Source organism: Notothenia rossii, assembly GCF_949606895.1.
Source record: "Notothenia rossii genome assembly, chromosome: 5".
Lineage (NCBI taxonomy): Eukaryota > Metazoa > Chordata > Actinopteri > Perciformes > Nototheniidae > Notothenia > Notothenia rossii.
Window position 1 is genome coordinate 52794316 of NC_136903.1, and position 72089 is coordinate 52866404.

General features: G+C 41.5%; 1 protein-coding gene and 1 long non-coding RNA gene across 6 annotated transcripts; one reads left to right on the plus strand and one right to left on the minus strand.

Annotated features, from left to right (window-relative positions):
• Positions 1-21821: 21821 nt before the first annotated feature.
• Positions 21822-26439, plus strand: LOC307039467 (uncharacterized protein). 5 transcript variants are annotated; one of them, XR_013808246.1, is made up of 7 exons: positions 21822-21941; positions 22858-22997; positions 23645-23810; positions 23966-24307; positions 24929-25064; positions 25275-25382; positions 26300-26439. XR_013808246.1 is itself a non-coding variant. In XM_079681564.1 (5 exons), the coding sequence occupies exons 1-4, from the start codon at positions 21832-21834 to the stop codon at positions 24261-24263; spliced, it is 714 nt and encodes a 237-aa protein (XP_079537690.1). In that variant the 5' UTR covers positions 21822-21831; the 3' UTR covers positions 24264-24307; positions 24929-25103. The 5 variants fall into 5 exon arrangements, 2 of the variants coding, with proteins under 2 accessions (XP_079537690.1, XP_079537691.1); XR_013808247.1 differs by having other exon boundaries at positions 25275-25328; positions 26300-26438; XR_013808248.1 differs by having other exon boundaries at positions 25275-25511; positions 26300-26437.
• Positions 26440-27344: 905 nt separating this feature from the next.
• On the minus strand, positions 27345-28472 carry LOC307039468. The gene is made up of 2 exons (XR_013808249.1): positions 27667-28472; positions 27345-27624 (listed from the first exon to the last, which is right to left on the minus strand). It is a non-coding gene; the product is annotated as an uncharacterized lncRNA (long non-coding RNA).
• Positions 28473-72089: the final 43617 nt, after the last annotated feature.

Sequence of the window (72089 nt, forward strand, 5' to 3'; positions counted from 1 at the left end):
TGTGTGTGTGTGTGTGTGTGTGTGTGTGTGTGTGTGTGTGTGTGTGTGTGTGTGTGTGTGTGTGTGTGTGTGTGTGTGTGTTAGGGCTGCACGATATGGGCCAAAATTCATATCTCGATATTTTTTAGCTGAATGGCGATATACGATATATATCTCGATATTTTTTCCGTAAAGTAAAAACAAAACAGACAGTCCTAGTTTGAAGCCAAACCTCACACAGGCACTTTATTTAACGTTTAGAAGCTGCACATCAACATGCATGAAATAATTCAGGAACAAAAACTACCAGCATAAATAAATAAAGATACCATTCTTCCTTCTTTCTTGCATCCTCCCTCATTCCCTCAATTACTGCTTTCTCCCCCGCCTTACTTGCTTCTTTACTGCCTTCCTTCCTTCTCTCCCCCATCCTTCCTTCAATCTTCAAATCCTTCTTTCCCTCCCTCCTTCTGTCCTTCATTCCTCCCTCACTCCCTCTGTTCCTTCTTTCTCCCCCCCTCCTTCCTTGCTTCTTTCCTTCTATAATTTCTTCCCTCCTTGCTTCTTTTCTCCTTACTACCTTCATTTCATATTCTTTCTGTCCCTGATTTCTTTCTTCCATCCTTCCTCCCTCAATTCTTTCTTTCTCCCCCTCCTTCCTTGCTTCTTTCCTTCCTTAAACCCTTCCTTCTTCCCCTCACTCCTTCTGACCTTCCTTTCCTCCCTCCTTCCTCCATCACTCCCTCAATTCCTTCTTTCACCCACACCTTACTTGCGTCTTTAGTGCCTTACCACTTAAATAAAATAAATTAAAATAAATAACTTTGTGCAAAATGTGCACATACAGATCAAAAATAAGACTGGTTTGTTCTTTTAAGTAACTGAGGTAGACAGTTCTTTGTAAATTAAAGTAACTGAGGTAGACAGTTCTTTGTAAACTAAACATGTTAGCAGATTTGAACATAAATCAATCACTTAGTGCATCTTTTATCTGGGTGCAAATCTCGCATAACGAACATAAGAGATGAAAAATAACAGGCCAGACCAACTACTACTGTATATCTTACAGATTCTGTGCCAGAAAACTAGCCTGTCAACAGTGTCAGGCTTCAGAGAAGCCCTGTGGCAGGTTACAATGTTTCCACTGCAGCTAAAAACCCTTTCTGAAGGGGAGCTGGTAGCTGGCACACAGAGGAATTTCTTGGCTATGCAGCTCAGTTTTGGAAAGGCAGGGCAGGGCTTCTCTTGCAAAGTAATTTCGACCAGGTAACTCGTACCTGGGGTCAACAGCTTTTAGCAGCTTTACAAAGCCGGTCTGCTCCACAGTCGACGTGGGGACCATGTCTTTGGCTAAGTGATATGCCACTGCCTTCGTTATTTCACGCCACTTTTCGCTTTTTTTTTCATAAGGCACACCACGTGTGAGTGAGTTGTGTAGCGTGATTTGCTTTGAGGCAGGAGGCTGACAAGTCTTCACGGTCTGGGTTGCAGCACGCAGTTTAATACACTCCTCATACTGCACTTTGTGCTTCTGTTGTAAGTGGTGGAAGAGATTTGTTGTGCTCGACCCTTTCGTTGCAACTTTTTTCCGGCATTGTCTACAAAGTGCATTTTTCTGCTCCACGTCTGCCGCTTGAAAACCAAACCATCTCCAAATGAGAGAGCCGTTTGTTTTCTTCTTAACAACCAGTTCATCCTCGTTTTCTGTATCAGCTTCTCTCCTTTCTGTCTCCTCCTCTATCTCCGGATTGTTCGCTGCTGCTGCCATGCTTCTTCATGCAAATGTCGGGAGGTGGGGGTGAGGGCGAGGGGGTAGTGAGGGGGAGGCGGCAGGGCGCCGTTGCTGCTGCTTGGAGATACAGAGAGGCGGGCCGCGGGGCAGAGAGAGTTTGCAGCGGAGTTTGCAGCAACTTGCAGCTTGTTTTAATATATATCGATATATACGATATGATGTAATCCTATATCGCGCATGAAAATATATCGATATAAATTCAAAACTCGATATATCGCCCAGCCCTAGTGTGTGTGTGTGTGTGTGTGTGTGTGTGTGTGCATGTGTGCGTGTGTGTGTGTGTGTGTGTGTGTGTGTGTGTGTGTGTGTGTGTGTGTGTGTGTGTGTGTGGCTCCAATCTGCCCGGCAACACCATGACAACCATCTGCAGCATAAGAATGGATTGGGGATTATATCTGACAATTTTGCCACCTGTTCAAAAACTATGGCTCCTATAAAAAAATTACCAGACCGTGAGCATCAGGGAACCCCAATGAACTGAAATACGTTTTTATTTTGGGTTTTATGTGTAAAATGTGGAGATGGGAGCAGTTTATCTAAAGTGTACTTCTCTCTGTTCCGAAGAAAGATCCGGAACAATTTAACATGGGAATCAATTGGGAGCTAGCTGGACTTTTTTATAGGAGGTTTATTTGGGACTATAGTACTACTTCAACAACGCTTCTGGTGGCCCACTATGTCCGCGGACACGAAGGAGTATGTCTCAGCCTGTTCGGTCTGTGCCCGCAGCAAAGCTTCACATCAGGCCCCCACTGGTCTTCTTCGCCCTCTTCCCATTCCCCACCGGCCCTGGTCCCACATTGCGGTGGATTTTGTGACTGGTCTCCCTCCATCAGACGTTAACAACACTATTCTGACCATCGTATACCATTTTTCTAAGGTTGTGCACTTGTTCCCCTGCCTAAACTACCTTCTGTCCTCAAGACTGCCACTCTTCTCACCCAGCATGTTTTTAGGCTGCATGGTATCCCTCAAGATATTGTATCAGACAGGGGTCCGCACTTTTCCTCCCAAGTATGGAGGTCCTTTTGCCAGGCATTGGGGGCGTCGGCCAGCTTGTCCTCTGGGTACCATCCCTAAACCAATGGCCAGACGGAGCGGGCAAATCAGGAGCTGGGAGCGGCTCTTCGTTGTGTTGCCTCTCGAAACCCGGCCTCATGGTCTTTTCATCTGCCGTGGGTTGAGTACGCCCACAACTCCTTGGTGTGCTCTGCCACAGGTATGTCACCCTTTATAGCTTATAATGGCTTCCAACCCCCCCTTTTTCCGGTTCAAGAGAAACAGGTGGCGGTTCCCTCGGTGCAGGGGCATCTGCGGCGAGCCCGCAGAGTCTGGCGTGAAGCCCGGGCAGCTCTCACCCGCACCTCCGCGAACCAGAGGCTGGCGGATTGTCACCGCCGACCAGCTCCTGATTACCAACCGGGCCAGAAGGGTTTGGCTTTCCTCCCGTGACCTCCCTCTACAAACTGAGTCTCGGAATCTCACTCCCAGGTAAATTGGACCTTATGAAATTGAACGTGTCATCAATCCTAGTGTGGTTCGGCACAAGTTGCCTCTTGCCTTGAAGGTGCACCCAACCTTTCATGTGTCACTCCTCAAGAGAGTTTCCTGCAGTCCCCTTTGCCCTCCGACCGAACCCCCTCCACCCCCCCAGCTCATAGACAACCACCCGGCTTTCACTGTACGGCGGTTACTGGACGTTCGAAGGCGGGCCCGTGGCTACCAATACCTAGTGGATTGGGAGGGGTATGGGCCAGAGGAGCGACAATGGGTTTCTCGTTCTCTCATTTTGGACCTTGATCTCTTGAGAGACTTTTATGCCCGGTATCCGGATAAGGAGGCGTCCTTTGAGGGGGGGGGGGGGGGGGGGGGGGGTATTGTTATGTTTATGCATGGGGTTTTTGGTTGTTGTGTTGTTCTCTGTTGTTTTTACCACTCTGTGCTCTTTCTCTCCTTCTCTGCAGAACTGGTGTGTGGCAAGGGGCGTGGCTGGTATTCTGGCTGCAGATGAGGCACACCTGTTCCCACTTCCCTAATCAACCCTCTCTTTAAGAGCCTGGCCCTCACCTTACTACTCTGCCAGAGTATTATATGCTGTTCGTCGACCCAGAGTGCCTCTCTGCAGCCCAAACGGAATTTCTGTTTCTCTTTGCAGTTTTTGTGCAACTTTTTGAGTTTTTGGCCAGGAACGTTTTCCTTCTGTTTGTTTTTGGACCTTTCTGCTACCAGTCAGCTTCCTGTCGACAGTACCTGCCTTGGTCTAGTATTATTAATCAAACACCTTGTAACTTTACTTGTGTCTGTCTCTGCTTTGGGGTCCTAGAATCCAAACGCCACAGAAAGGCTACTAAGTATTTCCATCAAACTTTATTTTTAGAGATGTACAAAATGAACATGTGTGAATATACATATATACACTGTACATCATACATTCCTCCCCTTATAGGCGTTTTCGGCATCTTGCCTATCGCAGCTTTGTAAGCTGGTGCTGGGGCTTTGTAGGACGAGGCATCAGAGTGGTCATCCCGTCATGTGTTGTCCACTGGGTACGCCAGAAGTTTCCTGATCTGGCTGGACGAAATCAAATGCAAATCACAAAATATTAGAGAAATGTAGTTGTTTAAAGTTTGTTAGCTTGCCAGCTAGATTAATATGCTAACCTACGTTTGCTAGTTGTTCAGTGTAATATGCCAACCTATGAACAACAGCTAGTGGTTCATATTAGGCTAGCAAGAACATGTTTACAATTGCAATCTTATACGGGTAGTCTGCTACGTTAAGTCATTCATTGTAGCCGGCATAAAAACAATGTTTCCCCTAAAATGTCTAGCTCATGGTAGCCTTCTTGTTTAGCTCGGTAGCATACACGCTAGGAACGCCAAATATAATGTAATTAAGCCCGGAGTATACGGTCTATGAGTATTTTGTATGTGAATGCAGACATTCTCCTGCTATGAGATACATTTACAACCCAGTCTCATGGCATTTCGTGTTCACCAACACGATTTTTTATCTATTGATTCGTGTTCACCAACACGATTTCCCCCTTTTTTTTGTGTTGCACAGCACGACTTGAAAAGCAATGTATTTCTACTGGTAATGTGTTTCGTGCCTGCAGCACGTCTTTTTCTCCGGTCGGGTCATGGAAGACCGGAAGCTGTGTGGTTCATAAAAACATGTTCTTACTCAATATCAAGCTACAATTATTGTTTTTATTTTAAATCGTATAATTTCGGACTTTTGTTGCCGTCTGTGAGGAAAATAAATGGGGCTCAGAGCCTCAGAATACTGAAATCTGTATTTTTTAAAATCTTTTTTTCCTTCTAATTTGTTATTCTTTTCAAAATAACACACTGTTATTTATTCACCAATAACACACAATTATCCTTGCTTTTATTTATTGGTTTGATTCCATAATCTCAGGCTTTTTTGGCGTCCGTCAGGAACTAGAGGTTACTTACGTAACCCCAGTTCTCAGAGTAACATGAAGTGAGATGTCTCACTATGGGATGCGCCTCATCGCGGAGCAAACAGAAGCATTAATCTCATTACGCCAATCCTGATTGGCTGGTGATCTTGACGTCAGCGTCAGGGAATCCACCCCCTATAAGTAGCTTGCGCTACGCCGCATGCGTCATTCAAAATAAGCACCTCTTCTCGCTTCGACCATAGCAAGGAGGGCCGTCTGGTGAGACATCTCACTTCATGTTACTCTGAGAACTGGGGTTACGTAAGTAACCTATAGTTCTCATTCATAACACTCCGTTCGATGTCTCACTATGGGATATTGTAGCTCCCGAATTGCCAGACGAGCTTATCTCAAAACTCACCAAGACCAACCAGAACTTAACAGTTAGAGCTGTAACTCAGCAGGGGGCCCAGCACTGCATGGGCCACACTGGGAGCAAAGACGTCTAATCTGTAAAAGCGGACAAAAGTGAGCGGCGAGGACCAGCTCGCTGCTGCACAAATGTCTTGGATGGAAACACCCCTGAACAAAGCCCAGGATGTAGCCAGACCACGAGTCGAATGAGCACGCAAACCCGAAGGTGCCTGCAGACCCTGACTCGAGTAAGCCAAAGCAATTGCCTCCACAATCCAGTGAGAGAGCCGTTGCTTAGTAACAGGCTTGCCCTTCTGAGGGTTAGCCCAGGACACAAAGAGTTGGTCATTATGACGAAACTCTTTTGATCTGTCCATATAAGTGCGTAAAGCACGGACTGGACATAGCAAATTCGGCTGCTGTTCCCCGGAGGGACACAGCGGCGGAGGAAATGCCTCAATGTCAATGGGGGTACATGAACCAACCACCTTAGGTATAAAGGCAGGGTTGGGCTTCAGCAACACTCTCGTTAACCCTCGGGCGAACTGAGTGCATGAAGGATGTACAGATAGCGCATGAATGTCACTGACTCGCTTGGCGGATGCCAGGGTCAGTAACAGCACTGTCTTGAGTGACAGGTGCTTCATGTCAGCTTCTTCCAGGGGTTCAAATGGGGCTCGAGTGAGCCCATCTAAAACCACTGTCAAGTCCCATAAGGGCACCAGTGACCTGGAAACAGGAAGGAGCCTGCGAGCTCCCTTCATAAAACGGCAGACCAGAGGATGCTGGCCGGCCGTCTTACCCTCAAAACCCACATGGCATACAGCAATAGCAGCCAGGTAGACTTCGATCGTGGAGAAAGCTCTGTGTTTATCAATTAGGTCCTGTAGAAATGATAAAATCACTCCCACAGGGCATTGAAAAGAGGTGTGCCCTTTTTGAAGGCACCAGTCCTCAAACACCCTCCACTTACAGTCATAAAGAGACCTAGTGTAGAAAGCAGGAGGACCGGAGGCCAAATGTGCGCGAGCGCGTCCACGCCTAATGGTGCGTTTTGATCGCGCATTGAAAAGAAAAGCTGACAGTGAGCATTTTCTTTTGATGCGAACAGATCTACCGCGGCTCGGCCGTAACGCACCCACAGCTGGCTCACAACCATTGGATGTAGATTCAAGTCTGCATATAGTGGTACACCCCGGGACAGCAGGACTGCCCCAAGGTTCATCACACCCGGTACGTGCGTCGCTCTCAGAGAGAGGAGACGGCCGCAGCTCCACAAGATCAGTTTGCGTGCCAGCATGTGTAACTGGAGAGAGCGCAAACCCCCTTGTCGGTTTATATACGATATTGTGGTCGTATTGTCCGTCCTCACAAGGACATGGTGTCCTCTGAGAAAAGGCAGAAAGCGTTTTAGGGTGAGGAACACCGCTAAAAGCTCCAGGTAATTTATGTGCGACCGCTGGAGGTCTCTGCTCCAGAGACCCCTCACCGGACGACCTTCATAAATACCTCCCCAGCCTGTCAGACATGCGTCTGTGGTGACCACCTTCCGTGAAAGGACAGCACCCATAGGCACGCCCCGTACCAGAAAAGTCGGGTGCAGCCAGTGGCGCAGTGCCATTACGCATTTCACAGTAACCATCACTCTCCGTGCTCCATGACGCGCGGGGTTTAGTTTTAGAGCGGCTACCCAGCGCTGAAACTCCCTCATGTGTAACCGTCCCAGCCGTACAACCAGGATGGCTGACGCCATGAGCCCCAGTAACCGCAGGCATGATCTGAAAAGAACATGTTTGCGCAGCTGGAAATGAGCGAGGCAAGCTCTGAAAGCTTTCACTCTTTCCGCTGACAGGCGGGTGTGAACCCAGGAAGAGTACAGTCTGTGCCGGGCACAACATGCTCTTTTCTGTGTTTATTATGAAACCCAGGTTGAGCAGGTGCTTTACGAGGACATTTGTCTGCGTAATAGCCTCCTGTTCCGACTGTGCGAGAAGCAGCCAGTCGTCTAGGTAGGTTGCCAGGCGAATACCCTGTTGTCTTAACGGGGCTATCGCGGCTTCCGTACATCGTACAAACACTCTTGGACTGAGAGACAGACCGAAAGGAAGTACTCTGTATTCGTAACAGATCCCCTGAAATGCGAACCTCAGATATTTCCTGGGTGGATAATATACTGGGATATGGAAATACGCATCTTTCAGGTCGACTGATGTAAACCAGTCGTTTTGTCGCACGAGACGCAGCAGAGATGTGTGAGTGAGCATTCTGAATTTGTATCTTCTTAGATATTTGTTCAGAGCCCTCAAATCTAGTATTGGCCGAATTCCGTTCCCTCCCCGTTTGGGAACGAGGAAATACTTGGAATAAAAGCCGCTCTGACTCTGCTCGGCGGGTATTATAGATATAGCCTCCTTTTCTAGAAGTGAGAGAATCTCTCTTTCTAGAATGTGGGCTGACTCCCCTCGGGCCTGTGAATACAGAACGCCCGAGAAACGAGGGGGGGTGACAGCGAATTGGAGTCTGTAGCCCCGTGTAACTGTCTTGAACACCCAAGCAGACGTTGTGAGCATCTTCAGCTGTTCGCTCCTTAGAGCCAGCGGAGATGTCACGTCTTTTGCCCTCTGAGTCTCTAATTGTTGTGTTATGGGGCCCTCTAGTGTCTGAACACGGTGATACCCCGATTTGACAGTCCCCACCAACACTGCGCATGCGCGTGACGGAGGTGCCTTCACAACCCCAGCCGGCACTGCGCCTGCACGTGACGGTGGTAGCCTCACAGCCCCAGTCGTTACTGCGCATGCGCGTGGCGGCGGTGCCTTCACAGACCCGTTCATCGTCCGCCTTTTGAGAGAGGCCGTAGCTGCTCTCAAAAGGGGAACAAATGGCGGGCTGTTTATTGGTTTTATTGTTTTCTCTTTCATTTTTCTGAGCTGCGCCCTCAGCCTGAGGCCTGGATGCGTCAGCGGAAAATGCTTTATCCGAGAAAACAGAGCAATATTGTGACATGTGTTTTGGTGCACTTGAGGATGGCTTTGAGGCATCTCTCGAGGCAGCGGGAACACATCTGGAGCTGGGGAACCTTCCAGCTCCGTCACCGAGGGAAGAAGAGGAGGCTGTCAGGTCGCCAGCTTCTTCTTCCTCGCCTGCTGGCCGAAATTCCGGGTTGGCTGCGCCTGGGCTGCAGCCGGAACCGGAGACTTTCTGGGCCAATTCGCCTTCGTCTCCTGCCTGGGCTGGGGACTCGGGGCGGGCCGTGACCTCTGCTGTTTCGGTACTTTAAACCGAGCAGCTGAGGTAGCTTGGGTGAGGGACTGCCGCTGTGAAGGCAGCGGCTGGACCCATCGAGGAAGACAGAGGTGGAGGGCCTCGTCTTCCTTCTTCTTGGACTCGCATCTCTTCTGCATAGAAGCGAGCGCAGATCCAAAAATCCCCTCGGGAACGATGGGCATGTCCAGCACATCCTCTCTTTCCCGGTCTGGGAGGTTGGTGAGGTTGAGCCATCTAGCTCTTTCCTGCACCACCATAATTCCCATTGCCTTTCCCGTGGCCTGGACGGCGCAGCGTTGAACGCGGAGACAGATGTCCGTGATCGCGGCTATCTCGTCCAGTACTGCCGGTCCAGGATTACTCGATAGATCCTCGCAGAGCTCCGCTTGGTAAGCGGTTAGCAGCGAGGAAATGTTCAAAGCCCTGGCAGACAATGCTGCGACTCTGTAGGACCGTTCAGTCATGGTTGACTGGAACCAGCCCGTCTTTGCCGGCAGCGTGGGGTTCCTGCTCGGTGTAGTCGCCATCCTCGGGAGGAGGTTAGCTGCCACCAGCGGTTCCATCGGCGGTACGCGGAGCAGGCCGAGCCTCTCCATACCGTCGCAGTCTAGGGGAGGAGGCACCCTGGATTGGGGCCTTGTTGCTGAAGGGCCGGTCTCTCCACGAGACCGACACCTCATCCAACATCTCCGGGAAGACCGGCAGGAGTTGCCTCTTTTTCCTCGTTGCTTGGGGCAAATTTTTCCCCTCGTAACGGGACCTTTAGGTCTCCTTGGCCATTTCGGGCCATGGGATGTCTAGTCTGGCTGCGGCACGCTGACACACGGCCTGCAGGTCTATACTCAGACAGGGCGAAGCTGGTGTGCTATCGCCCGGGAGAGCAGCCATCGCTCCCGGCTTTGCAGCCTGAGCTGATGACACGAAGACATCATTGTCTTGCTCATCAGAGTCGGACAGGAGGAATCCAGAGGTTTCATCCTCTTCGTCCTCCATGTAGTCCAACTCCGGGACATCATCCGCGGGCGAGACCATGGTGAGGTCCAGTTGGGAGCCCCAGCTTGACACAGCGCGGGGCTCCGCTCGCACGTCCCTCGCTGCCACCGAGTCCCAGCCTGACACGGCGCAGGACTCCGGTTCTGCAGCTGCCACTACTGATGAGCCCCAGACCGACACAGTGCGGGGCTCCATCTCTGTGGTGGACGCCCCCATGTCCTGATTTCCGTCCGGTAAATCAGAGGACATGAGGGAGTCCTGACCCGACAAGCTAGCTTGGCGTGCTAGCCGTCGGCGGAGGCTCTTGATGGTGAAGCGGGCACAATGTCCGCACGAGCCGGGGTTGTCGATAGCCTCCTGGGCGTGTTCCAGCCCGAGACAGGACGAGCAGACCTGGTGTGAGTCTGTGCCTGATATCTTCAACCCGCAGCCACAGAGCCGAGCCTCCGAGTCCCTGACTCCTCTGGTGTGAGGGAGAGAAGCGTCCATCTCGGTCGCCGTGGTGACGGCGTGGAGAGGACCCGCTCGTAACAGGTACGTTGCTGAGAAAAAATACTTCCCCAACTGTCGTTAATCCGGAGAAAAAACGACGGTGTAGAATTTTATTCTCAAAGAATATTAACTGGTGTGTTAATACCCTTTTTATCTTCCCCTCCTCTGGTGTGAGAGAGAAAAAGAAAAAACGTCCTCGCTACCGTGGTGTCGGTAGTGAGGGAAGACAAACTAGCAACACGTGTGTTGCTAGCTTGAAAAAAAATCAAAACCTTACCTTTATTCCCGAGGAGAAAACGGCGAGGTCGATTTGCAATACTAACTGGTGTGTTGGTATTAACAGTCTTCTTGCAGAAGTATATATAGAAGTAGCCGGCGAGCGCCCGTCGACCGAAGTTAGCTTGGATAGCTTGGTTCAGTCTGTGGACTGTTAAGCTAGCCCGGCTACCAATATAGAGATGTGCTCTGAAGCGAGAAGAGGTGTTTGAATGACGCATGCGGCGTAGCGCAAGCTACTTATAGGGGGTGGATTCCCTGACGCTGACGTCAAGATCACCAGCCAATCAGGATTGGCGTAATGAGATTAATGCTTCTGTTTGCTCCGCGATGAGGCGCATCCCATAGTGAGACATCAAACGGAGTGTTATGAATGAGAACTGAATTTCAAAATAAAAATAACCGGAAACAGGTAGGCATTTCAAGGGATTACCCAAGATCCTCAACTATGGTTTAAGCTCGCCGATTGGATGTTTTAGCCGCAATGCATGCTGGGATTTGGTGTTTATATGATATGAAATCTGGAAAACATTTAAAAAGAATAAAATAATACTTAATTCAGAGTGTTCTTGCTTTTCTCTTTGAAAGTCATCACATAACGGCATTGTAATACACGGTTCGGCTGCATTACATATTACAGATCTGCCGTAGTTCTTTATTTATAGAGCCCTGATGAGAAGACCTTTGGAAAAACTGGAAGAAATGTTGCCGAAACGGAATACTTAACGTAGATAATAAATATATCAACAATTAAACAACATCTTCAATTTCTCTTCACACAATACGTCTCCTCATACAATACGTCTCCTAGCAGTATCAACACTAATTCGGCTAACTTTTGCATTTGATCTAATTCGTAGATAGGTTATGTTTACACCATAACGGTGCATAGCTGATATCAAAGGACTTGTAGTTTTTAAAGATATTACTTTGAATATAAGAATGTAAATACTGAGTCTGAAATAGTATAGCAATATGCTGTAAAATTATGTGAAAGCATGAATAAAACTACACATCTTCAGATGTTGTACATACATAAGTGTCATACACTAATAATACAAAGTTATTATGGCTGTGTGTACCTTGTGTGCACCGCCTAGTGGTTAAAGCACGTTATTGAATTATTGTTTTTATGTGTTATATTTGATTAAAAAAATATTAAGAGTACATACTTTCATTGGGGGAAAGTAGAAGGTCTCATTGCATATACCGTAGTTGTGTATTCAGGACTGTCTCAGAAAATTAGAATATTGTGATAAAGTTCTTTATTTTCTGTAATGCAATTAAAAAAACAAAAATGTCATACATTCTGGATTCATTACAAATCAACTGAAATATTGCAAGCCTTTTATTATTTTAATATTGCTGATTATGGCATACAGCTTAAGAAAACTCAAAAATCCTATCTCTAAATATTAGAATATCATGAAAAAGTATACTAGTAGGGTGTTCAACGAATCACTTGAATCGTCTAATTAACTCGAAACACCTGCAAGGGTTTCCTGAGCCTTGAAAAACACTCAGCTTGGTTCAGTAAACTAAATCACAAGTATGGGGAAGACTGCTGATCTGACTGCTGTCCAGAGGACCGTCATTGACACCCTCCATCAGGAGGGTAAGACACAAAAAGAAATTTCTCAAAGAGCAAGCTGTTCACAGAGTGCAGTTTCAAAGCACATCCACAAAAAGTCTGTTGGAAGGGGGAAATGTGGCAGGAAACGCTGCACAACCAAGAGAGATGACCGCAGCCTTAACAGCATTGTGAAGAAGAGTCGCTTCCAGAATTTGGGGGAGCTTCAAAGACAGTGGACTGAAGCTGGAGTCCAGGTATCAAAAGTCACTGTTCACAGACGTGTCCGGGAAATGGGCTACAATAGCCGTATTCCCATGGTCAAGCCACTTCTGAACTCAAGACAACGGAAGAGGCGTCTGACTTGGGCTAAGGAAAAGAAGCACTGGACAGTTGCACAGTGGTCCAAAGTCCTCTTTTCAGACGAAAGCAAGTTTTGTATTTCATTTGGAAGTCAAGGCGCCAGAGTCTGGAGAAAGGCTGGAGAGGAGCAAAATCCAAGTTGCTTGAAATCCAGTGTGAAGTTCCCACAGTCAGCGATGGTTTGGGGAGCCATGTCAGCTGCTGGTGTTGGTCCACTGTGTTTCATCAAGCCCAGAGTAAATGCAGCTGTGTACCAAGAGATTTTAGAGCACTACATGCTTCCGTCTGCTGAAAAGCTCTATGGAGATGAGGAATTCATTTTCCAGCATGATCTGGCACCTGCCCACAGTGCCAAAACCACCAGTAACTGGTGTACTGACCATGGCATTACTGTCCTCGATTGGCCTGCAAATTCCCCTGACCTGAACCCCATAGAGAATATGTGGGGTATTGTGAAGAAGAAGCTGAAAGACACCAGACCCAACAATGCTAATGAGCTAAAGGCCGCTATTGAAGCATCCTGGGCATCCATAACACCTCAGCAATGCCACAGGCTGATTGCCTCCATGCCACGCCGCATTGATGCAGTAATCCGTGCAAAAGGATTCCCAACCAAGTACTGAGTGCATTAATGGACATTTTCAAATGTTTGATTGTGTTTTGCTGTTATAAATCTTTTTTTTTTACTTGGTCTGAGGAACTATTCTAATTTTTTGAGATAGGATTTTTGAGTTTTCTTAAGCTGTATGCCATAATCAGCAATATTAAAATAATAAAAGGCTTGCAATATTTCAGTTGATTTGTAATGAATCCAGAATGTATGACATTTTTGTTTTTTTAATTGCATTACAGAAAATAAAGAACTTTATCACAATATTCTAATTTTCTGAGACAGTCCTGTATGATATGTCAATAAACCTTTGAAAATCTTGAAAGGGATGTGCAAAATAGCCATAATATACAGTCTTTAATTAACTATTAGTAGAGAATAACGAGTAATGAATATACTTTATTACTCGTTTCCATTCATGTCAATTGCAGATAAATGTTTAGTCTCAAGCACCAACTATCAAATATCTCTCCTGATTGTTGGCACTTGACAATCACCTTACCTGAATTTTACTGAGGTAAGGCAAGGCAAGGCAAGTTTATTTATATAGCACCTTTCAACACAAGGCAATTTAAAATGCTTTACAAAAAATGAAAATGGCATTTAAAATCAGTCATTAAAAAGAAAAGATAATAAAATAAACATTAAAAGAAAAAATTACATGGATAAAAGTTACAGTGCAGTTTAAGATGTGAATAGTTCAATTAAAAGCAGCGGCAAAAATAAAAGTCTTTAGTATGGATTTAAAAGTAGTCAGAGTTGCAGCGGACCTGCAGGTTTCTGGGAGTTTGTTCCAGATATTTGGAGCATAATAACTGAACGCTGCTTTACCATGTTTAGTTCTGACTCTGGGGACAGAAAGCTGACCAGTCCCTGAAGACCTGAGAGATCTGGATGGTTCATAATTTAGCAGTAGGTCAGAAATATATTTTGGGCCTAAACCATTCAAAGCTTTATAAACCAGCAGCAGTATTTTGAAATCTATTCTTTGACACACAGGAAGCCAGTGTAAAGACTTCAGAACAGGAGTGATGTGATCCACTTTCTTAGTGTTAGTGAGGACTCGAGCAGCAGCGTTCTGAATTAGTTGCAGCTTTCTAATAGATTTTTTAGTGAAACCTGCAAAGACACCATTACAGTAGTCCAGTCTACTGAAGATAAAAGCATGGACAAGTTTTTCCAAATCCTGTTGTGACATTAGTCTTTTAATCCTAGATATATTCTTTAGGTGATAGTAGGCTGATTTAGTAACTGTTTTAATGTGACTGTTGAAACTCAGGTCAGAGTCCATGACTACACCTAGATTTCTGGCTTTATCTGTTCTTTTGAACATTGCAGACTGAAGCTCAGCGCTAACTTTTAAACGTTCTGCCTTGGCTCCAAAAACCATTACCTCAGTTTTATCTTTGTTTAATTGGAGAAAGTTCTGACACATTCAGTCATTGATTTGTTCAATGCACTTACTCATTGTTTGAATTGGAGCATAGTCTCCTGGTGAAATTGTTACTTAAATTTGTGTGTCATCCGCATCGCTATGGTAACTTATTTTGTTGTTTTTCATTATCTGAGCCAGTGGTAGCATGTAGATGTTAAAGAGAAGAGGCCCCAAGATGAAGTCTTGAGGAACCCCACATGTCATATTTGTCAACAGATGTGTATTTACCTATAGAAATAAAGTTGTTTCTGTTCTTTAAGTAGGATTCAAACCAATTTAGAACTGTTTCCGAAAGTCCCACCCAGTTTTCTAGTCGGTCGAGTAATATGTTGTGGTCAACAGTGTCAAACGCGGCACTGAGATCTAATAATACTAACACTGAAGTTCTGCCACTGTCTGTGTTTAAGTGGATGTCATTGAAGACCTTTACAAGAGCAGTCTCAGTGCTGTGGTTTGGACGAAAGCCTGACTGGAATACATCGAAACAGTTATTTAAATGCAAGAAATTACTCAACTGTTGAAAAACAACTTTTTCAATGATTTTACCTAGAAATGGCAGGTTTGATATGGGCCTGTAATTGTTCATTACTGAAGCATCTAGATTATTCTTTTTTAAGAGCGGTTTAATGACTGCAGTTTTCAGGGCCTGTGGAAAAACACCTGAGTGAAGAGAATTGTTTACTATATGAAATAGATCTGAGGCCATGCAACGACAAACATCTTTGAAAAATCCTGTTGGAATAATGTCAAGGCAGCAGGAGGAGGATTTCAGAAGTTGAATAATGTCCTCTAGGTTTTTATCGGAAACAGGTGTAACTAAAGTCTGATTTAAGGGTTGTTTATATTTCACATCATTAATTAGAATCTGCAAAGTAACTCAAATAAATGTAGTGGAGTAAAAATACCAGGTTAACCTCTGAATTGTAGTGGAGTAGAATTACAAAGTAACAATGAGCTGTCATGTGGGTATATATTAATGCTGCGCATTATGGACACAAGCAATTTTCACCCATTTATTAATTATATGTTTTACATTTGATAACACCAATGTGTTTAATAGTGGCAACTTCTAATTGTGGGAAAAACGAAAACGTTCAGTAGAGATGTCCCATAAAACATTTTGCGAAACACAATAGCCAGCATGTGTAGTTCTGGAGGGGCGTTCGATTCCAGTTTTGGATATTCTGGCGTGGTTTCGTTCCATTTCAAACAGCTGTTTGACGCTCGGCGTAACCTTGGTGCACTGCCACTCCAACATCCAATCCCAGAGTTTGAAGATTAATCACGTGGACTGTAGTCCTAAACGATAGCTGGGGATTATGGGTAGTGTAGTGTCTTCGGCCATCCTAAACTCCTAGAGGCCTAAGTTTGTTTCCGGTTATTTTTATTTTGAAATTCAGTTCCTGACGGACGCCAAAAAAGCCAGAGATTATGGAATTAAACCAATAAATAAAAGCAAGGATAATTGTGTGTTATTGTTGAGTAAATAACAGTGTGTTATTTTGAAAAGAATAATAAATTAGAAGGAAAAAAAGATTTAAAAAATACAGATTTCAATATCCTGAGGCTCTCAGCCCCATTTATTTTCCTCACAGATGGCAACAAAAGTCAGAAATTATACGATTTAAAATAAAAGCAATAATTGTGGCTTGATATTGAGTAAGAACATGTTTTTATGAACCACACAGCTTCCGGTCTTCCACGACCCGACCGGAGAAAAAGACGTCCTGCAGGCACGAAACACATTACCAGTAGAAATGCATTGCTTTTAAAATCGTGCTGTGCAACACGAAAAAAAGGGAAAAATTGTGTTGGTGAACACGAATCAATAGATAAAAAATCGTGTTGGTGAACACGAAATGCCATGAGACTGGGTTGACAGTCGTGGTGGTAGATACCTTGTTTGTTTTAAAAATTATAAATACACAAACAACAATGCATACTTACAGGTTGTGTACCCGAATCTCCCGCTGGTCCAAACAAAGTAGGAACAGCATTGTCCTTCAGTGTCCTCAGCTGTGCATATCCGGCATGAATTGCTGCAATGTTTGCGAAGCTTTGGTCCGTGAAATGCCGCTTACACAGTACAATACCGGCTCGAACATCTGAAGGTACAGTGTTAACAAGAAATGTCAACCACTGACTTCGTCGTGGTTCTGCCCTCGGTAAGGCATACATTGAAGATTTCCCTTACAAGACAGGAAACGGACCCTCGGCATGACTAGATACAGTTTTGAACTGAACCTGAGCTTCCAACAGTTATACTGTGAGTGAATAACTGTGCAACAAAGGGGGAGACAATAAGTATGTTATTAGGCCATGCAAATACAGGGTCAACTAAGTGATAAAAATAAGTGTTGTATACTTAACTATAGTACTTGATCTCCCTCAAAAGCACCAACATTGGCATTGGCCTACGTGAAGTAAACTTGAATAGGCCATTATACAGTTATAATGTACTCTGACACGTGAGTCAATTGAAAATAAGTTGTGCTCCTCATTCTTTTTCCTTTGCAAAGGTGGAGATAATAGCAGTGCCGGTCCTTCACAGGGAGAACCAAGCACCAGCACAGAGGAACTGGCAGGTACACGGCAAACAGTCCACAGTGGGATATGTTATAGATATTAGTGAGATTTAAACTACAGTATGAACAGTTGAAAACAACATAAATGATGAAAAAAATATTCAGTTGGTTTGGACGAAAGCCTGACTGGAAAACATCGAAACAGTTATTTAAATGCAAGAAATTACTCAACTGTTGAAAAACAACTTTTTCAATGATTTTACCTAGAAATAGCAGGTTTGATATGGGCCTTGTAAACTGTGTTCGTTATTCTCCCGCCCAGGGGAGAAGCTTTAAAAGGAGACTAAATGGAGTCTCTGTGAAGGTTCAATTGGGTACTTTAATTGAAAAAGGCGCGGGTATGTCACAAGCATGATATTGTTCAGTCAGACAAACAGCTGTGATCCGCTCCTCGTTAGGGAAGAGAAGAGTATGGAAAGCCAAAAGTGCCATAATACGGGGGTGAAAAAACGCGCGAACATACGGGGAGGTCCGTTTTTTCAACGGGGAGGTCCGTTTTTTCGCGCGAAAAAACGGGCCAATATACGTGCGAATGTTCGCGCGGTTTTTTATATGATAATGAGCCCCTCCTTCTGATTTCCTTAGCCAATAAGTTAAAAGTGTCTGTAACCAATCAGTGAAGGGTAAAGCCAGACCAAAACAATCTGTAGATGAAAAGTTCCTGACATGGTGAGGCTGTGCTGTAAATTGTGCATTATTCCAGATTCAGGGGACTAAGTATTAATTTGCCTTTGAATATAATAAATATATCAATCAATATATCAATATAACCTGCCTTCATTGTTTTTTTTAAATAAAATGGCATTACCCTTTTCCTTAAACCTCTGGAGTGTGAAGTGAAGGTATTTTCTCAATTTTTAGATGTCTCCTTAAATCCACTTTTAAATGTACTTCTTATAACATGGCATGGTGTTACATGTCAAAATGTTCAGTAGTCTCTGGTGTTGCTAGAAATGCAAATTCACTCACCTTAGAGCACTGTCTTATGAGAAACCTAGCTTAGAAATCCGATTTTTGGAAAACTTCAAAACTGTTGTGAAACACATATGTACTCATGTCATCCATTTTTTTTGGTGTTTCAGATTTTGTTCACCAAAGTCTTTGGTTCACAAAAGTAGTGAAATATATCAATTACACTATAAGCCTATATAAATGTGTTGTTCATGTCTAAAATGAAAATGTGTAAATTATAATTTAGAGTAAAATATTTCCATCCCTCTACTTTCACCACAGAAAAGTTACATCAGGACTGAATAATGACTTCATATTCCATACCAAGGTTTATGTGATGTGTACAAATACAAATTCAGCATTTCAACTTTATTTTTCAACCAACTATTTATGTTAACATATGAAACTGTAAAATCTCAATATTTCCAATATCAGAACTTTTTCAACCAACTATTCATTATAAATGTAAAGACAGGGGGTCTTTGTCCATGGTCTTTGTCTGTCTTCCAAGACAGTGGGTCTGGCTGCTGTGTAGGTGGGGCTGATGGTGCATGGCCTGCTGGTGGCTGTGTCGGAGGGAGGTAGGTGGGATTGTCCCGGGTTGATGCTGGGATTGTCCCGGGTTGATGCTGGTGGCTGGATGGGAGGTACGTGTGCTAGGCGAGACTTCTTTGCTGGCTGGGTTGATCGTGATGGCTGTGGTGGAGACCTTTGTATCGAGGTGTATCTTAATCTTGTGGCAGGCACAGATGGAGGTGGAGGCCGCTGTAGGGATGCTGGTCCTCTGGTCCTCGGGTCCTTGGTGGTGATGGCTGTGGTGGACGCCTTTGTACCGAGGTGTATCTTAATCTTGTGGCAGGCACAGATGGAGGTGGAGGCCGCTGTAGGGATGCTGGTCCTCTGGTCATTGGTGGTGATGGCTGTGGTGGAGGTCTTTGAGCCACGGTAGATTTTGACCTGGGGGCCGGCACAGATGAAGGTTCTGGCTGCTGGATAAACGCCACCTCTGGGCCACTAGGCCCAGGCAGCTGTGAAATCTGAAGGAAAAAAAACATACCTTTACATTTAGCAAATCAAAATAACTGTATGACGTATTTTTCTCTAATCAAAAATGGAAATAAATCCACATGCCATATTATGACTTTTATGAAGGATTAAAGCCTTCTTCATTTCCAGTATATAATACAGTGATAACACACACAACCCGGTTGACTGTACTCACTTTAACCTGGCTCTGTTGTCCACTGATAGGCATAGTGCTGTGTACCTGGACTCACATTCAGGTTCAGGTCCGGACTCAAGTCCAGAGGTTCAGGTTCAGGTCCGGACTTATAAGTCCGGACTTGGGTCAAGTTGTGTGAGTAACTAAAGTGAACTTATTGTGAGCTAATTATCAATTGAAAATAAACTCATGATCAACTCAAATTCAAACTCGTCAGGTTTATTGTGCCCCCTTCCAACTTGTGTCTACACCATGTATTTTCTATAACTCTACATGTGTTACTAACTACACAACACAACTACATACATAGTGATGTACATACAAGACTCAATCTGCAAGAGTACAAGTCTATGTGTTCTTGTTCAAGAACAACAGCATATTGACATTGTTTGGGTGAAGTGTTGCTCTTTCGGCAGACACTATATCACCATACATGCAAAGGAGTTAGCTTAGCTACACTACCAAATATGGCAACCAGCATCCCACGCTGTCAGTGTCCACTATGTCTAAGCCAGCTTCCCTTGACGTCACACAGATCTCGCGAGCAGTTGCGATATTTTGCGAGACTTCGTGAGTTCAGTAATGGCCGCCATATCAGAAGCCAAAACAATGTTTTTCGTCTTTTCTCAGCGCAAATTTCTCGATCTATGGAAGGTTTTAGATGGTTTAGAACAAAAAGGAGAATATACGTAAGTACCGGTTCCCGACGTTCCGGTTTTAACCGGACTTGAACCGAAACTTTTTACAAGTCCAGTACCGGTTCGGCGTACCGGTACGCAGCACATCATAGGCACAATATTAGCATAGCATTAGCGCGCTATTAGAATTTCAATAATATGAACAATTATGAACTCAGACCAGCATTTCACATATTTATACAAGCAGAATACACTTGAAATGTAAGCCAAACTACTGCACGGGAGTCATACACCTAGTAACATAGAAGAACAAAGAAGCTAGCGGACGCCATTAGCCACTGTAGTGGAGCCGAACTAGCTGACAGAATGACATTAAACTACACATAAAGAACAGTTTCAAAAACACTTCTTAGATCGAAATATGACATAATCTTTGTACACACTACTAACCTGTTGAACAGGAGAAATGAATGAAGCAGAGGGAACGTTGTTGCCGTTCCAGCCAGAATGCCAAGTCTGCGGCAGACACATAATAACAACACTTACTTTACGGCATGCGCTCAGCAACACATTCCCTTTTACGGCATGCCCACTGAGGCCTTTCCGTGTCCTATACTGCCCTCTGCTGTTTGTAATGATATACAATATTTAACATAAACATGCCTTCGAGAGTATAACTTAATTTATACAAGACAATATACATTGAAAATGTGCCCACATATTTATGCGGTTATCTGAATCATATTTTCTACCCCTTATATTCGAAAATATATGATTAAATATCTAAAATATGCGCACTTCGACGCTGCGTGGGTGGACTCCAGTTATATCTTTCAAACTAAATCTATCCACTATCTGCTTGTAGACTAACGGTCAAAGGGTCTAATATCCGGGAGGGCCGGGCTCGAGTCTCGGAAAGGAAACGTTTTTTTGTGTTATCTCTTTTCATTCACTTACAATCTTTGTATAAATGCAAAGTATTCCAAGGTCTGCTTCACCTTAATTGTCCCAACTGCTTGGCAACAGCTGTCTGTTCTCCAGTTGTTTAAGGTGGTAGCCTGTCGCCTGCGTTCATGTTTCAAATAAATGGGAATTGATCAGCCTCAGATGTATTAATTTATAAAAAAAAAAAAATTTTAATTCGAATGTTTCTCTTCAGTGCAATTGCAATTGCACATTGCATCATTTTTGTGTTCTTTGTTCTGTTTTAGAAAGGAAGGATTGTTTACTTTTTTCGTTGTCTACAAAACCGGAAAAACAACATAATTGTGCTTTTCCAGACACTGAAGAAAGAAAAATACCATGAATTTTCGGTATCAGGGCTGTTAGGGAAAAGATCAGGCAATATATCTTGAGAGAAAACTTATCTTTTGATCCCGTTTGAATTGTGCCACGAATTACACTTATGATGTTTGTCATCTTAAACAATCACTTCCATGTCAAAAAACTCAGTTTGTCGTAAAACTGTTGAAATATAAGACTATGAAAAATACGCAACTAGAAATAAGTGAAATGTGCCAACGTGACGGCCGTCTTGGTGTGTGGTGCGCGACGGGAGATGTAGGTCATTGACTGGTTTCAGGCAAAAAAAAAGTGTTACTTCACAGTTTTACGACACATTTAAATTTTTTTGACTTGCAAAATTATCTTTTAAATTGACAAAAATCATATGTGTAATTTGTGGTTCAATTCAAACGGGATCGAAAGATAATCTTTCTCTCTCCATTTACTTCAATACATACCTTTTCCGAAATAAGGTCCCATGGAGCTCAACCGGAAAGGGAGGGACTTCGCCTCTCTATAAGCATGCAGCAGCAGTAGCAGCAGCCGGAAAAATGTCCACGAGAAACTTCATCTTGCGTTGCAAAAGGACAATAAATGACTGTACAAGACTTCTCCAAACAGATGATGCCGGTCATGCCGTGTTACAATCCACAGTAACGAGGTAAGGGCCAAGCCTATTGCTACTGTTAGAAATTAAAATCAATGTTTTAATGGGGAAATGTAGTTTAAACATGCCGTCAGTTTTAATGCTCTTTTATACTGAAAAACCAGAAATTCTTGTGCACAAGCAGTTAAGCTTTTATTCTGAAAATCCTTCATCTCCGGTTAGCATTTAGCATGTGGCTAATATACGATTTCCTGAAGAGGTGAATTTAGTAGCGAAATGAGAGAGTGGTGCAAACCGAAGCCTACTGACTTAACACTACAACTATAGATGTCGAGATACTACCATGCTGAATATTAAATGAAGGTACAGTTTATTTGAATACATTATTTACAGACGAGAGTAGCATGTGACAACATCCGGAATGACCGGAAACCAAACGAGCCGAGAAGTATTGTTTAGAGTATTGATTACAGCGTTTAGAATGTGTTAAATGAAGAGTGATGAAAGAGAATATGAGGAGAAACTGCGTGTTAAGCATATATTGAATGTGAAAAGAACCTATCCTCTGTTTAAATGCAATAACGGACATTAGAGACGAGGCGAGCCGGCTGGCGGGGAGGAGCCAGCAGACGATATATAAACAGCACCGGAGGAGAGATCCGGGCTCTTCTCTTCCCTATCGAGGAGAGCCAGATCACAGCTGTTTGTCTGACTGAACAATATTCTGTCTGTAACACTACCGCGCCTCTTTTAATTAAAGTACCCAATTGAACTTTCACAGAGACTCCATTTAGTCTCCTATTTTAAAGCTTCTCTCCTGGTCGGGAGAATAACGTACACAGTTAACACTACTACCAACACAAAGGAATGTAGTTTGTTTTTGCATGTAACCTAAACTGAGGTTGTGTGAGATCTTTCACACTTACAAATTCTGTCTTCTCCCCTATTTCACCAAACCGTTTACTGGCAGGTTAGAAACCATGGAAAGGAGCCTCGAGTGGTCACGGGGCAGGCTAATTAACGTCCCTACAGCTGATCTTTTACTTCAGGACCTTCGGGAATATATACTTGAAGTCCGGAGATCTTGGCCTACCACACCCGCACAACAAGGTAGGTCGATGTGATAATTGTTCACTTTAGCATAGGCTTTCGTTGATAAACCAGTGCTAGTATTGTTGAGTACTAAGTGTCCAACAGGCCAATACATTTTAAAGTAATTATTTGTTTTAAATATGGGTAATACCAATATAAACACCTTTTTTAATCTGTAGTTGCCAGCTATTAATTACAACATTCTGGTGAGACGCTCTGAGTCTCGAGTTGTCCACTTAAAACTGTACTCCAAATTCCACCTTTATATCCTGCCACAGTAGAGGAGACGCTATTCCCCCTCCCCCGTCGAGGGCAGTCTGGCCATCTGTAGTACACCACGTATCATCAAACGTGTGAATGAGGACATTGAAAGGGTGCCAGAGGGGGAGTCTCTGTCTTCAGGGTTGGAAGACACAGACTGCAACTATGTATCTCTATGCCCATACACATTTATGCTTTTGTTCTTACTGTATACTACAACTATAGTGTATTGCATGTCCACTGGTTTAATGCCAAACTGCATTTCATTTTTTTTTAAAGTATCTTTAGGCTGGGCAATGACAATAAAATAGACGCATTGTGTGCGTTTCTGGCACAACGGCATAAATGCGTTGCTTTTACAACAATGACAATAAATGTAATCTAATGTTTTGCTGTTGTTGCAGGTCATTCTGGCTACCACGCCCCACTCATTTTGTTGGGTGGTCGAGGTCCCCCACAATTCAGCATTTCCAGAGAGCAAATCTCTTTTTTGAGGAGCTGTGGTTTTACAGCAACAAAGATGGCACAGATATTAAAAGTATCTCTGCGCACAGTGAGACGGCGATTGAGGTATGTAGCAATGTCTTCAACATTGGAAGTGCCATCTTGTCTCAATTTATTGTAAACATCCCAAGGAGGGGTTGTAGCCATGTTACACTATGCATGTTGTAAAGTAAATCTGAATACCGTAGGTCTCATATATTTAAAACATGTTTATTTTTCAGGCAGTTCCACATGCTGCGCTCTGGGACATACTCCACCATCTCAGATGCTACACTAGACGACCTCATCAAGGAGATAGTGGCTGGGAATAACCAGATTGGCCCTGAATCTGTCAGGGCACAGCTGCAGGCCCAGCAGATGTGGATACAGAGACGCAGAGTGCGGGACAGCATGAGGCGGATAGACCCAGAAGCAGCTTCACTGGACATGTCCTCTCAAGCTGCAGAAGACAACTCCAAAACAGTGGAGGATCTGCAGAAGCAACTGCAGGAGTTAAGAGTCCAGCGAGAGTTTTGCTAACAGAGGTTTGCTGGCTCCGACGACAACATCCGATTCTATACAAGGTAATGTTTTGGCTAAATTCTATCCAAGTTTTTGAGATGGGTTAGCTTATAAAGAATCCTGTTTACCTGCCGTGTGACCGCTGACTATATGCATGCAGTGTTGGAATAAGTACTCAACTTAACTGAAGTATAAGTACAAATACTATGGTTTTAAAATACTCCTGAACTGAACATGTAGAATCATAAATCCTGTGTTTTCATATATAAAAAGTAACTAGAAACTATGAAGGTTAACTAAATGTGGTGGAGTAAAACATATTAATACTAACAACATACTGAGAATATTTTACTACAAGTGGAAATCTTCAAAACCTTACCAAAGTAAAAGTATGTCAATATCCACTGCGTTTCCCCCAGTTGCACACGTAAGAATGAAGAGTAAACGTAGTCATTGTGTGTAAAATGTTCCCTGTATGTTTTAGATTATTATTACTGCTGCTAATGTAGTTGCTACATTTTACTGCTGTAGATTACTATACCTGCACCTAGTGCCTTCTTACTCAGTCTATTTGAATTGTAATGTATTATAGCAAACAAGAGGAAAGCATTAGCCCATGTGTTACAGTTAACACGATTGTATTTACTGTCAATTAATGACTGACATGTGTCTTTTGTGTACAGATTCCCGAGCTATAACCACCTGATGGCCTTCTGGTTTTTAATTGAGCCTTCAATTCATTAAATGGTTTGTGTTACTAGAGCGATATCAACTGCCAAGAGTAATGAAGAAGTGGTTACACACGCACGTCCATCAACGGTAGGTTACGTTTCTTTTAACACACAATCTAAACACAAACTGAAGGGAAAATGTCTCTCCGACATTTCATTGCTTTTGTGTAGGCTAAAAGGCTAAAGTACTCAATCCTTTTTGAATACATCAGAGAACTAAAACAACTTAATGTTTTTCCCATAGTGTGCTACACTCATGACATTAATATAGTAACCTTTTTTTGTTTTTATCTTCCAGAGACAGCTGCTTCAGCCAATTGACGAGTTCTTCCTTTTTCTATGCTTCCTGTCGGTGGGTTTGAAAGAGAGGGACCTTGCAAACCGCTTCAACGTACACCAGTCCTCTGTGAGCCGCATCATTGCAACATGGACAAGTTTTCTTACAACTTTATTGGGGTCACAGTGCATCTGGCTTACACCTGCAGAAGTTCAAGCCCACCTCCCAGAGGCATTCAAAGATTTCCCAGACACACAGGTGATCCTGGATTGCACAGAGCTGAGGTGTCAAACACCATCCTCACTCCTCCTCCAAAGTGAAATGTATTCTACATAGAAATCTCACTGCACCATGAAAGCCCTGGTTGGCATAGCCCCACATGGTGCAGTGACATTTGTTTCCAGTCTGTATGGTGGTTCTGTCAGCGACAAGGAGATTTTCAAACAATCTGGAATAGCTGCGTTGTTGACTGAAAACATAGCAGTGATGGTAGATAAGAGCTTCCTGATCAGCGATTGCTGCAAATGCAAGGTGTACTGCCCACCTTTTCTGTCAAAGCAGAAGCAAATGCCAGCCTATGAGGTGAGGGAGACACAGGCCATTGCCAGACTGAGGGTTCATGTAGAGCGTGTCATTAGGAGGATAAAAGAGAACAAACTTTTTGATGGTGAATCCCACATAGGTATTGTTTGTATTCTTATCGATAGTCATGAACTTTCTCTTGTGACAAAATAGACTCTCCGTTAGTAAACGTTTACTCTGTGTAAAAGTGATTTCTGTGTGTAAAAGTGAGGTAACATGTGTAGATGAATAACATCAACTTGTATTCGTCCCACACATACACACCTATAGATGTAGTTATATTTGTGTCTGTGACTTTATATTGAATGGGAAATAACTGGAAAATACCTGTGTAAGAGAGAGACTCCTGTCCCGCCTCTCCATTTTATTTTTAGTTGTGCATTGTTATTTGTGCTTTAGAAACATTCCACTTGAACTTTATTTGAATGAACTTAGTAGTAATTATTGTCCTATATTTCTTTCAGATTTCACAGCTGCCTGGGCCTAGGAGAAAGAACCTCCATCTGTGCCTGCACCAAGGTCAAGATCTACCGTTGCTCAAGGGCCTTCACCAGAGCCATCACCACCGAGGACCAAAGGACCAGCATCACTACAGCGGCCTCCATCTGTCCCTGCCACAAGATCAAGATACACCTCGGTACAAAGGCCTCCACCACAGCCATCGCGATCAACCCAGCCAGCAAAGAAGTCTCGCCTAGCAGACGTACCTCCAATCCAGCCACCAGCATCAACCCGGGACAATCCCACCTACCTCCCTCCGACACAGCCACCAGCAGGCCATGCACCATCAGCCCCACCTACACAGCAGCCAGACCCACTGTCTTGGAAGACAGACAAAGACCATGGACAAAGACCCCCTGTCTTTACATTTATAATGAATAGTTGGTTGAAAAAGTTCTGATATTGGAAATATTGAGATTTTACAGTTTCATATGTTAACATAAATAGTTGGTTGAAAAATAAAGTTGAAATGCTGAATTTGTATTTGTACACATCACATAAACCTTGGTATGGAATATGAAGTCATTATTCAGTCCTGATGTAACTTTTCTGTGGTGAAAGTAGAGGGATGGAAATATTTTACTCTAAATTATAATTTACACATTTTCATTTTAGACATGAACAACACATTTATATAGGCTTATAGTGTAATTGATATATTTCACTACTTTTGTGAACCAAAGACTTTGGTGAACAAAATCTGAAACACCAAAAAAAATGGATGACATGAGTACATATGTGTTTCACAACAGTTTTGAAGTTTTCCAAAAATCGGATTTCTAAGCTAGGTTTCTCATAAGACAGTGCTCTAAGGTGAGTGAATTTGCATTTCTAGCAACACCAGAGACTACTGAACATTTTGACATGTAACACCATGCCATGTTATAAGAAGTACATTTAAAAGTGGATTTAAGGAGACATCTAAAAATTGAGAAAATACCTTTCACACTCCAGAGGTTTAAGGAAAAGGGTAATGCCATTTTATTTAAAAAAAACAATGAAGGCAGGTTATATTGATATATTGATTGATATATTTATTATATTCAAAGGCAAATTAATACTTAGTCCCCTGAATCTGGAATAATGCACAATTTACAGCACAGCCTCACCATGTCAGGAACTTTTCATCTACAGATTGTTTTGGTCTGGCTTTACCCTTCACTGATTGGTTACAGACACTTTTAACTTATTGGCTAAGGAAATCAGAAGGAGGGGCTCATTATCATATAAAAAACCGCGCGAACATTCGCCCGTATATTGGCCCGTTTTTTCACGCGAAAAAACGGACCTCCCCGTATGTTCGCGCGTTTTTTCGCGCGAAAAAACGGACCTCCCCGTATGTTCGCGCGTTTTTTCACCCCCGTATTATGGCACTTTTGGCTTTCCATAGAAGAGTCCCGATCCCTCGTCCGGTGCTAATATCCTCTGCTGGCTCCTCCCCGCCAGCCGGCTCGCCTCGTCTCCAATGTCCGTTGTTGCATTTAAACAGAGGATTGGTTCTTTTCACATTCAATATATGCTTAACAATACTTCTCGGCTGGTTTGGTTTCCGGTCATTCCGGATGTTGTCACATGCTACTCTCGTCTGTAAACAATAATGTATTCAAATAAACTGTAGCTTCATTTAATATTCAGCATGGTAGTATCTCGACATCTATAATTGTAGTGTTAAATCAGTAGGCTTCGGTTTGCACCACTCCATATCATTTCGCTCCTAAATTCATCTCTTTAGGAAATTGTAAATTTACCACATGCTAACTGCCAACCGGAGATGAAAGAGTTTCAGAATAAAGCTTAACAGCTGGTTGTGCACAAGAATTTCTGGTTTTTCAGTGTAAAACTGCATTAAAACTGACGGCAGGTTTAAACTGCATTTCCCCATTAAAACATTGATTTTAATTTCTAACAATCCCTCCTTACACACCTAAAAGTTCTTCATCAGAACTTTGCATATTACATATCTCATATTAACAAACATACAATCAAATGGAATGGTTCAGTAGGCTTAACTTTACAAAAATACTAAATAAATTATTTGGCTGTGCTTAAACATAAAAGTTTTCCCTTCTGCATAACTTCTGGTGTTTACATTCAATCATTCTTCAAAATAGCAGCAATGGCTTGGTACTAGAACATTTCTTCCTCCCTCCTTTCACAGAAACTGTTCTCATACCATGCTCAGTGTTAAGGCACTTGTTTTTACAAAGTGAAAAGAAACAAACCATTTTAGAATAGCAATGCTTTTTACAACATGAGATCTACCATATTAGAATAGTATAAAGTAATAAGGAATAAAATAAAAATATCTTGGATTGGCAAAGTAAATTGAAAAATAAAAATAAACTATCTTGGAATAGTGCAAAGTAAATTGAAATGGATTCACTCCATTTTAGCATTTTATTTTGCTCACTTCTTCACATGATTTCATAATTTAAAAAATCACATCAGCTGTACATTCATTGATCAATCTCATCTCCGAACATCCATATCATTTAAACTAACTCATCATTGTCATCAACATCTGTATACGGGGTGGGTCGTCTTGTTCTGCTAGCATTTGTAACTGTCTCCTCATGAGAAATGTACCCTCCCTCCTTTCATACCATTTAAGGTATGAAAGTAATATGTTCTCTAGAAGGGGCCGTCGTGATCAATCGGTACGTTCTACTCTGGGGTACGGCATTCTAGACAGTCATTTCTGGGAGAAGATTTTGGTCAGTTACAACAGTTGTAGAATTTCATCACTTAAATGTTCCTACTAAGTACCTTTGGGTGGTCTGTTCTAATGCTGTGATAAAGTCCCTGAAATGGTGTGAGAACCGGTGGAATATTAATAACTCATTATACTAATTTATTTTCCATTCTTGTCTACTTAAATAGCTATGCTAACCCCTTTAACAGAACCTTGGGTGCCCGAGCATGTGATAATTACTCCCTCCTTTAACAAGGACTTTAAAACAGAAGTCATTTCATTAATGGTTTGCAGTTCAATTCAGGAATTTACACTTAAGGCAGATATGTTTCTCCTTTAAATAACATCTCTAAATGTCAGGTCATCACTGATTGAATGGATGACCTTTAGGAGCTGGTGGCGCTTGTCTTTTAAAACTCATACTCTGGTGCCGTGTGCTCCCTCTGAAGCTGCAAGTAAGATTTAAAACATCTGCAGGGTGGGTCGAGCGACCCCTTCTCCCTGAACGATATTTGTTGTAAAATATACACCATCACAATGAGTGATCCAAGGCCCGCATGTATTACTCCCAATTATATTAGTTTTTTTTTTATTAAAATGTGCAATCTCTCTTTGCCCAGTGTCTTTTTAAAACTCTACATCTTGGACGAAAAACAAATGTTATTTCCACCTTAATCTTCCCTCCTGAGGTAATAACCATGCTACAATGGAGAAATCAATACTCTAGATTGGAATACTATCTTTGGCTTGGTACTAGCTCTACCTTTAACATTTTCCATACAAATAAAGATTTGTCTGCTTTTATAGAGTGGTTACTAAAACCATCCCTTTAAACTGTAGGTCTATACTGTAACAAATTAAATCTTCTCCAAATTCACACATGAATAAAAAACTCTTAAAGAATAATTTGTTCAAATGATGAAAAGATTGAATAATATGTTCTACCCTCAGTGTGTTTTTAGGGTTATTTAATAGTTTCCTCTTTCTTTATAAATTCACCAATTGATTAATTCATGGCTAATAAATATTTTTCTTTACGTATTTCTCGTTGGTGAATAAGTGTGTTTATCTGTAAACTCACTCACTCACGTTTTCCTTCTCTCCCCCTCTGGTTGTCAAGCCACGACCCCCTCACGTTCTGCCGGACCATGCCAACTCCTCCGTCCTGTCCTCTCCTCAGTCCATCCGCTCTTGGCTCCTTCCGCTGTAACTGTTTTGAGTGGCCCAACTGCTTTGCTTTTCATCTCCTCTTTTACAGTCTCTACTTTGTTGCATGGCGGGCGTATTCTGTTCTCATGTCCCACACTCTGCTCTTGTGTCCAAATCTTGTGGCTCAGCTTGGAACTTCATGTCCTGTGGGGGAACGATGAGAGTGTGCCTTTTATGTCACCTGTAGTTCTGGATGCCTCAGGTGGAGATGTTTCTGGATAAAGTCTTGTCATTATTGGTTCAGCTCTGGTTCTCTGTCTGTTCGATGGAGAAGGAGGAGTCTTCCGTGGTGAGGTCTTTTGTCTGCTTGGAAGTTGGGATCGTAGCGTTCTGACAGGCGGAGAGATCGAGAAGAGAGATCTCGGGACGCATTATCTATAGGTAATTCTAACACACATAAATAAATAAATCCAATCTTTCCCACTCTATTTTCCTAACCACACTATCTTTCTTTGATGTTAAATGTCATCTAAGCCCAGTTAATGTCTTCTAATAATTGTACCATATCCCGAAACATTGTTTTCACCCACTGTAACATGTTTACTCCAATTAACTCTTTCAGGAAACCACTTTCTTCCATAAATTTAAATACCTATATGTTTCAAGCACCACATATTTCATACACTATAAAAGAACGTCTCCATATTTTCTCCATCACTTTAAATCTCACTGTTATTTAGAACATAAGTAACTTTTGTGACTGGACATTTCCGCAATGTCACCACTATCTGCTGGGAAATTTTGTTCATAGAGTTTGTACGTACAAAGCTGTACTTGTGGGTTAGTAGCCTGTTTCAACTGCAATCATTTTCAATAATTCTACTCAGGTCACCGGTCGGTTGTTCATAAACTTAACAGGGGGTGTTTCTGCTACAGACTAAAACATGGATCCAGTGTATTTAGAGATTCCCCTAATCTGTTAATCCCCATCACTTACATATCCCGATCACTGAAACCCATCTCATCATTTGATACAAGAACTGCATATAAGGGGGTGAATCATCTTGATTATAACCGCCTCACCTTTGGGAACGAGTATTTCTAACTCCTCCTTTTGTTGCTCAGCTGATCTTTTGGCTCTGGGGATAAGTGAAAGTCTCTAAAACACAGCTGGAGTCTTGTTAGTGATGTGGGAATTCTTTATGAGTGAACTAATGGTTCCATGTTTTACTTGATATTGTACTCCCCATCCAACCAACAAGGTGCCAAGTGTAATGAGCACAATCAACAATGCTATTCTGACTCTTATCCCTAGAGGACACCACAATTGCTTTGGCTTTGTTCTCGTCATCATCTCTATTTTATCCCTGGTTTTGTCCGTTACAGAATTTAAATAATGAGTACAAAAATAACATACAAAAAATTGGACTCTTTTTCAGATGTAAAACAAAAAATAGGTTTTTACTTTAATGTACAATCTATAAAAATCTATAGACAATTTGTCTTTTGAGCTGTTTCTATCTTTATCTTATTTCTATTTATTGTTTTGTTCCAGCTCTGCCAAATCAGTCCTAACTCCCAATAATGTTCTGGAAGTTGCCAGTGAAGGGTGACAATGTGTGAGGTGGTGTCAATTTGCTCCTTTTTCTTTACCTTTAAACCGGAGCGTGTGTGAAGTTTGTTACAACTTTTCACGCTTCCGTCCACCGGGGATGAGCCCACTGTCTTTTGTGAACTTTCACCCTCACCCAATCACCTGGCCGAACAAGAGTCTCTTCTGGTGTCTCGTCTGGTATCTCTGTAGTTTTCCTAGCCTGTGTAGACAAAACTTGCATAATATTACTCAGAGTTCTGACATATTCATCCACTTCTATTTGTCTAATATCTAAAACTGGACCACTCCCTCTTTGGAGAAGGCCCAAGCTTCAGCAAACCTCTTGTTGTTATGAGACCTATTGTTGACTACATGTTATTATTTATTAACTACAACGTCACCGAAATCAACATATCTGTATAATCATGACACTCCCTCCTTTGAGCATAAAATGCTGAATTAATATTGCAATGATTACCCTATTATGAACAGGACATGTAAAACCCATAACGTTGCGTTAAATAAATATAACTTCTCCATGTACCCATAAGACGTACAAAAATGTCGTATGATGTATGGTTTTCTGATGGTATAAATGCATATTCACTAAAAAATCTGCCATTAGCACAAAAAATATTTTACTTGTTTCAATAATGGCTTTTGTGATGGTATTATGCATCATCGTTGCTGCGAAAAACAATACCCCTGGTTCCGCTAATGCGTCTCAATAATTCTAGGATTAGAGGATTGGTTAATACTGCTGAACCAACATATGATAAAATAATATTTCTCCAAACTGGAGGGAAAATATGAACTATTTTCACAGAGAGTGAGCTGCATGAAGGGCTGGTGCCCCTCACTCAAAATGAGATATTGCCTTACGCACTACACTATAAATCAGTAAAGTTACTCAAGAATAAATAAATAAAAACTGATTCTTGAAACTGTTGTAAAAACCCTACAACTTCTTCGTCCAAGCTCTCAATCAGTGTTATGTTATTTAATCTGCAGCTCATGCCTTAAAACAGATACTTCAGACCCATTATAAAATTGTGTTCATGAGAAAAATGTGATCTGACTCAATAAATCACATAATTGTTTGATTAAAAACTGCACTTCTGGCTAAGAAAAAAATGAAGTTCCCCTTTAAACACAGCCCCGGTCTTCTGAAGGGGTCTATCTATGTACTGGCTGGAAAATGTTGGGCCAGTCTCTGTCGCTCCGTCACAGTTCTCCCGCTAATAGTCACTCTCTAGTTCAGCTGGGTTCTTGTTGAATTCTTCACTGGTTTGAGACAAGCGACCCTATTGGAACACCTCCCTTTGTAGCCAGACTTCACCACAGCAGAATCGAGTTTCTGTTTTCAGGTCTGGACAGCTTCACGTCAGGTGTATCGCCGCCCCTTGCATATTTTGGGTGGAAGCCCATCGTCTTGACCTCACTAGCTGTGTCGACACAATAGTTTTCTGTGTGGGGGAACAACATCACTTGTAATCTGTATCCTTCTCATAATTACAAAAATAGTCTGCTCAATGTTCTACTCTGCTACTTCTAATCTGTGGATGCTCTATGTGTAAATGCAATATTCTACTCACTATCTTTTAAATAACATTCAACCTCTCCCTCCTGTGGTGACATACGTGGCTCTATGTAGCTGTTTTTTTTAAATACTCTAGTGCTGAAGATGCATCACCTGAGGGTCTGGTCCTCTAAGTTTCCTCATTGTTGTGGTTGATACCAGACTGTCAGTGGCATTTGGTTCATGTTTGGAAATCCTGTACGTCTTTGACATCTCTGGGACCCCCTGCCTCCGTCGTCATCATGGAAACTGCATGGTGGGCCGTTGTTTGGTGCATGTGGTGGGTATTTCATTTGTTGTTGTGGACAATCTCTAGCCCAATGGCCCAGCTGATTGCATATGTAGCATCCCTCAAACCGGATAACTTTTCCTCTGCCTCTGCCTCCTAGGAAACCTCCTGGTTGTTGGTTCTCCATCTGATTCTCTGGCACTATCTGAGATTCCACTGTTTGAGATGTCTGCCCTGCATTCTCTGGTTCTTCCTGAGCTTGAATTGTTGGAGGAATCTGCCCTGCCTTCTCTGATGTAGCTGCCATTAGCCTTACCGCTTTCTTTTTTTATTAGCTTCGGTATCTTTCTCAGCTATTTGTATCTTCAAGAGTCTTAGTTGTAATGTTTTAATTTCTTCGTCTCTTTCTCTCTGGGTTGCTTGGTATTTCATATCGTGGTAAATGAGATGTTGTCTCCATTCTTCAATGGGTATAACGTCTAATGCCACCACATCTCCCAGGCTTGCCTGCACTGATTGGGGAAGGGCGTTAATGACCGCGTTCTTCCACAGCATTACGACAGACGGTGAAACGTCATGTCGTTCTCCAGTGCAGTCCTCCCACACACCTTCACATCTCTTCAGGAAGGCATACATGTCTTCCCCCGGTTCTTTTCTCAGGCTGTTGAGGGCATGTAAACTCTGTGTTGTTGGGTAGATTTGACGAATGGCAGCCCAATACCTCGACCTGACTTTGTTGAAGCAAATGCAATCTGGAGAGTTGGTGCATTTGGCCTTGGAATCTATTGCTCTCACTTCAAGTCGTCCTTCAATGCGTCCAAGCAGGGCCTTCATGTTTCCCAAGCACAGGTGGTCTTGGGCTGTGTATCTCTCCAGATCATTCACCCACTTCTGACCTCTTTTCGTGAGTGGAAGTAGCTTTGCCACTAATGCTTCCATGTCTCTGTGAGTCCATGATTGGTATTTCAATCCTCCTTCTCCAGCCGCTATCTGTCATGTAGGGAGGAGGCGCATCTGTCAGGCTTGGAAGGAGCTTTGAAGGTTGGATTACTGGAGCTTCTTCTGTCTTTTCTTTCTTATCTTCCTTTGCTGTGAGCTCTGCTCCTTGAGCCACATACATGCTGTTCGTTGATTCTTGACTGACATATTTTAGATGGAGTACCAGACTTGTAACTCTAGATTGTCTTTTTTCAGCTCTGTTCATAGCGCTTTTAGCAGGTCCACACCAAGGGGGTTGTCCGGCTTTGATCCATGCTTTTTCCTGTTGTAGGTATTCAGCATTCTCATGTTCAACTACAGCTTTTCTATGGGCTTTCGTTGGTCCCGGCTGATCATCTGCTGGAAACAGTCCTCTCGTTTGCCACTGTTCCAACAGTTTCTCCATGTGGTTCCATGTCTTTTGTCTAAGATTTGGAGCTGTTATAGCATCTGATCTGATTTTTATCCTTCCCTTGATATCTGCTGTTGAGCCTGGCTCTGCGTCTAGTCTCAACTTAGTTTGTTTTGGTGACATGTTCTCTAATTATTTATTAACTTATCAAAGATGAAGCACTAATCTTCTGACAAGCACCTTCGTTTAAATTTGTTTGTTTTTTTAGTTGCTCAAGGTTTTATTAATTTCTTTTTTTTTTTTTTTAAGTTATAGATTTTTTTTATTTTTTTTAAGTTTTAGGTAAAATATTAATAAAGTTAATTAATATTAGGGCCGGGACTTTAACGCATTAATTAAGATTAATTAATTATAAAAAAATTAACGCATTTTAATCGCACTTATTTTTGCACCGCGGAACGTTTCTCACTGGATGAGTTTCAGGGGTACCGATTATACTGGAGCACCAGCTAACGTTCATGACTTCAGACAACAACAAACCACAGTGAACAATAGTCAAACATGAACGAAGAAGCTAATGAGACCACTTTGGTTGGCCCCGTGGATGGGACATTTTGTTTTAAAAAACGGACGGATGGAAGCGTCAATAAGAGCACGGTTGTTTGCAAATTATGCAAAAATCACATAATTGTTTGATTAAAAACTGCACTTCTGGCTAAGAAAAAAATGAAGTTCCCCTTTAAACACAGCCCCGGTCTTCTGAAGGGGTCTATCTATGTACTGGCTGGAAAATGTTGGGCCAGTCTCTGTCGCTCCGTCACAGTTCTCCCGCTAATAGTCACTCTCTAGTTCAGCTGGGTTCTTGTTGAATTCTTCACTGGTTTGAGACAAGCGACCCTATTGGAACACCTCCCTTTGTAGCCAGACTTCACCACAGCAGAATCGAGTTTCTGTTTTCAGGTCTGGACAGCTTCACGTCAGGTGTATCGCCGCCCCTTGCATATTTTGGGTGGAAGCCCATCGTCTTGACCTCACTAGCTGTGTCGACACAATAGTTTTCTGTGTGGGGGAACAACATCACTTGTAATCTGTATCCTTCTCATAATTACAAAAATAGTCTGCTCAATGTTCTACTCTGCTACTTCTAATCTGTGGATGCTCTATGTGTAAATGCAATATTCTACTCACTATCTTGGTTTCAGGTCTGGACAGGAATTCGCATATCACCGCAGCACATCAAGCCTCAAGTATCACCTCAATGCAAAACATATAGCAGCTAGCGTGGAAGCTAGCGTGGATGTTAGCCCGACTCGGAGTACAAGGACCCACACCCAATTCGCGTTGATCAAACAGTGGCCTATGCAACAGAGAGATTTTATTTTTCATCAGGATATTGGAAGAATAGGAGGGATTGAGGTCAATCACTGGCACTTTTTTATTTTATTTGAAATGGTACACTTTATGTTGAACTATTTATTACGTTGTTGGTGCAACTGGCACTTTATGTTGAACTGTTTATTGTTTTGGCCAAGGTTATTGAGAGAGTTGGACTGAAATGTATTAGATTTTTTAAATCAACTGTTGGTAAATCAACAAAGTCTGTTATGGCCTCTGAAGCAACAGAGAGATGTGTTCTAATAGTCAGGGTTTCCAATGTTCTGAATGTACTTGAAAGTATTGTGTTTTACTTAAAAAACAAAGTGTTATAGTTTACAGAAGGTCTACCTACCTATAGGCTACCTGAATCTCTGAAATGTACTATATTCCTAAATATGCTATTGCTACACTTTATGGCAAAAATTGCACTTTTCTGTTGGTCTTGGTTAAGTACCACCTTGAAAAGAATAAACAATGTTTTGTTGCTTAAGCTTATGTATTCAGTCATTATTCAATGGTATATTAAAATCCATGTGAAAAAAATTGCTTCTCACTGTTCTCAGGACAAATATTTATGTGATTAAAAATGCGATTAATTTCGATTAATTAATTACAAAGCATCTAATTAATTAGATTAATTTTTTAATCGAGTCCCGGTCCTAATTAATAATATTAAAATTATGCAAAATTAAAATATGAAATGTTAAAATAAATTTGTACCGTGTATGGTTTTGACTTTGAAATATGAATATGGTTCTAATCCAAATCTCCTGTGTACAGTGCATACCGAAATGTATGAAATTATGCTAATGTGACTACTTGTGTTAGCTTCAATAAATTGGTGTTTGAAAAAGTATTATGTAAAGTTTCTTCTCTTATAATTAGAAACCACTTGCAATTCTATCTTGGCGATCAAGCATGTGTTTATTTATAACACTTAAAATTATACTTCACAATGTTATGGTGTTTCTTCTATTTGTGTAATAATTCTGTACTACCACCAGAGTGCGCTATTTTAATTTCCAGCTTAATCGACTAGGGAATAGCTGTTGCAAAACTGACTTGTTTTTAACAAGGAGAAACTTATTTTCCTTAAAAATATCTTTAAAATAGGAAGAACATTACACTATGGTTAAACAACACAGCACATAACCGCCAAAAAACATTTGCCCAAAACCAGCCAATACAATTTTACCAGCAGAAGTACTTCCAAGATGGAATGCCTAGCGTCAGTGTGTTAAAGCAAACAGAGTACTCCAATTAGCATTTCATGAAATGGCGACTGCCGTGTGGTTCACTGTGAACATGAGGTCAAGACAAGATGACAACTGGTTTTCCAACCTTTGACCTGAAGAACAAAGGGATTTGAAAAAACACCTCGTGGCTCTCACAGTGGAGTTGAAATAATGGTGGGGTGATATTTTGTCTAGTAAATTCAATACACAACACTGTAGTTTAAAATAACATTTCTATTTAGTTTACTATGAGAAAACGGGCTTTATCTTATTGATATCATCACTTAAAGTTAGGAACCCTTACGCACAAGCTATAAACCTGTCCACGTAATAATTGACTTTATAGTCTACTATTGGTTAACTGTTGCTATTTGGGCACTCCAAACCGGGACCAATATGGAGACCTATCAGCAACTAATAATAGACCGTCGTCTTATTACTGCACTGCTGTTGTAATTCCGATTACCGTAACCCACCTGCAATATCTTGTTTAAAAACAGAACAGTTTTAACCACTGATAAAGGCTTAGACCTTAACCAAGCCTTTTCTCGAAAAGGACTTTCTTTAAAGCACTGACTTCGGTTACTTAACCCTGAGTTAATTCGCTATGCCCTGCTGGTTTTCACTTACTCGGCCCTTAACCGATTCGCTATGTCTCCAGATCTTAACAAAAATCGTCAAATGGGCTATATACCCTTACGTCATAGGCTAACTAACTACTAACGTAACAAGAGACACCTACTTGAAAACAGCAAGGCACCTATCCGAAGTACAATGTCCACACACATTTATATTTAAAATTCAACACTCACACATGGTTAATAGCATGCAGGGTTAATGGAACAAAGGGAATTTGAACTCACCGTGCCTATGACAAAACAACGCCTCGTGGTTTTAGAGTGATTATTTTATCAATTTGGGTTGTTTTAACATTAAAATGCACAGCTATTTTCAGGATCCGCCGGCTGCCGTCAAACACACAAATCTAACATTGCCTAGTTTAACTAGTGAAGAATCTTTGTCATAACAGGCATCTTCGTACCGATTCATTTGAGCTCTTGTGTGTCGAATGGCTGCAAGCGTCTCCAGGAAACAGCCGGCTGGTTTTCTCTCCTCGGTCCGCGGAATCACTTGTCTGGGTCACCAGATTGTAAACTGTGTTCGTTATTCTCCCGTCCAGGAGAGAAGCTTTAAAAGGAGACTAAATGGAGTCTCTGTGAAAGTTCAATTGGGTACTTTAATTAAAAAAGGCGCGGGTATGTCACAAGCATGATATTGTTCAGTCAGACAAACAGCTGTGAACCGCTCCTCGTTAGGGAAGAGAAGAGTCCCGATCCCTCGTCCGGTGCTGTTATATATATCCTCTGCTGGCTCCTCCCCGCCAGCCGGCTCGCCTCGTCTCCAATGTCCGTTGTTGCATTTAAACAGATGATTGGTTCTTTTCACATTCAATATATGCTTAACACGCCTTTTCTCCTCATATTCTCTTTCATCACTTTTCATGTAAAACATTCTAAACGCTGTAATCAATACTCTAAAAAATACTTCTCGGCTGGTTTGGTTTCCGGTCATTCCGGATGTTGTCACATGCTACTCTCGTCTGTAAACAATAATGTATTCAAATAAACTGTACCTTCATTTAATATTCAGCATGGTAGTATCTCGACATCTATAGTTGTAGTGTTAAATCAGTAGGCTTCGGTTTGCACCACTCCATATCATTTCGCTACTAAATTCACCTCATTAGGATATTGTAAATTTACCACATGCTAACTGCCAACCGGAGATGAAAGAGTTTCAGAATAAAGCTTAACAGCTGATTGTGCACAAGAATTTCTGGTTTTTCAGTGTAAAACTGCATTAAAACTGACGGCATGTTTAAACTACATTTCCCCATTAAAACATTGATTTTAATTTCTAACAGCCTGTAATTGTTAATTACTGAAGCATCTAGATTATTCTTTTTTAAGAGCGGTTTAATGACTGCAGTTTTCAGGGCCTGTGGAAAAACACCTGAGTAAAGAGAATTGTTTACTATATGAAGTAGATCTGAGGCCATGCAACGACAAACATCTTTGAAAAATCCTGTTGGAATAATATCAAGGCAGCAGGAGGAGGATTTCAGAAGTTGAATAATGTCCTCTAGGTTTTTATCGGAAACAGGTGTAACTAAAGTCTGATTTAAGGGTTGTTTATATTTCACATCATTAATCAGAATCTGCAAAGTAACTCAAATAAGTGTAGTGGAGTAAAAATACCAGGTTAACCTCTGAATTGTAGTGGAGTAGAATTACAAAGTAACAATGAGCTGTCATGTGGGTATATATTAATGCTGCGCATTATGGACACAAGCGATTTTCACCCATTTATTAATTATATGTTTTACATTTGATAACACCAATGTGTTTAATAGTGGCAACTTCTAATTGTGGGAAAAACGAAAACGTTCAGTTGAGATGTCCCATAGAACATTTTGCGAAACACAATAGCCAACATGTGTAGTTCTAAAGGGGCGTTCGATTCCAGTTTTGGATAGTCTGGCGTGGTTTCGTTCCATTTAAAACAGCTGTTTGACGCTCGGCTTAACCTTGGCGCACTGCCACTCCAACATCCAATCCTAGAGCTTGAAGATTAATCACGTGGACTGTAGTCCTAAACGATAGCTGGGGATTGTGGGTAGTGTAGTGTCTTCGGCCATCCTAAACTCCTAGAGGCCTAAGTCTGTTTCCGGTTATTTTTATTTTGAAATTCAGTTCCTGACGGACCCCAAAAAAGCCAGAGATTATGGAATTAAACCAATAAATAAAAGCAAAGATAATTGTGTGTTATTGGTGAGTAAATAACAGTGTGTTATTTTGAAAAGAATAACAAATTAGAAGGAACAAATATTTAAAAAATACAGATTTCAGTATTCTGAAGCTCTGAGCCCCATTTATTTTCCTCACAGACGGCAACAAAAGTCAGAAATTATACGATTTTTAAAAAAAAGCAATAATTGTGGCTTGCTATTGAGTAAGAACATGTTTTTATGAACCACACAGCTTCCGGTCTTCCACGACCCGACCGGAGAAAAAGACGTGCTGCAGGCACGAAACACATTACCAGTAGAAATACATTGCTTTTAAAATCGTGCTGTGCAACACGAAAAAAAGGGAAAAATTGTGTTGGTGAACACGAATCAATAGATTAAAAATCGTGTTGGTGAACACGAAATGCCATGAGACTGGGTTGACAGTCGTGATACAAACAACAATGCATACTTACAGGTTGTTTACCCGAATCTCCCGCTGGTCCAAACAAAGTAGGAACAGCATTGTCCTTCAGTGTCCTCAGCTGTGCATATCCGGCATGAATTGCTGCAATGTTTGCGAAGCTTTCGTCCGTGAAATGCCGCTTACACAGTACAATACCGGCTCGAACATCTGAAGGTACAGTGTTAACAAGAAATGTCAACCACTGACTTCGTCGTGGTTCTGCCCTCGGTAAGGCATACATTGAACATTTCCCCTTACAAGACAGGAAACGGACCCTCGGCATGACTAGATACAGTTTTGAACTAAACCTGACCTTCCAACAGTGTACAGATGTAGCGATTCATTTCAGACAGTTTGAAACGCGAGGGCCGTGATTGGTACGTGATCTGCCCTCGCTCAAGGGAAAACCTCCAGCTTGACTTGAGACTGCCCCCGTGATAGATAAATGTAATTATAATGAAGCCAGCTGCAATGGATCATTGATCCACCAGGGGGTGCAGTGGGGTTCCACACTGGAGCTCATGTGAAATAAAGTCAGATACAGTACGCTGGATGTACAGCGGAACTTTGTTAAGATCCATATGTCACGCATATATTACTCTGTGCTAAATAAAAGACATGTAATCATTTACAAAACATCACCATGTTGTTATTTAACAAAATAATGTTGTTTAGTCGAAAAAAACGAACAGGAGGAAATGCAGCCCGGCTCTCGATTTTTAATCCTAATTGAATCATCATCTTCACCACGATCATTTATGTTTATGTTCACCGAATTGACATGAAATCACTGACACATATGAATATACTGTATTCAACTTCATTAAAACGTTATTAACGTGCCTAAACTCAGTAATTCACTAAAAATATTTATATTTTAATGGAGCCTCGTCGGCAGATCAGGATCCCAAAGCGTGGCGGAGGGATCCTGATCTGCATGACGGGTGCTATTTTCTCCATAAGGAACAAGTCGCTGCAAATTATCCCGCTTATTACACGGCCACATTCTCAACAAAGTAACGACATGACTCCCAGTATTAATTGAAATGCTTTTATGGATTTAGAAAATGTTTTTATTGATTTAAAAAATAGTTGTATGTATTGATTTAAATTGACATGCATCCGCTAAGAAAAATAGTCCGTTGTTACCAGTAGCGGCTGGTGGAAAATATTTTTGGTGGGGCTGTTGATATAGTGAGTAAAACCATTTTTTTTGGGAGAAATGACCCCTTAAATTGGGACTTTTGGTGATGTAATGGTCCCATAAAATCGTGGTTCTAGGGCCAGGAACAACCAGGCTGAGTCGGGCTGAGTATGCTAAACTAACTGCGGTCAAGCCAGCCTCGGGAAAACCTAGTCAAGTCAGCCCTCACGTGATATTGAGGTGCGCGAATATCCTATGCATTACGGTAGAGTAAAAAAAAAATCCTCCCTCTGTGTTTAGATGAGAATAAAACAAAAACTGTCCAGTATCAAAGACTCATTTCACTTCAGGGTGATAGCAGAACATCCCATCTAGTCACTCAGAAAAAATCAGGACATTTGGATGTAGAGTTTCAAAATAAAAGACCTTTGAAATCTCTATTGTATGAGCTATCATCCCTGTTTTTAGATGAGAATAAAACAAAAACTGTCCAGTATCATAGATCCATCTCACTCCAGGGTGATGGCAGGACACCCCATCTAGTCACTCAGAAAAAATCAGGACATTCTGATGTAGAGTTTCAAAATAAAATACCTTTGAAGTCTCATATATGAGCTATCATCCCTGTTTTTGGATGAGAATAAAACAAAGACTGTCCTGTATCATAGATCCATCTCACTCCAGGGCGATAGCAGGACACCCCATGTCGTCACTCAAAAAAAATCAGGACATTCTGATGTACAGTTTCAAAATAAAATACCTTTGAAGTCTCATATATGAGCTATCATCCCTGTCCCCAAAGGTCTTTTATTTTGAAACTGTACATCAGAATGTCCTGATTTTTTCTGAGTGACTAGATGGGATGTCCTGCTATCACCCTGAAGTGAAATGAGTCTTTGATACTGGACAGTTTTTGTTTTATTCTCATCTAAACACAGAGGGAGGATTTTTTTTTTACTCTACCGTAATGCATAGGATATTCGCGCACCGCAATATCACGTGAGGCTGGCTGGCTTGACCGCAGTCTAAACTAGAGAGAGAATCGCTGTCAAGGGGGCTACAACTACAACAAGATGAACATATTTGACCGTGATTTAATTGTAATACACGTTTCAAAATGATGCCGAAGTAACAACATACTGATACCGGATAGTAAAAACCATGAATTAAGGCTTTGACAAGTCTGCAGACAGACGGCAGGCGAAAAACCTTTTAAAATGCGTGTTTTCTAATGGAGATTTGGCTAAGCTAACGTTGTAAATGCTCCGACCGTCCACACTCACAACAACGGCCTATACAGACATAAATAAACCAGCGACTGTATTCGCCATGACACAGACAGTATGTGGTTTGTACTTGTTTAACTTTTGTCTAGTTTCTGAACAGATATGAAGAGCTGTGAGCGCTGAGTGCTAAGAGCTAACGGCTGTGTTGTTTTTCTGGGGAGCTCACTGAAGATGACGTCACTGCTCCGCCTACACTGCGTTACTATAGATACTACCCCAGTTCCTCACGAGTCTAAAAAACGACTCACGTCAACGCACGTAAGCAACGTGGGCGCCAACGTGAGCGCTCTCGTGACGAAAATATTTGACAGCGCTGATTGGCAAAAATTATGTTTCGGCGGCAAAGTTTACTATTGAGACTTTTGCAACGTGCTGGTTGCTGCTGTTTGGCTCGGGGGCAGCGCCCCGTAATGATAAACTAATGCCAAGGGCAAGGCCAGGCAGGAAACATGTGACTTATCAGTAACTTTAGACATCGTAACACAATTTTAAACAAGATTTTATCTTAGATTATACATTTTACTGATACCAATCGTATGATATTTACCTTGTTCATTAAAAATAAAAAATATAAAATATATATATTTTTGAAATATATATATATTTTTTTTTTTTTCTAATTTAATTATTATTATTTATTTTTTTCTTATGTGGGAAGAGGTGGGGCGGCACCCCTAGCGCCCCTATGGGCCGGCCGCCACTGGTTGTTACCGTTTTTTCACATCTAATAGAAATATATAAAAGCATTTATTTTAAATTGTGTAGCAGTCAGTTTATAATTTTGGCAGCACTGTTGAGCATTTTGAAAATGTATTTTCATGCCTCTGTGCAAGGCTTAGTCTTTCTATCTTTATAGTCACATGGTGTAAAGTAACTAAGTTCATAAACTCAACAAGTACTATACTTGGGCACAATTTTGAGATACTTGTACTTTATTTAAGTATTTCAATGTTTTGCTACTTTGTTCTTCTATCCCACTGCAGTTCAGAGGTACATGGCGTACTTCTACTCCACTACATGTATTTAATACCTTTAGTTACTTCACAGATGTGGATGAATGATGTGAAATATAATCAAGTGTTAAATCAGACTTTAGTTCCACCTGGAGCAAATCCACAAGCTACCCTGCAGTATACAAAGTCATTCAAACTAGCTGCACCTTTACCAGCTTTGAGAACACTTTCATGATCAATCATTATAAAACATTTCATATATATTATTCTGAAATGGACCAATCTGCACAATGACTACTTTTACTGTCGCTACTTTCACTATATTTTGATGAGAATACTTTTCTACTTTCACTTGAGGAACATTTTGAATGCAGGACTTTTACTGTAACGGAGTATTCCTACACTCTGGGACTATTACTTTTACTCAAGTACAAGATCTGAGTACTTTTACTTTTACTCTAGTACAAGATCTGAGTACTTGTGCTTTTACTCAAGTACAAGATCTGAGTACTTCTCATTTTACTCAAGTACAAGATCTGTGTGCTTCTACTTTTACTCAAGTACAAGATCTGAGTGCTTCTACTTTTACTCAAGTACAAGATCTATGTGCTTCTACTTTTACTCAAGTACAAGATCTGAGTACTTCTACTTTTACTCGAGTACAATATATATATATACTTATACCACCTCTGTTTATAGCCTATGAAAAAAACTATTAGAAATAGAAGGCTAAAGCTAACGTTAGCAGATAGTGACAATGTATGCTAGCTAGCTTGCTCAACGATTCCTTAAATAATATTGCCACAGAAAAACTTTTCAGTTCACATCACACTCTGCCGCTCCAACAGGGAGCTCTGCTCTGAACACCTGAACGGCCCGTTATAACAGCTGTTCACCAGCGGTCCAGTCTGTGCCACAGTGACTCCGGACGCACAGTTAATATTAACGAACGCACCCGTAGGTAATGTAGCTGCTGAAGCTAGACCATCATGTCGGAGCAGCAGAGCCTTACTCGCCTTACTACTTGTAAAGCGTCTTTGGGTCTAGAAAAGGGCTATATAAATCCCATTTATTATTATTATTACTATACATCCACCATGAGCAGAGCCGACAGGCAGGAAGACTCGAGAACACAGCTCGCACTTCATTATAATATATATAAAAAAGAACACCATGCGTGTCATGATGGCACATAACAGCTCACGGCCGCAGATTACTCCGGGCCCCAGACCCCCCCATACCCCAAAAATATTTTTATTGCAGATCTACATGAATCACACAAATGACCTATTTTGGATTCAAAACGGCGAATTTCGCCGAAAGGTGACAAGTTTGCATCACTGAACATAGACAGAACACAACTGAAACATAACATCTGAAATGATGTAACAACATAATACACTTGTGGGGATGCAGCTTGGGATGTGAGGAGTGAGGGACACGGCTTAGAACGGGCGTGTCGCCTGGCAGGACAGGAGAGTGTGTGCACTAGTCTGCCTTGATCTATGAATTCATGTCCGTGACACTCACTGCTGCCCACAGCTGTTTTATAGAAGGAAATTCCTTCACTTCATGAAAGTGTTTTAACCACACACCTCTACACACACATGACGGGTGTTATTTTCCCCATAAGGAACAAGTCGCTGCAAATTATCCCGCTTATTACACGGCCACATTCTCAACAAAGTAACGACATGACTCCCAATATTAATTTAAATGCTTTTATGGATTTATAAAATGTTTTTATTGATTTAAAAAATAGTTTTATGTATTGATTTAAATGTACATACATCCGCTAAGAGAAATAGTCCGTTGTTACCGTTTTTGAAACAGTCTGAATGAAACGGCAGCTCTCAGCTGTGTATTTACACAACTAATGGCCCATCAACCACAGCTCTCTCTCCCCCTCCCCCCCGATCTTTCTTCTCCAGCAGCTAAATTAACTGTAGGTTACTCTGAGTAACAAGCTTACAGTTAGACACAACACTGCAACTGTCATTGCAAGTTGCCCTCAGTTAGTTGACTTTTATGTTCAACTGCTAAATTCGTTACTGATAAAAAAGGTCTTCTACTGTACCTAATTACCTTAACACTAGAACCGCCAGAGGTTTTTGTATAGGCCTACCTAAACCTGTCAAATCCCGCTTTTAGAATGCAATTTTTAACAACATAGGGTGCTACATAACACACTTTCAGGAAAAGTCACGGACTGGGAGACTTTAATATTTGATTGAAAAAAAGTTACATTGCACACACACAACACACATCACACAAATTGACACGATTGGCGGTTCTAGTGTTAAATAAACTCACTAATTAATTAAACCAGTTCAATACGCATTATTCTTATTCTTATCATTCTTTATGAGCGCTGAAGTAGTCTTAAAATCAGATCTGTTTTTTAAATTAAATCTGACGGCAGGCAGCTAGCTCTGATCACCTATGATAAATGCGCCACACCTACTCTGGCCATTCAGCCACAGAGCTCCCTCTATACAAATCAAACTGTAGACGGTGTGAAAGCACCTATTGTTTTAAATAATGGTCGGAATGTGACCTGTGAGCCTTCTGAATTACCGTGGGACAGCACATTCTAAACTAAAATGTTCAATCAATAAAGTAACATCTTATCTTATCTTAATAATATCTTCATATTAATAATAATAATAAATCATACAGTATGTGTCCGAAAGGGAGCAGGAGGAAGCAAACACAAAAATATACAAAAAATATACTGCATATTAAAGCAAACGATTGTAAAGGTAAAAGTATGAGCATAACAAATAAAGAAGTGTAATGTAAACATTTACATTATAATTATGATTATTTAATATTCCTGAAACCTGTTCTTGAACAATGTTATTTCATAAATAGTTGTTAATGTGATTACATGTTCTCTTTATTCAGTACCACTATCAGATGACGCTGATGGTGATGACCCTGAGGGAGAGATGCAGGCAGAGCTCAGTGCTTGGACAGAACTGGCAGGTACAGAGGAAACTGTTTCAATAGGCTATGACTATGAACAAACAAAACCCTGAACACTGAACAAAACCAAAGGAAATGTAATGACGACAGTATAAGCAAGCTATGCTCATGTTCTCTCAATAAGTTACTGTTACATATAGTTATTGATACGAGTTTAATCCTTATGCTGGCTCTTATTCAGTACCAGCAGATGCTGAGGAGGTCGAAAAGACAAGTGAAGATTCAGGGTCCAGCAGGGAAATTGCAACTGATCAATAGATTGCAAGACAGGGAACAACAGGAAGTACAGGAAGTTGACACAGAGAGGCCTTTTGATTATTTTGCTCGCCCTCAGCCAAAAGGTTTTGTCTTATTTTTTTCTTACCACCCACAAAAAACTTCCAAGAAAGCCATTCCTAAAATATTCCACAGCAAGGATGAAACAAATGAAATGAAATGGTTAACTTACTCTCTGTATTGCTCGCTGTGCCGGTGACAATGCTTTTGTGAAAGGAGGCATGCAGGCATGGAAGCATGTTCACCAGAGAATTGAAGAGCATGAAAGAAGCGGGTTGCATCGAGATAGTGCAAATGCATTGTCACTGGCAGGCTTGGCAAACATGAGTAATGTCAATGTCAAATGTCAGACCACCGTGAGGAAGTGAGGAAGAAAAGACAAGTTATGGAGCGTGTGGTTGATGTCATAAAATTAATTGGTAAGCTTGGACTCAGCTACAGGGGTGGTAGTCATGAAGCAGCGTATAGCCTTGAAAATGTGGCCTTGGATCATGGGAACTTTTTGTAAATTATTATGCTGCTGAGCAAATATGATACCACCCTTCATGAACACGTCAATGACTGCATTAAGAAGAGCAAGATGTTGCATGAGGCTGGAGGTGCAGGAAGGGGGTCTTTACTAACTCTACTCTCAAAGCAAACAGTGAACAAAAACGACATTTCTTGTCAAAAATATGCACCATCACAATGAGTGATCCAAGGCCCCCCATGTATTACTCCCAATTATATTAGTTTTTCAAAATTAAAATTTGCAATCGCTCTTTGCCCAGTTTCTTTTTAAAACTCTACATCTTGGACGACAAACAAATGTTGTTTCCACCTTAACAGTTCTCCTGTGGTAATAACTATGCTACAATGGTGAAATCAATACTTTAGATTGGAATACTATCTTTGGCTTGGTACTAGCTCTACCATTAAACTTCCATTCAAATAAAGATTTTTCTGCTTTTATAGAGTGGTTACTAAAACTATCCCTTTAAACTGTAGATCTATATTGTAACAAATTAAATCTTCCCCAAATTCGCACATGAATTGGAATCTCTTAAAGAATCATTTGTTTATATGATGAAAAGATTGAATAATATGTTCTACCCTCAGTGTGTTTTTAGGATTATTTAATAGTTTCCTCTTTCTTACTTTATAAATTTACCAATTTATTAATTCATGACTAATAAATATTTTTCTTTACGTATTTCTCGTTGGTCAATAAGTGTGTTTATGTGTAATCTCACTCACTCCCGTTTTCCTTCTCACCCCCTCTGGTTGTCAAGCCACGACCCCCTCACATTCTGCCGGACCATGCCAACTCCTCCGTCCTGTCCTCTTCTCCGTCCACCTTCTCCTCAGTCCTCCCGCTCTTGGATCCTTCCGCTGTAACTCTCTTCAGTGGCCCAACTGCTTTGCATTTCATCTCCTCCTTTACAGTCTCTACGCTGTTGCATGGAGGTCGTATTCCGCTCTCATGTCCCACCCTCTGCTCTTGTGCCAAATCTCGTGGCTCAGCTTGGAACTTCATGTCCTGTCTGAGGGACCGATGAGAGTGTGCCTTTTTATGTCAGCTGGTTTTGGTTCTGGATGCCTCAGGTGGAGATGGTTTCTGGATGCAGTCTTGTCATTGTTGGTTCAGCTCTGGTTCTCTGTCTGTTCGATGGAGAAGGAGGAGTCTCCTGTGGTGAGGTCTTTTGTCTGCTTGGAAGACGGGGTCGTAGCGGTCTGACAGGCGGAGAGATAGAGAGAGAGAGATCTCGGGACGCATTACCTATAGTTGGTTCGAACACACTGAGGTAAAATAAATCCAATTATTTCCACTCTATTTTCCTAATCTTACTGTCTGTCTTAGATGTTAAATGTCATCTAAACCCAATTAATGTCTACTAATGGTTTTACCAAATCCCTAAACATTGCTTTCACCCACTGTAACATGGTTACTCCAATTAACTCTTTCAGGAAACCATCTTCTTCTATAAATTGAAATACATACATGTTTCAAGCACCACATATTCCACACCCTATAAAAGAACGTCCCCATATTTTCTCCATCACTTTAAATCTCACTGTTATTTAGAACATAAGTAACTTTTGTGACTGGACATATCTGTGCAATGTCGCCACAATCTGCTGGGGAATTTTGTTCATAGAGTTTGTACGTACAAAGCTGTACTTGTGGGTTAGTAGCCTGTTTCTACTGTAATCTTTTTCAATAATTGTGCTCAGATCGGTCACCGGTCGGTTGTTCATAGACTTAACAGGGGGTGTTTCTGGTACAGACTAAAACATGGATCCAGTGTATTTGGAGATTCCCCTAATCTGTAAACCCCCATCACTTTGGGAACGAGTATTTCTAACTCCTCCTCTTGTTGCTCAGGTGATCTTTTGGCTCTGGGGATAAGTGAAAGTCTCTGAAACTCAGCTGGAGTCTTGTTAGTGATGTGGGCATTCTCTATGAGTGAACTAATGGATCCATGTCTTACTTGATATTGTACTCCCCATCCAACCAGAAAGGTGCCAAGTGTAATGAGCACAATCAACAATGCTATTCTGACTCTTATCCCTAGGGGACCCCACAATTGGTTTGGCTTTGTTCTTTTTGTTCGTTACAACTTCTCACAGTTCCGATCACCGGCGATCAGCTCACTGTCTTTTGTGAACTTTCACCCTCACCCAATCACCTGGCCGAACAGGAGTCTCTTCTGGTGTCTCGTCTGGTATCTCTGTAGTTTTCCTAGCCTGTGTAGACAAAACTTCTGACTTCTACTTCAGAGTTCTGACATATTCATGCACTTCTATTCGTCTAATCTCCAAAACTGGACCACTCCCTCTTTGGAGAAGGCCCAAGCTTTGGCATACCTTTTGTTGTTATGAGACCTATTGTTAACTACATGTTATTATTTATTAACTACAACGTCACTGAAATCAACATATCTGTATAATCATGACACTCCCTCCTTTGAGCATAACATGCTCAATTAATATTGCAATGATTACCCTATTCTGAACAGGACATGGAAAACCCATAACCTTTCATTAAATAAATATAACTTCTCCTTGTACCCATAAGGCGTACAAGAATATCATATGATGTTTGGCTTTCTGATGGCATAAATGCATATTCACAAAAAATCTGCCATTAGCACAAAAAATAGTTTAGTTGTTTCAATAATGGCTTTTGTCATGGTATTATGCATCATTGTTGCTGCGAAAAACAATACCCCTGGTGTCGCTAATTGGTCTCAATAATTCCAGGATCAGAGGATTGGTTGATACTGCTGAACTAAACATATGATAAAATAATATTTCTCCAAACTGGAGGGAAAATATGAACTATTCTCACAGAGGGTGACCTGCAGGAAGGGCTGGTGCCCCTCACTCAAAATGAGATATTGCCTTACACACTACACTATAAATCAGTAAAGTCACTCAAGAATAAATAAATAAAAACTGATTCTTGAAACTGTTGTAAAAACCCTACAACTTCTTCATCTCTCAATCAGTGTTATGTTATTTAATCTGCAGCTCATACCTCAAAACAGATACTTCAGACCCATTATAACATTTTGTTTATGATAAAAATGTAATCTGACTCCATAAATCACATACTGTAATTGTTTGACTAAAAAACTACACTTCCACTAACAATAAAAGATGTTCCCCTTTAAAAACAGCCCCGGTCTTCTGACGGGGTCTATCTATGTACTGGCTGATAAATGTTGTGCCAGTCTCTGTCGCTCCGTCACAGTTCTCCCGCTAACAGTCACTCTCTAGTTCTGCTGGGTTCTGTTGGAGATTTGGAGGATGTTTAAAACCAACCTCGTCTCCGCGTGTCGTTTGGTAAACTGGGTAAATTCGTAAAAAGGAAGGGATTAAGAAACACCAGAATGCAAGTTAAACAATCATCTTGTTTTAATGATACAAAGTAACAATACAAATACAAAGGAATCACGAAGCACTCTGCAGAGTACTCCGGGCTCAGGTTCTACCACCGTGTGAGACAGGTCTCAGGAACGGCCAGTCAAAAACAAGAGCGCAAACCAAAGGAAAACACAGGCTTTCATATTAAAAACACAGGAGGAGGTGTGTGCTTACTTTCCCCCAGAGGTCATCTTATTGGGAGAGACCAACACATGGCCTGTCGCACCCAATCAGTGCGACACAGCAGAACAAACCCGGAAACAAAAAGTCTCTTTCAGCTGGACGAAGACCAGATACCTTTTGGTGTCTGGTACGAACCTGCTCTAAACAACAAGTTTCCTTGTCTTATTTCACATCTTGCAGCCAGCACACACACATCCCCTTTATGGCCCTTTGTCCATCTTCCCCCCTCAGGTTACCACACACAAGTTAAAAGTATGTTTTAAGATATAGTTGTTATAGTTGGCTAAATATACGTAATACATGTAAATCACTTTCATATCAATAATAACGAGGAACACATTACCTATGCTCTTAAGCAGTATTAGAGATGCTTTTCAAATAGTCAAACTTCACAGGCCCAATATAGAGAACACACTCATTTGTCCTACAGCCCTTCCCGCCATTTGAGCTATTGTTCACATCTTTACTTCAAATAAAAGGTTTCACATTGTATATTTCCAGCTTCCTTTACACATACTGTTATTATTAATACAAAGTAATTAACCACAAACATCTATTTAAAACAAGTAGATTTCCCTGATAATTGACATGCTGAAAATCTTAAGAAGAAGGTCCCCTCCCCCAGCTCTCTCGTCCCTGTCATAAAAGCTGCTTCCATTTCATATAGAGTAATAAAACATGTTTAAGCTAATTTCTCCACAATGTTTGTAGCCATTTAGTACCCACACATGAAAGAATAAAAACAGAGGTGTAGTTGAACAGTAATCATGCAGCAAATATATTTACTGCAATGAAAACACACACATTTGCCCTAAGCATGTGTAACGCACCCTCTTCTTTTATGAGGGAAACATTCCAGAGTTTTGGAGCTATCCCCAAATTAGGATGTCCCCTGCTTGCATCCCTCTCTAAACACAAAGACTTCACCTCAATATATTGGGGAGGGAAAATATACTTTGTCCCTTCAAATTTAACACACATGAATATATATAAGGTGACATTAAAATGAATATACCAGATTTAACTTTCCTGCCATAACACGTTACTTTAATACTTCAAATAATTCAAATAATCCTTCAGTTCTTGTTGACTTCTTCACTGGTTTGAGACAAGCGACCCTATTGGAACACCTCCCTTTGTAGCCAGACTTCACCACAGCAGAATCGAGTTTCTGTTCTCAGGTCTCAACAGCCTCACGTCAGGCGTATCGTCGCCCCTTGAACTGCAGTCGGTGTAAACAGGAGGACTTGGTAAGAATCCTCCGTCTTGGGCGAGTACTAGGTTTCCGTCTTCATATTTTGGCTGAAAACCCATCGTCTTGACCTCACTAGCTGTGTGGACACAATAGTTCTCTGTGTAGGGGAACAACATCACTCGTAATCTCTTTCCTTCTCATAATTACAAAAATAGTCTGCTAAATGTTCTAATCTGTGGATGCTGTATATGAAAAAATGCAATATTCTACTCTCGATTTTTTAAATAACATTAAACCTCTTCCTCCTGTGGTGACAGATATGGCTCAATGTAGCTGGTTTTCAAAATACCCTTGTGCTGAAGATGCATCACCTGGTGGTCTGGCCCTCTGAGCTTCCTCATTGTTGTGGTTGCTACCAGGCTGTCAGTGGTATTTGGTTCATGTTTGGCACCCCTGTTCGTCTTTGACATTTCTGGGACCCCCTGCCTCTGTAGTCATCAAGGAAACCTCCCCCGGGGTAACTGCATGGAGGGCCGTTGTTTGGTGCAATGTTCTGCGGACACTCTCTGGACCAGGGGTCACCAACCTTTTTTAGGATGAGGGCTACTTTCAAAAAATAAAGCAAGTCGGGGGCTACTTTTACTCCTCTTTTTTTTGTTTTTTGCAGTGTATATATCTAATATTTATATATTATATGCTTACCTTTAACATTAGTGTGCTGTTTGGGTCTGTGGGACCCGTTTTCAGTGTTTACTAAAAGAAAATGTATGCAATTTAATAATTTTAACCTGCTTTATTTTGGGGTGGACCTCACATCCTCCAGGGGGGATCTCACATCTTCTAGGGGGGTCCTCACCTCCTCTAAAAGATTTTTTTTTAAATGTTGAAGTGAAATGCACCAATCTGCTGCACTTTGAGTACAAAATGAATTTATGGATACAGCTCTCAACACTCATATGAAAGGGAGCTGTATACTTTTCAATACTCCAATCATCTTTAGAATATTATCACAACCAATAACAAATAATTTAAACTGGTTTATTCTTATCTTATGTTAACTAATTAGCATTCTTTCTTTTTGTTTTATGCATATTTTACTAATCACTCCCCTTTTAAACAGTTTTTTGTACTGTCCTATAGCACACACTTGAATGACTTCTTACTTTATCTATATTAAATAGATAAAAGTGTGCTTTCCCTAGCTCTCTCTCTCGCTCGCTCTCTCTCTCTCTCCCTAGCTCTCTCGATCGCTCACAGAGGCTGTGTGCTCCTCCTTGGCGATGACGGGTTGCGTTAAAAAATAATAATAAACATATTTTTAAAGTGGCAGGACGGGATTTCGAAAAGTGCGGGGGACATGTCCCCCCTGTCCCCAGTGGAGATTACGCCATGCGTGTGTGTGCGTCAAGTGGAATAAATATATAGTATGCAAGTTACAACACACACAGAGTAAAACTCTGCTCCTCATGTGTTGAATAGGCTGGCATGATAGGCTGTTCAATGGGGCTGATATGTTGTGTAGATTCTGCCAGAAGGAAAATCAGCGGGGAGGTGCCACATTGCTTTTCTTCCCGACTGCAACGCTGGTCCCGCAAATCAAGCAAGAACGTGATTGGTCGATATTCATTGTGGGGGTGGGGGAGGAGGGGTGTTAGATAGATATAGAGTTGTAGTAAGTAGATAGAGTTCGCTATGATTTAGGTTTCATTTATGCATAGAGTAGATTATTTTAATTACATTTCCTTTTTTGTTTTGGATTTACTTGGCGAGCTATTTTTAGAACATGCCCGGCGGGCGACTCACGTTGCCCCTGCGGGCGACTGAGTGCCCGCGGGCACCGTGTTGGCTACCCCTGCTCTGGACCAATGTGTCAGCCGACCACATTTGTAGCAGCCTTCATCTCTTCTTCGTCTTGATCGTTGCTTTCCTCTCCATTGTCCCTTTTGTTGATGCTGTATGGAAGTGTAGGCCCTATACCTGTGCTTGCGGCTGTACTTGGGTAGGAGGATATGCAGGCGTTTGCTGTTGCCGAAATTGTGTGGGAAGATATTCTGGTACTTGCAGCATCCTGTGTTGCGGACAATATCTGGCCCAATGTGAGAACTGACCACATATGGAGCATCCTTCACCTTGGAAACCTTGTCCTGTTGATCGATTACCTCTTTGGAAACGTCCTCTTCCTCTGCCACATTGTCTTCCTCGGAAACCTCCTCCCCCTTTTTGTTGATTCTGCACCTGAATCTCTGGCACTTCCTGAGCTTGAATTGTTGGAGGTGTCTGACCTGCCATCTCTGGTTCTATGGCCATCTCTGAGAACTTCCCCTCCCTTCTCCTTTTCATGTTCCTATAAGCTTTGGTGTCTCTCCCAGCTTCCTGGCTCTTCAAGAGTCTTTGGTTTAGTGCCTTCACTGAGTTACCTTGTTCTGTAATTAATTTGTTTGCTTCTTCTTCTCTTTGCCTTTCAACTCCTCGTGTCTTGAGTTCTTCCTCCATTCCTCTGCGGTGTTCTCCCATTCTTGTTTTGAGCTCCGCCTTCAGCTGAGTGGCACTGGATAGGTTTCCTGCCTCATAAGCCAATTCTCTCTCTAGTGCGGTGAATTGAATTGAAGCATGGTGAAAAATGTTGTTCTCTGGTATGTCGGGAGGAGACTCTTCGGTCAGGCTTGGATACTGCCTTGGAGTTTGGATAACTGGAGCCGCTCCTGTTATTCCTGCTATGTCTTCCCTCATCTGCTTCTTGGACCACATATATGCTTCTTGGACCACATCTATGCTGTCTGCCGGCCCAATACTGACATATTTTAGATGATGTAACAGACCTATAACTCTTGATTTCCTTTGGTCAGCTTTCACCCATGCACTTTGCTGTTGTAGGTGTTCTTCATGTTCACAGTCAAACACTGCTGTTACATGGGCTTCTGCTGGTCCAGGCTGATCATCAGCTGGAAACAGTCCTCTCATTTGCCACTGTTCCAACAGTTTCTCAATTTGGTTCCATGTCTTCTGTCTAAGATTTGGAACTGTTGTAGCATCTGATCTGATTTTTATCCTTCCCTTGGTATCTGCAGTTGAGTCTGGCTCTGCGTCTGGTCTCAACTTAGTTTCTTTTGGTGACATGTTCTCTAACTATTTATTAAGTTATCAAAGATAAAGCACTAATCCTCTGACTAGCACATTCGTTCCTGAGAAATAATACCCTATGTCATCCGAACTTTAAATCTGGGTTGTTTTTTGTTTGTTTTTTATGTTAGTTTTTGTTTTTATTAAGTTTTTCTGTAATAAATTAATAAAGTAGATTAATAAATAGAAAAATTATGATTTAAGTTTTTTATAAAAAATTAATAATGTAAATTAATAAATACAAATTATGCACATTTTAAAATCAGAAATGTTAAAAATAAAAATTGTACATTGTGTGGTTTTGACTTTGAAATACGAAAATAGAAATCTGGTGAACATCTAAATCTAGTGTGTACTGTGTATACTGAAGTGTATGGAATTATGCAAACGTCATAACTTGTGTTGGCTTCAATACATTTGTGTTTGAATATTCTACAGTCTTGTTTGAAAGACTATTATGTAAAGTTTCTTATCTTATAATTACAAACCACTTGCAATTCTATCTCGGCGATGAAGCATGTGTTCATTTATAACACTTAAAATTAAACTTCAGAAGGTTATTGTTTCTTTCCCTAAGAGGTGTTTCCTCTATCTGTGTAATAATTCTGTACTACCAGCAGAGTGCGCTGTTGTAATTTCCAGCTCAATCCACTAGGGATAGCTGTTGCAAAACTGACCTCTATTTCACAAGAAGAAGCTTATTTTCCTTCTTTAAATGGGAAGAAAATTACACTATGGTTAAACAACGCAGCACATAACAGCCAAAACACATTTGCAAACAGGAATATTTCAAAAACCGCCAATACACAATAGCAAGCAGAACAACTTCCAAAATCAGATTGGGTTTTTAGGAAATACAATATTCATTCCCTACAAATACCAAACTTCCAACGGTAAGATCACCTGACTATTTTCTAGTTCCAACTCTGCCAAAAAATATGATTTGTCCTTCACAAAATGGAGTGCCTAGCCTCATGTGAGTGGTACTAGGTGTATTAGAACAAACAGAGTACTTTCAATTAGCATTTCACGAAATGGCGACTGTCGTGTGGCTGATTGTCAACATGAGGGCAAGACAAGATGGTAACTGATTTTCCAACCTTTAACCTGAAGAACAAAGAGATTTGAAAATACACCTCACAGGAGAGTTGAAATAATGGCGGGGTGACCTTTAGTCTAGAAAATACAACACAAAACAACACTGTAGTTTAAAATAACATTTCTATGTAGTTTACAATGAAAAATGGGCCTTAACCCCTTAAGCCCGGCCCCCCCGATACCGGGGGAAAAACGCATCACTGCAGGAGAGAGCGTCGGGGGGCTTCTTAATATTTAAAAACCTATGAATATCTTATACTCAAATAACGGGGGAAAACTCGATATGAGCCATTTTTACCGAAACAAAACACAAGTCTCACAAGAAGCGTTAGCATTAGCCCTTAGTGAAAACAGGCTGATGCTACTTCCGGTGCCAACTAGCAAAAACGATCTTTAAAACTTAATATGTTCTGCACAAACTACTACATATCATCTGAAAGCTGATACTCCACAGATTATTTTGATATAAGCATCATCACTGTAGGACACGAACTCACTGAGCTAGCAGCCAGGACAGAGCAAGAAAACAACAACCGTGTTCTAAACCATAACAATAATTATGTCTTACCGTTGCTGTTTTGTGATCAAAAGTCGTGTTAAAGGGAATAAAAACGCTGCTCAAGGTTAATCCAATGTCTCTTAGTCACTTTAGAATTGTTGCTGATAATCCATCATTACATTCATGGCCGCAGAGTATAAAGTTTTGCAGTCCGGGGCTCCGGCTGTCTCAAGTGTTGTTTACGCAAGCCTCTCCCTCCTTGACGTAAGTGTTTAGCGGGGTTGACTAACTCCCCCTCGATTCTATTGGCTCTAAAGTTTCAAAAAATATGTCAATCACCCAAATCGACCAATGGGTTCCAGAGATAGGATCCTGCGTAGTGTGAATAATGCCAGCAGCGGCTGCTTTGCGCACATGACGCAGCAGCAGAGCCAGCCGCACAACCAGCCAACCCAGTCTCACAGCATTTCGTGTACACCAACACGATTTGTAATCTATGCTTTCGTGTTCACCAACACGATTTCCCCCTTTTTTTCGTGTTGCACAGCACGATTTTAAAAGCAATGTATTTCTATTGGTAGTCTTTCCCCTTTTTTTTCGTGTTGCACAGCACGATTTTAAAAGCAATGTATTTCTGTTGGTAGTCTCACGGCATTACGTGTTATAGGAAGACCGGAAGCTGTGTGGTTCATAAAAACATGTTCTTACTCAATATCAAGCCACGATTATTGCTTTTATTTAAAATCGTATCATTTCGGACTTTTGTTGCTGTCTGTGAGGAAAATAAATGGGGCTCATTTTTCCTTCTAATTTGTTATTCTTTTCAAAATAACACACTTTTATTTAGTCAATAATAACACACAATTATCCTTGTTTTTATTTATTTGTTTAATTCTATAATCTCGTTTTTTTTTGCCGTCCTTCAGGAACTGAATTTCAAAATAAAAATAACCGTGAAACAGACGTAGGCCAATAAGGGACATTTCGAGCATCATCCAGACACTACACTACCCATAATCCCCAGCTATCGTTTAGGACTACAGTCCCCGTGATTAAACTTCAAGTCGGGATTGGATGTTGGAGTGGCAGTGCGCCAAGGTTACGGAATCGAAACTGGATCGAACGCCGCCCCCCCCAACAATTAGAAGTTGCCAGTATTAAACACCAATTATTAACCAATTAAAATGAACCGATTAAACATCTCTCTGACATAGTTTAAACGCATTTCAAGTGGAAGAATTGTTTGTGTCTCCTCTTCGTGTCTCGGGAAGCTGGAAGCTGTATTATTTTCAAAAAATCAAAAAGTATTTTTTTTAACCATGACCATGTACTTTACACAACATTGAGTCAAACTTATCCTTGTTTTAATCCTTGTTTTATTTATGTTAAATTGTTGTTGTCGGTTAATTTTCCATTTTATTTATTTTGGTTTAAGATATCATTATTTTTTATTTTTTATTATTATGTTAGATGTTTAAACTTTTCTGCATTTTATAAAGCAATATAAACTTTTTTGTTTTTGTCCGTAGGCTACTTAGGTTATTAAAGAGTTATTGAGTCAAAATATAGGAAATTTATTAATATTGTATTGTATAATCGGTACAGGAAATTACATCATTCAGAGCACCACCTATTGGCCAAAGACGCTGCCGCCGGCATTGCGATCCATCCTTTGACAAAGTAAGTTGGGTCACTAAAGTCTGATACATGTTTTGCTTAGATTTAATAATTGGGGCTTTTTTTAAGCCTTTACTCGCATGGTTCATCATACATACTGAACTGTTCTAAGTCTGAGAAATGCTTTCGCCATAATCAGCAAAGGAACATTAATGTGAAATTATCCTTGCGGGCGGCTAGCTAGCTAGCTCACGTTCAACATAAGATTAAACTAATTTAGCTTCATTTATGTAACCAGGTTAAAAGCTATTAACGGAGACAGTTACTCGCTGTTATAAATCATACGCTGTTCCTTTAAGAGATTCAAGATGCTTGGTTACACCCAGAGATGCGCAGCAGAAAGGCGCGCAGTCATGACGTCATAGACAGACGACTCACTGGTAGTTTTCGCGGGAACAGGTAGTTTTAGCGTTGTTTTACAGAGAGACGCAGTTTTGTAAGACGTGTGTGTGTGTGTTCTCCACCGTGCGGGGTCCAACACGAGAGTGGGACGGCGTAAGTCACCAGATATATGCATAACAAAAACCACATTAAGGAATTATATGTTTAAAATGCCTTTTAAGTGGAGTGTGTGAATTTTGTATGTCATGTCTCATGCAGAGGGGAGAAGCAACGCAGTGTTCGGTGCTGCAGGTCGGTTCAGAGAGCATTTGTATTAAAAGTGAGTGTTAAAGTGTTTTGCAAATGATATATGTTGATAAATGCTGTACTGTATTAATTGTTAGTTAATGCATGTACTGTTCTGAAGTGGTAATACTGATGCACTTTTGTGACTGTTATCCTCAGCTGCAGAGGCTATTACCGTTGTTTATTGTTTAGGCTATCTATGCTGTTTACTGATCATTGTTTATCAGTTGATATTGTTGTGAGACCATTTACAACTTGTATCCTAATTATTACACTTATTACTAGAGTGTTAATGCTGTTCTCAACCAGAGTGCAGTCGGGGAATAAAGACCCTCAAAATGTATGCTGTGTCCTGTTCTCTCTTATATGACCAGGCTACACAATTTGGTACCAGGAGTGGGGTCCCCTTATCTAGTCTTAGGTTTTTAGTTGGGATAGAGGTAGTTTAGAAAATACAATAGGATAAACAACGGTAATATTGAAGATTGTTCGAGTCCTATGCCAGAGGGACGGTGCTGACGGATGGAGTGATCTGCTTGGAGTGGCTGCATGTGACTAGTGGCCGACCTTCAAGTCCAGAGAGCTGTCTGCATCATCACTAAAGGACTACTTGAGGAGAAGATCAACGGACATTGCTCTTTTGAGACTGTTAAAGGACATTGTGACTGTCAATAAGACATTTTAGGATGTTCGATGGAGGACAGAGATCCAGTTGTTGGCGTAGGAGAAGAGGACGACGATGAGGGAGACGATGCAGCTTCTTCATTCAACGGTGAGGGGGGAAACCCCATGGTGCAGCTGCAGTCACAGATTGCAGAATTGAGTCAAAAACATGATGCAGTAATGGCAACAATTTCTAATCTTGGTAATGCTACAGCTAAGTCTTATGTGTACATTCCACGTGAGCGTCAGATCCCACCTTTCAGTGGTGATGTGGGAAAAGATAGCCATACTGTTGATGAATTCATAGAAGAGATGGAGCGTGTACTAAGAACAAGGGGTTTTAGTCCTGATGACCAAGTAGACTTCATCCTCTCACACTTAAAGGGTACAGCCTTGGAGGAGGTTAAACTTTGTATGGGGGAAGACTTTAAGCAACCAACTGATTTGTTTGTATATCTAAGAGCAGCTTTCAGGGAGAAACGTACTATTCCACAGCTGTTACATGCCTTTTATGCTCGCAAACAGTTAGAGGGGGAAGACTTCCGTAGTTTATCTCATGCCCTTTCCCAGCTTCTTAACGCCGCTCTTCAGCAGTCCCCTAATGCAGTGTTAGATACACAGGTCACTCTGAGAGATCAGTTTATCAAAGGTGTGAGGGATCCAGTTCTTCGTAGGGAAATTTGTAAGGTTGTTAGGGAGAAGCCCCGCTCTACTCTATTTGATATCCGTGAAGAAGCCATAACATGGTTTCAGGAAGACAGGCCCCGTGGTGCTAGCATCGCTAGGAAAAGAAACCTAGTGAGTGAGGGGGGAAGAAGGATTCCAAAAAACACAAACTCAGCCAGCAATGCCCAGAATGATTTAGCACTAACATTACAGGAGGTAGTTAAAGTAATCAGTCAGCAGGGTAAAGCTATTGGGGAGCTAACCAGTGCAGTCCTTGAACTAACTATGCAAAACGTTCGTTCAGGTGGTAACAGAGGTGCTACACCTAAATTCAAGCCAAAGTACAATGCTGATGGTCAACCAATCTGTTTCAGATGTGGAGTTGTTGGACACATAGGCAAAAGTGCCCGGTACAGTGGCAGGCAGAAAGGCAGTCCACCGTCACACCTGCCACTGTAGTACAGGGAAACGAGATCCCTCCATTGCTATGAGCCAAGCAATGCGAGGCAAGCCAGAAGGCTCAGGGGCCAGCCCGTTAACTAAAGGGAAAGTTTTTTGAGAACGCTGTAGGCGCATGCCATGAAGTGGATATCCTAATAGGTGACGTTCCGGCTAAATGTCTCCTAGACACTGGGAGTAATGTGAGCACTCTAACGGAAAGTTTCTTTAGAAAACACCTCCATGGGGAAGATGAAGATATGCACTGTACCGCCAAATGGATTAAGATCACTGCTGCCAACAGGTTGCCTCTGCCTTACCTTGGCTATGTTGAGCTAGACATACAAGCCATGGGCCTAACCATACCAGAGTGTGGTTTCCTAATTGTTCGAGTTGGGGAGGAAGCAGAACCAGACTCAAACCTCCCAGGCATTATTGGTATGAATATTGTCAAAAAGTGCAGGCCGCTAGTTCTTGCAGAGTTCGACACTACTTTGAAGGGACAGTTGGACCATGTCTGGAGAGAAGCTTTTCACCGGCTACAGGAAGCAGAACTGGTCGAGAAGGTGTCCACTGCCAGGGTTGCAGGTAGGAATAAGGTTAACTTACCTGCTTCATCTATCGCCAAGAGGCAAAAAGAAAACGTCTGACCGTGATGACATTATGCTGTTGGAGCCAGGAAGCACGCCGGTCCCTGGTGGGTTGATCATCGTCCCCACTTTGGTGTCAGGCACCAGTAGTGTGTTTCCAGTCCAGGTGATCAACTTTTCACAAGAGGATGTTTGGTTACCTTCCAGAACCAGACTAGGTGTTCTCAGTCAATGTCAGGGTGTTGAGGGTGACCCCCATGAAGTAAAGTTTCAGCGGATTTCTGCCGACCATGAAGAAGTGACCATCGACCAGAAAGGGGATCAGGGAGCTGATAGGGACGTACAAGCTCTGCTGGATCTACTGCATCTTGGTGGAACGCAAGAACAGCAGGCAGAGCTGAGTGCACTCCTGACGAAATATGTCGATGTGTTTGCTATCCATGATGACGTGCTGGGGCATACCGACAGTGTGAAACATGAAATACCACTGATAGACGACACACCAGTCACCCAACAATACAGATGCATACCACCTAACCAGTACAAAGAGGTGAAGGAACACATCTCCGAGCTGTTAAGGAAAGGAGTGATCCAAGAGAGTTCAAGCCCTTATGCCTCACTTGTCGTCTTGGTGCGTAAGTCTGATGGTAGTCTGAGACTGTGCGTCGACTACAGGAAGCTGAACGCCAAGACTAGACGCGACGCATTCCCCTTACCACGGATTGATGAGAGTTAGGATGCGCTATGTGGTGCAAAGTTCTTCTCAACAATCGACCTGGCCAGTGGCTATCGCCAGGTAGCAGTCCACGAGAAAGATAGGCAGAAAACGGCCTTCACCACACCGTTCGGCCTATATGAGTATGACAGGATGCCTTTTGGACTTTGTAACGCCCCAGCGACCTTCCAGCGCCTTATGCAGTCTACGATGAACGGTTTAGTTTTCCAGATCATGTTGCTATACCTAGATGACTTGTTGGTGTATTCATCCACTTTTCAAGAGCACCTAACAAGACTCGGGACAGTGCTGAAGAGACTGAAAGAAGCAGGACTGAAAGCTAAAATGGAGAAATGCCATTTCCTGCAGTCAGAAGTCAAGTTCCTGGGTCATCAAGTCTCGGAAGAGGGGATAAACACAGACCCTGACAAGATAAGTGCAGTCAAGCAGTGGCCAGTTCCTAGCACAGTGAAAGAGCTTAGGTCTTTTCTTGGCTTCGGTAGCTGTTACAGGAGATTTATTGAAGGTTTTTCTCAAACAGCAGGGCCTCTGCATGATGTTGTAAATGTCTGTCTCAGAGAGACCAGCCGAGCTAGGGTGAACCAGTTATTCAAAAACTCTTGGACACCTCAGTGTCAGTTAGCTTTCGAAGAACTTAAAAAAAAAATGATAAGTGCTCCAACCTTAGGCTATGCAGACTTTACACGCCCTTTCATACTAGAGACGGACGCTAGCAACTCAGGGCTAGGAGCAGTCTTGCACCAAGAGCAGGGGGGTAAGAAAAAAGTTATAGCCTATGCTAGTCGGAGGCTTCGTGGAGCTGAGAAGAATGATCGAAACTACAGCAGTATGAAGCTGGAGCTCCTTGCGCTCAAGTGGGCTGTGACTGAAAACTTCAGGGGTTATCTAATGCGGTCCAATTTCACCATTATAACAGATAACAACCCACTGTGCCACCTCTCAACCGCTAAACTAGGTGCCATTCAGCAGCGACGGATGTCTCAGCTAGCTGTGTTTGACTTTGATGTGAAGTACCGCCCTGGACGATGTAATACAGCAGCCGATGCTCTCTCATGACAACCAGACGACAGAGAACCTGAACTGGCAAATGAAGACGCAGAGTATGACGATTGTGTTGCCATATGTAATGCACTAAGGGCAGGGACAGCCTTAGGGCCTGATCTAGGGGCAACATGGGTCAAATGTTTCAAAGTCAGGGAGATACGTGCATCAGAAGCAAGTAGCAGCGCTGATACTGACGTGGCACCGGGGAGCACCCCGACGTTGCCAGGATACTTCAAGGAAGAGCTGTGTGACTTCCAAAGTACAGACCCCATACTCTGTAGCTTTAAGAAGTTTTGGGACAGAAAGAAGAAGCCTACCTATCAAGAGAGGTTAGGTTTAACGAAACCAGAGCTTTCATTGTGGAAACAATGGCAGCGAGTCAGAGAAGAAGACGGACTCTTGTTTCGTGTCATTGATGATGCGCACATCGGAGAATGTCATCAGTTGTTGTTACCGTCCTGTTTGAAAGAACAAGTACTCAAGAGTGTGCATGATCAAATGGGACACCAAGGCATCGAACGAACATTGGCCATACTGAGACAGAGGTGTTTTTGGGGAGGCATGCATGAAGATGTGGAACAATGGGTGAAGAGGTGCCACAGGTGTGTGTTGACAAAGATGCCACAGCCCAAGATTCAAGCACCCATGACACCATTCTTAGCTTCTCGTCCATTGGAAGTTGTTGCTGTGGACTTTACCACCCTTGAACCTGCCACAGATGGTCGTGAGAATGTACTTGTGGTGACTGACATGTTTACTAAGTTCAGTCAGGCTTTCTCCACAAGAGATCAGAAAGCAGATACTACCGCTAAAGTCATCTTGAAAGAATGGTTTATGAAGTATGGTGTGCCAGAACGCTTACATTCTGATCAAGGCAGAAATGTTGAGAGTGCAGTCATTGCTGAGTTATGTAGACTGTATGGAGTGAAGAAAACCCGCACAACACCACATCACCCACAGGGAAACCCCCAGTGTGAGAGGTTTAACAGAACCTTACATGACTTGCTACAAACTTTGCCTCCTGAGAAGAAGCGTTGTTGGCCTGAGCACCTGCCAGAGCTTGTGTATGCATACAATGTAACACCACACTCAACCACAGGGTACTCCCCACACTATTTGCTGTTTGGGGCACATCCACACCTTCCTATTGATGCGCTGTTAGGCCAAGAGCCAGCGACAGACGACGGACCTGACTGGTTAGCAGTACACCAGAAGCGTCTCCATGAAGCACACACCAGAGTTAGGAGCTACACCGAGAAGAAGGCTGCAGAGAGAGTTGCGCAGCAAAGGGAGAAGGTGTACTGTCCGTCTGTTGATGTGGGTCAGCTGGTGTACCTGCGACACCGTCCGCCCGGAAGAAATAAGATTCAAGACGCCTGGGCAGCAACAGTGTACAGGGTGGTTGAGGTCCAAGGGTCGACATATGCAGTGGAGCCAATTGAAGGAGGGCCAATCAAAAGGGTTCATAGATCCAACCTGAGACTCTGCGTGACTCCTGTGCCAACACTAAGACAAAGACAAACACCTGCTAGGGTGAGTGAACCTACCTCATTCCCCGAGCCAGAGGCTCAGTTCGAAGATCCAGAGTATGTCGTGGTAGAGGAAGTCAGATATCCGAGAGCAGAACAGTCACCTAACCCGGAGCCTGAACTATTGGATCAGTGGACTTTAGAAGTCCACGACGAGAAGGACAGGGACGAAGAGTCAGAGAGTACAGAGGAAAGTGACAGTGATTCAGGATCAGAGAACACTGACTTACCTGATGAAGACCTGGAGGTGAGACCTGTACCTACTCCACGGAAGAGAAGGGAGACTAGGTTAAGCGTGCCGGTCCCTGCTCCACGTAGGAGTCAGAGAAAAACTGCTGGGCTAAACAAAAATCCAAACAACCTTCCCAGATCAGCTTGCAATGCAGTGTCTTTAAGTCCTGATATACTTTCCCAGTTACTTGCGAATATGGTACTTTACACTTCAGGGAAACTGCAAGGGGAATCCTAAAATGTAGTTACTCATCGAGGACGTTGACTAGTTAGCAGGGGAGAATGTAACCAGGTTAAAAGCTATTAACGGAGACAGTTACTCGCTGTTATAAATCATACGCTGTTCCTTTAAGAGATTCAAGATGCTTGGTTACACCCAGAGATGCGCAGCAGAAAGGCGCGCAGTCATGATGTCATAGACAGACGACTCACTGTTAGTTTTCGCGGGAACAGGTAGTTTTAGCGTTGTTTTACAGAGAGACGCAGTTTTGTAAGACGTGTGTGTGTGTGTTCTCCACCATGCGGGGTCCAGCACGAGAGTGGGACGGCGTAAGTCACCAGATATATGCATAACAAAAACCACATTAAGGAATTATATGTTTAAAATGCCTTTTAAGTGGAGTGTGTGAATTTTGTATGTCATGTCTCATGCAGAGGGGAGAAGCAACGCAGTGTTCGGTGCTGCGGGTCGGTTCAGAGAGCATTTGTATTAAAAGTGAGTGTTAAAGTGTTTTGCAAATGATATATGTTGATAAATGCTGTACTGTATTAATTGTTAGTTAATGCATGTACTGTTCTGAAGTGGTAATACTGATGCACTTTTGTGACTGTTATCCTCAGCTGCAGAGGCTATTACCGTTGTTTATTGTTTAGGCTATCTATGCTGTTTACTGATCATTGTTTATCAGTTGATATTGTTGTGAGACCATTTACAACTTGTATCCTAATTATTACACTTATTACTAGAGTGTTAATGCTGTTCTCAACCAGAGTGCAGTCGGGGAATAAAGACCCTTAAAATGTATGCTGTGTCCTATTCTCTCTTATATGACCAGGCTACATTTATATCAGCTCATAAGTGGTGTGTGAAAAACATTTGTCTTAATTACGGCTACATACGTTGGTGTTAAAGTGTGAGTTATACGTTATCTTAATTGCTTTTGTTTTACACATGACAGTACTAACGCTGGCTGACATTTTAATATATGTTTGGGGGGGAGGGGCATAGTCCACGTCCATGTGCTTGTTACGCATATGAAACAAGAAACACGTAAAGGAACTCAGTCTGTCTAAAGTAGTTAAACCGTCACAATGTGCATTTAAAAAAGCTAGTTTCACGACATAATTCACTTTTTCTGTTCTCTCCTGCAGCTCCTGTACCCACAGTCCCACACCACAAACCCATACACTGATCTACACCATCATAAAACCAACGGCTCTTTTAAGAGCCAAACTCAACCTATCTCCCTATCTAGCTCTTTTATATCTATCATCTATTTCTTTATTCACCCTTCTATCTATGCTGTGTACTTCTCTACTTTCCTGTGTTTGTCGGTCTGTCTGTCTGTTTGTTTGTAATCCCGTGTTAATCATGCCAGGTGGGTCTACAAAAAAGACATGTCCCTTCTGTCAGAACATTTTATTTTGTGCACAGAAGATCTGCGGACATTGCCTTAAAAAGCAACCAAAAAAGCCGCGCCTTGAGAAGAAGCTCAAGAGGTTTGATGAGAAGCGAGGGGGTTGGGTGTCAGGGCGGAAGAAGAACCACAACATCATTTCCATCAAGGATGAAGCCATTATCTTGGTATGTACACTTTTTACTGTATGTTAAGGCCCGGACACACCAAGCTGACACCAAAGAACTGACACAGACGGACCCTGACTGTTTGCCAATATATTGGGCCAGGATCAAGTTGAATGCTGTTTTTATATACATTTATTTCTTAATGATGTTTGTATCTTATTAACCAATATACACTTTGATATCAACTTCAAATATAGATATTATTGCAAAGGTATTATTTAATATTCTCTTTTCTTTCAATTTTAAAACTACTCTAATACACTATTTGAATTTAACTACACATTTATATAAACAGAGCACTTCCTTCACTTCCATGTTGTGTTCCATTCTTGCTTATGTACACACTTTTAGACCTTAAAGGTAGGGTATGTAAGTTTGACAAACCGGCTCGAGATCGCTAGAATTTGAAAATACACAACCGGAGAAAATCTGCCACTTCCTTATAGAGCCCCTCCTCCAACACACACGAACGTGCACATGACCAATGAGGGCACGAGATAAGTTTGTGCACAGATGGAAGGCTGACAGGCAGGTAGGCCATCCAGTTACTTTAGCCGGGCCGGCTCAGATGATTGGTCGAGAGTATTACGGCTTCCACAGATGAAATGTTTTTATGGATTTTTTGTCAAAGCACTTAAGATATTCATTGCTATCGGGATGTTAAGAGCATTCCATGGAATATAACAAAAAGTGTATCTCGAGCCGGTTTTTCAAACTTACCTACCCCACCTTTAATAAGACTACATAATTGTATGTTACTACTCTATATTACTCTTACGACTGCAGCCACAACATACGGGAACGTTTTACATCGTAGCACGCAATTTCAATTTCAACAGTGTCAAGCTATGCTTGGATTTTGTTACATTTTTAATTATGCAATAGTCATTGTAAGTGTTAACTGTTAATTGTTGAGTGGTCACACATTTGTATCTTATTGTACTTTAACTTTAAGATTATCAGGGTTTGAACTGGGACTCAGGATACTGATTTATTTGTATTTTGTGTTTGTCTATAAAATATGTTCTGCTTCTACTGTGTAACCCTTCCTGGTAAATACATGATTCTGCAAAAGCTTAACTCAGCATCTAGGTTTATGAATGGCATACAACTAGATGCTGTCATCAGTAATGTTATAGTTGTAGTTATATAGTTGTTGTTGTTGATGTTTCCTTTCCATTTCTTTAAACAGTAAATATATTATTTTGTCATTAAAGATTGAGAAACTCCATGCCATTGCCTTCAAACCAGTGCTGCTTCTTGGCAAGGAGACCAGGAAGAAGGACATCAAATGTGAAATCCTAACCCCTCGCTGCACACTGACCGCCTATGCCCAGGATTACCTTGACAAGATAGGCACTTTTTATGAGTACCTTTGTGAAGGTGAGATGCTTGCACTATATCTTCACAGTTCACAGTATTGTGTACACAAAATGTTTGTATCAATGGAGAGCTTAACATTTCCTTATAACCAACACAGTTATATGGAATGAGTTTGGATCAACTCATTCAATAAAGTCAGTTAAGTTAACAACTTACAGCGACTGTTTTCAATCCATCCAAATCTTGAGACAACAACTTGATCCAGTATTTATCCTTTGATACAGCCAGAAAGCAGTCATTCGAGTCATTTATTTGGGTTTGGCAAACTATATTTCTTTGAGACAACTAACACACATCCTTTCTACCTGTTAACTGTAACTATTTTTAGCTGCAAAGTATTACAAAAGTTGAAAGTAATTGCAAAATATTTAGGGTTATGGACAACGTTTGACTGTTTATTATTTTAGCAAACTACATACAATAAATACATTTTTAAACACTGAGTATGTAGCCTAATGAGACATGGCTTACTCTGCAGAGGGGACTTGTGGACATTTAACTGTTATTTATCAGGAAATAGTTAGGGCAAGTTTACGTGAATTTGAAAAACCATTTTGGGGTATTGTGCTACCACTTGCGCATTCATTGTATACAAATTGAAAGTTGTAAAGTTGTTAATGTCAAGGTAGTTAGGTTTGATGACTGAAATGTATGTTTAGGCTTGAGCCATCCCTTAAGCAATTTCCTTTTAGCAAACCGTTCCTAAACGGTTTCCTTTATCAACGCCCAAAAGGGAGAAATATTTTGAGGTTAATGGTAAGAGCACAATACATGAAGACGATCCCAGTTGACCACATATTCAGTTTGGCAGTTCTGTATTAAGCTCATGTTTCTCTGGTTGTAAAAAAAAAAGGAGTTATCCAGTGCATCCAGAGGTCCCTTTAAATTACATTTATGTTTTTATCCAAAGCGACTTGCTACTTATTTGATTGCACTTATGCAAAACACGTTTGCGTCAGTCTCATAAATTCTGAACAAAATGTGTGGATGTAAATAATGTAAGGGAACGTACATGCACACGTCTATATGTTGTCTACCGACAAATTGACATGTCACATCACATGGAATGTAGACACAAATCGGAAGAATAATATCGCAAAAACAAAACCATAAATGGTGGTCTGGATAAATACCACTATTTCTCTGCTATTAACTTTGACTGCACACAGTCCTATGACATGACGAGTATATTTTTGACCCTGTCTGGAAACATACCTTAAGCACGCTGTATTTCTTATTGCTAGATATATGAGTTAACCTCTTTGTCTTAAGCAAGCCAAGACCAACATTTGTTTAACTTCCACAGGTTGGACACAGGACTCCACTGGCCAGGGGGTTGCGGAAGATCCTGAGGAAGAGACAGTCACGCTGAACCTCACACCCTGTGACCCATCTGAACCAGAAAACAACTGGCAGGAGGCAGGGACCACAGAGAGCCAGGTGCCAGAGACAAGCACCGTGCAGGTGGAGGTGCTGAAGACCCCCCCCGTGAAGCAGTGCACCATCATAGAGGTGGGGCAGGAGGAGCAGCCCCAGCGGGATGATGTGAGACAGGCTACCACCACGGAGGGGCCAGGTAATAAAATAGATAGATAGAATCGGAGGGATGAAACCCTCTTTAATGGTCACACATGCAGAGCACACAGCACACACAGTGACATTTGTTCTCTGAGATTTGCAGCTTTTATATTTATAAAATTCAAGAGTGTTTTCCGATATTTTCCTAAAAAATTATTGTAGGTAACTTGTTGACAAGTCATGCTTCTACAATATCTCAAAACACCTGATTACACTTCTTGCATTTTTGGGAATAATGATTGTTCCAATAGATAAATAATAATAACAACAATAGCTTAATCTAAATAACAATTTCACCTACAACTTCATAAATATGAAAGGAAAAAGGGATACTTGGGTATGTGTATATCCTTAGGTACTCGGATATAAATAAATATTAAACGTTTAGAAAAATAGAGTCTTTCATTCCTGAACAGACATGTGGTTACTATATGGTTATACCTTTTTCACACAAAAATGCAAAGCAACAGCAGGCTTACTTTACATTTGATAAATCACAAAATAAAACTCCTATGTGTTTTGGTTTACACACAGAAAGGGTCTTAAATTGTAGCGTTGGGCAGTAGGTCGATTACATCAAAATGATTTGGCTCATTTCCATATATTGTACGAGAGGTTGATATCATTAATATTGTGGTCTACCTAAAGCAATCCCTGACCATAGGGGTAAACTTCACAGCAACTCATGCAACAACGTCATGCAGCATATTTAAACTTTATACTCAAGAACTGCATTTAGATACGACACTGTCCCATAATGAACATACGGGGAATAAACTTAGGTTTTTGAATCAAAGTTAAATTCATTTAACGTTACAGCACAACATGTTAATATTTATCAAACTATTCCTTACACATAAAGTATGGAGTCAATTATATAGGCAAGACAACAAAACACCTAGACTTCATAGATCAACCTCAATTAAATCGCAATAACAAAAAAATATCTGTACCTAACACCTATTGCATCATGTGATGCTGCATTTGTGGGATGTATTTTGATACTTGAGTTTAAGCTTAACTTGGTGTACTGTATGTATATATAGTAATATTTCTTCTTCAACCCACAGCTGTCAGGACAGGGTCCGTGAGGGACACAGTACTTGGTCCTAGACGCAAAAAGAAAAAGTCAGGTATATTAACAGTATTAAGTATTTTGACTGATTATAAACATTTGCATGAGTCGAATTGATTGGTATTCTAATAAATCTATCGACATGTACTTTAGCAAAGTGCATGTAAACGCAGTGATTGATGCTTCTTCAGTGAGTTAACAATGCTATATTGTGACTAATAACTATAACTGATACATTATCCAAAAATCCAAAGGGCTTTAATTGTCTAATTAGACTAAAATACATACAGTCATAGTTGATAAGGTGGTGATGAGAATGCTAGGCAGTAAAGAAAGCAGCAGTGCAGTATTTTCTTTGGTCATCTCAGGCTCAGCAGTGGTATGGCCATTCAAACAAGCGTCCCATGTTAGGACTGAGAGCAGCTTGGTTCCATTTCAATGATGTATACAGTAACTTTTGACCAGTGATAACAGTGTGGTCACTTTTCATCGTGCAAGTCTGGTTGCTACTTAAGTGTTCATAGTTGTATTTATTTTATTTCTAATATGACTAATACTGTATGTGGAACCTGCTTTGATGTTCACAGATTGCTCCTACCACACTCGCCTAGAAACTTTCCCC

Bases quoted from the DNA above. Each gene is read 5' to 3' on its own strand.
- LOC307039467 (XM_079681564.1), top strand. From the start codon at position 21,832: ATGTCCACGAGAAACTTCATCTTGCGTTGCAAAAGGACAATAAATGAC. The intron at 21,942-22,857 runs GTAAGGGCCAAG...GTTTACTGGCAG, and splicing joins TTACAATCCACAGTAACGAG to GTTAGAAACCATGGAAAGGA. The intron at 23,811-23,965 runs GTATGTAGCAAT...TTTATTTTTCAG, and splicing joins ACAGTGAGACGGCGATTGAG to GCAGTTCCACATGCTGCGCT.